Source organism: Gymnoscopelus braueri (assembly GCF_963280865.1).
Source record: "Gymnoscopelus braueri genome assembly, chromosome: 21".
NCBI classification, from domain to species: Eukaryota; Metazoa; Chordata; class Actinopteri; order Myctophiformes; family Myctophidae; genus Gymnoscopelus; species Gymnoscopelus braueri.
The window spans coordinates 5,067,229-5,139,317 of NC_137623.1; the positions used below are offsets into that span (position 1 = coordinate 5,067,229).

Below are 72,089 nucleotides of genomic sequence, written 5' to 3' on the forward strand. Positions count from 1 at the left end.
TTTGGGGGGTGTGTTGTGCTGGTTGGGGGGAATGGGGGTTGTGGGAGTGGGGGGGTATTTCAGGTGGTGGAGTTGAGGGTATAGGGGGGATTATGTCGAGGGGTGCCTGGGCCAGTTGTTTTGTAGTCCACATAATTGTTGTTGTTTTTGGAAAAAAGCGTATACAGTCTACTAACCATTTCATACCATTGAAAATGACCTAGCGTATACCCACGACCACACGCATCTCGTGCAGGGAATGATTATTGTATACCTCAGAAAACAAACCTAGACCACACCACTGATGCAACTGTTTTCAGCTGTAAATGTATGTATTTACAGCCTGTACTATTTATCATTATTTAGTTATGCAATCACTTAACATCACAGTGCAAAAGCTCCTATCTGCAGAATTATCCAGGAAAAGTGGGGAAAAACCTCCTATCTGCATTTGCAATATGAGATCAGTGTAATTCACATATAATATTGTAATATAATCCAGAAATCCAGAAACGGTGAATTATGTGATGGGTATCATAAAAAAATAGCATTGTGCAAAAAAGATACAACATTTTGTAGTTTTCTTTTTCATTTTCCCAACAATGTTAATTTTTCAGATAGGAGGTTTTGCGTTTTGGCCATCGATATGAAGCCTATTTTAACATGCTGTTGCTATAGGCCACCTAGTTCTGGTATTGACTATTTGAATAATATATAAGTGCTTCACAAATAAACTTGAATTTGAAGAAAACATTTTATTAGAAGTGAACAAAACAGATGGTATGCTTATCATTTCAAAAGCAAGCGGTCACATTTATTTTTTTAATGCACATTTAATACACAAATGCAATTCAAAAACTGCTTTACATAATAAGGCATGAAAAGGAATTTAATGATAAAGTAAAAAAAAGGAAATGAGGATTTTAATGAAAATGTGCATATTTAAAAAGTAGCCATGACAACAATGAGCCAAAGTCGACATGAAACAAAATATATTATAAAAGCAAAGGCTAAAGAGTAGAGATGCACGATTATGAAATGATGACCGATCTCCGATTATTTGCAGGGTCATATCGGCCGATACCGATATATTATATTTATATTGAGCTCATTGATGATTTCTTTTATTTAACAATTTTTGTTTTGCTGGGGAAAGTTGATGGTAAACCCCCCTCCCCACTAACTCTACTGTGATGAAAAATATTTATGGAATAAATACATTAATTATATATTCTAAGTAACGAAATTAACTATGACATCATTTGTTTATGCTATAATAAGCCATTGCTTAATACAGAATTATTTGAATCGTTGTATAACGCAAAACCATGTTATGTGGCCTATGAAACTAAGATCATTGAATCTCGTTTGTTATTAACATTGTCTGTTGCCTAAATTCATTAGCCTCTGCTCTAAACAATAAAGCCCCCAGCTCTCCCAATCACAACTCACTGGGTGTGTGTGTGTGTGTGTGTGTGTGTGTGTGTGTGTGTGTGTGTGTGTGTGTGTGTGTGTGTGTGTGTGTGTGTGTGTGTGTGTGTGTGTGTGTGTGTGTGTGTGTCAAACTAATCTTACCATAAATACAATCATTGTTTAGTTTATCACTATCTAACATTCTATAACATCAGCAGTGAGTTTAGGAGTGGGGGGGGGGCAACAGCTTGCTTCCTACACTACAGAACACATTCCAGGACAACAGGTCGTCAAAGACAGAAACATTACCAGCTGAGAGTTAATTTGTGCTCATTCTCTGTGGTCAAATATACAAGCTTGCTTGTTCAAAAGCGGCGGTTGGTTGCACTGGAGTAACGAGTGCTTGTTACTTTGATGTTAAATAACGAGGCAATGTACACATATCCTCCGCAGTATCACTACTCTAATCTAATTTAAGATGTACAAGAAACCCTCTCTTACTGTTCTTCTTGGTATGAACTATGGACGTTAAGAGTTTGTTTGCTGTTAGTTTGACTACTTCTCTCTCTGTATGCACTGGCTTGCTTGTCTTTTTGTGAGAGAAGGCAGGCAGAGCTTGTGTGAAGGAGGGTGGAGGAGCCACAGCTGACTCTCTTAAAGAGACAGAGTCAGGCAGACAGACTGCTCTCGGTCACATTATTATTGCGTCTTCAATATCGGTGAAAATAATCAGGTTTATTTTTAGATCGGTTCGATACCGATATGGCATTTTACGGCCGATATCGGCCGATTTCGATTCGTTACGGATATAATCGTGAATCCCTACTAAAGAGGTAGCCAATGCCGAGGTTGGCAAAAATCCAAACCCAGTGGCTCATTTCAGCAAATCAATCAATAGTATTTCAAATGTAATCACAAGGCAAAAAGTTGCAAAGATCAAGTTGATCCACAATTTCAATAATAGAAATTAACACTGGAAGGAGGCTCCCAGTGTTGTCCTGATTCTGGACAATATATACATGTATGTTCATCAGTGGTGGAAAGTAACTAAGTACATTTACTCAAGTACTGTACTTAAGTACAAATCTGAGGAATTTTTACTTTACTGGAGTATTTCCAATTTTCAATACTTTTACTTCTACTCCATCACGTCTCAGAGGTAAATATTGTACTTTTACTCCACTACAATTATTTGAAAACTTTACTAGTTACTTTATAGATTTGGATTATTATTACAAAACATGCATTAACCACTTCATCCCTATATATACTTTCGTTGTGAGCTTGTAGATGCTATTTTCAAAATATATATATTTTTTATACATTTTGAAATGGGACAGTCTGCAGTCTACTTTTACTTTTTGTACTTTAAGTTTATTTTGATGCCAATACGTGTGTACTTTTACTCAAGTTGGTGCCGGAGAGGACCCTGGGGCTGGAGGCACCGGTGGAGGAGATGCAGGGGACGCCTGCGGAGGGGCTGGTGCCGGAGAGGAGCTGACCGGAGGCACCACTGGGGGGAGGAGGCGCAGGAGTCGCCTGGAGGTGAGCTGGCAGCTGCTGGGCTGCGTACTGTACGGGAAGGTGCTGGTCTTCGTACTGCTGGGCCGGTGTCTGGACCGGGTACGGCTGGGCAGCGTATGGCTGGGCAACGTACGACTGGGCCGATGTACTGCTGGGCCAGGTACGGCTGGACTGGAGGCTGGGCCAGGTGCGGCTGGGCTGCGTATGGCTGGGCCGAAGGTTGGAGCTGGTACTGTTGGGCGAAGGTTGGCGATGGTACTGTTGGGCGAAGGTTGGCGATGGTACTGTTGGGCGAAGGTTGGCGCTGGTACTGTTGGGCGAAGGTTGGAGCTGGTACTGTTGGGCGAAGGTTGGAGCTGGTACTGTTGGGCGAAGGTTGGAGCTGGTACTGTTGGGCGAAGGTTGGCGCTGGTACTGTTGGGCGAAGGTTGGAGCTGGTACTGTTGGGCGAAGGTTGGAGCTGGTACTGTTGGGCGAAGTTTGGAGCTGATAGGTGTACTGCTGGGAGGTGTACTGCTGGGGGGGCCGACTGGGCTGAGTACTGCTGGGAGGCCCCATGACTCTGTGGCTGGGAGCAGCCATTAGCCGTGGTCACCCCATTGGGATGCTATCAATGCATTGAATGGGACATTGTCACCTTTCATCAGACCATTGAATGGACGAAGTAGGCAACATACTGACCTACCTGCGATTTATCAGACCATTCATTGGGTGTTATCAAGACATACTGACCTACCGACGGAGATGACTTAAAAAGTCCAGTTTCGGTTTTGGTTCGGACCATGACGGAGGCGCGCAGTCTCAGGCGAACTGGAACCACGTGAGGGACCACCGAGTGAGCTAAAGCGAGCGAGTTGCCATCCCAAACGTTGTGACGTTCGCCTGAGCCTACTCAGTGCCGTTGGAGTTATGTACCGATAGGCACAGAATCATAAATCATGTTGTGGGGACTGCTCCGCCTCCGAGTAGGTCAGTAGCTCCTGATTACGGCCAATGAATGGTCTGACAAATCGCGGGTAGGTCAGTATATCGCCTACTCGTCGCCTACTCGCCCATTCAATGGTCTGATAAAACGTGATAATCTCCCATTCAATGCATTGATAGCATTCGAAGCCGGTGCCGTGGTAGCCTGGGCTATAGGATAGCCAGGTGCTGGCTGTGCATACAAGGTCTGGTAATGAGAGCTCCAGTACTGTTGCCATAAACTTTGCCGTACTGTTTCCATCTGGTCAGTTTTAATATTTCTGGTCTATGCCTGATGGCCAAATATTCCGGCCTCAAAGGACCATGTCAAATTGACTAACTAAGTTTGTGGTGTAATAATACTCAGGCATCAGGATACCTGTAACAGTATGACCAGTGGACCAGATGGATATATAGAAGTACTTATATATTTATTTCAGCAAACAGTACAAGCAATACAAGCAGAGATAGAGCAAGGAGGTGGTGATGAATTGATGGAGATGATGAACTATAAAAGAAACAAAAGGAAACCAATCAGACAAAGTACACATAACCAAAATATTCAAGGAGAAGTTTCTTCCAGAGGAGTCAGGAGATGGCAATGAACAGTGACTGTATAAGACAACAAGTGCCTATAATGGGCTGGTAAACCTGGCTTACTGGATAACTTGACTACTTTGTGGTTATTTAAGTAATTTTATAAGTAATAGATACATGCTTCCAAAACTGTTTGTGACATTACATTCGACAGTGAGTGTTCATTTGTTGTTTATACGTATGGGACATCACCTTGGGACGGATGCCATGTTGGATTTTGCAATAAATGATTAACTGATGGTAATTTCACTGACTCAGTCACATTCCTTGAGCCCCAGAACCTAGGGTTAGACACCACAACCACCTTTCTAAGTTGAATAGTATTTGAGATAATATCTCAAATACTATTCCAAGATCGCTGCTGGGAGCTTAAAATGGCTATATTATAGCCATTTTAAGCTCCCAGCAGCCATCTTGGACGCCATCTTGAAAATGATGCCTTTCTGGGATGTGTATTTTCCTGGATTTTTTGGATGTTCTCAAGCATGCGTAGAGGTACCAGAATCAATTGAAAAACCTTTTGTATCAATGCTTTGGGAGGTTTGTGCCTGTGATGTTTCTTGTTGTCACAGGACTAAAAGAAAAAATATGGTTTAGGCGAAAATGGTGGAAAAATGTGTGCTATTAAAGGTTTGAAGAGCTCCATGTGAATACTGTACTTGTCATACATTTCACAAAAGGGCTTGAATGAAAGCTCAAAGTGTCCCCTTAAAAATGATACCAAACACTATAGTAAAGAATATTGAAATATGTCCTGAACATGAGCCTATACCAAGATATGCACCTGCGTCTAAAAGGCACATTTTCAATGGGGGAGGGTAACTTTAGCAGCTGATAACACTAATTTAGCTGTGACTCAGGAAGGGTTATCATACCAAAATATTATCTACAGACATAGAGCTTCTCAAAAATGATGAGTAACCTTTGCCACCATGAGTGATACCAACATCTCATCTGGCCCATGGACTATAAGTAAAGACTTGAGTGTTGGGAAAAGTACTCAAGTAGGAGTATCAATACTGCAATATAGACATACTCTGTTACAAGTAAAAGTCCGGAATTCAAAATGTACTTGAGTAAAATTACAAAAGAATAGGCATCAAAATGCAGCAGCTCTCTACTCCTCCATACGAGAGACGCAACTAGGATTTGTGGTGCTGTTTGTGTAGGTCTTCTAAACATCTTTGTTTGAACGGCTTTTAGCGCGTCTAGGAACCGATATGCAGAACCGAAATTACATATTTTTGATGGGTACCCGGCCGGTACCCGCCATTTCTTATTAGGTTCCTACTTGGAACCGAATATCGGTACCCAACCTATTGGAAATATGTCAAAATTGTACTTAAGTACAGTACTTGAGTACATGTACTTAGTTACTTTACACAACTGACCTCCTCTCACAACACATTGTATACTTACACCTCGCATGTAGCCTTAAGTCCTTTTGCAGTCAGGCTCTTGCACAAGACTTGTACAGATGGATTGTCACAATTTGCCCTAAATAAAAATGTTTATGAACATGATTATTGTTATTTTACACAGATCTTTTAGACTTTATTTGTATTCTTTTAATGAACATGATTCGTCTCTGTCGGGTGGAAACCTCATATGTCCAAAACTGTTACTTTTCAGGATTCAAATTCAAAAATAGCTAAAATGAATAGCAGATCTACAAGCTCAAAACGTACCATTTCGAGCTTGTAGATCTGCTACTTTTGAAACTTTCGTGTGGCGCTGTAGTGAGATCAAATAGGGCGTTAATGTACAAAAAACCCTAAAAGTTAAAATATGGAATGCAATTTTTTATTTTTTTAGGGTAGCCAATAAATTTTTGCCCCTTTTTCTCTCCAATTTAGTAGTTATGCCATTTAATACCCCCCCCACACACATGTCTGTGTTGTCACTGCTGTTGTATCCTACTGACTCACTACCAGTGAGGAGCCCCCACCGGAAGGACTACTCCTCCCGCCCAACACTCCCTGCTGACGGGTGTCGTCCCAACCTATAGGAGTACATGCAATGACCGATATGACCCTCCTCCTCCTCCCCGCCCGGCTTCCATCCCCCGAACACGGGCCAATTGTGTTCGTGTAGACGCCCGACAAAGCCGGATGCACCACAGTGGATTTGAACCCACAACCTCCGTGGAGGTGGGCAGGGACTTTACCACTGCACCACCCGAGCGCCCTGACAGCAATGATATAACACTATATAACACAACAGCACACATGAAGAAATTACATTTTGAGAAGCGACATAATTATAAAGAAATAACCATCAATAATAATTACATCATACTGCATGGGAAACATGGATCATACTTTCCCACAGTGGTGGAAAAAGCACTAAAATATTTGACTTAAAGGTAGGGTAAGTGATTTACTTTGGTTAAAATAAGTGTTAAATAGCTCTATATTCTGATAGTAGTCATTGCTATAGAGTGTTTGTTCAGTAAAAGGAGTCTCCATGTCTCTCCAGCTCTTTCAGTGCTCTCTCCTGATTGGCTTAAATGTTGTCACCTACCTGAAAATGTACTATATTGGAGAGACCCCTGTGACCGAACAAACGCTCTGTAGCAATGATTACTATCACAATATAGTACTTTAACCTTTTAACAAAAAAAATATATATATATATATATATATATATCACTTACCCTGTCTTTAAGTAAAAGTATCAATACTGCAATGTAGAAATACAAATACTCATTATGCAGAATGTCCCATTTCACATTTTTTTTAATATATACAAATATTTTGAAAATAGCAGATTTACAAGCTCACAATGCATCGCGTCGCGACGCATTGTGAGCTTGTAGATCTGCTATTTTCAAATGGCCGACACAAAATCTTCATAGTAACTAGTAATTAAAGTTAAAGTAAAATTTTACTCTGCGATGTAGTGGAGTAGAAGTAAAAGTACTGACAATTAGAAATACTCAAGTGAAGTAAAAAATACCTCAAAATTGTACTTAAGTACAGTACTTGATTACATGTACTTAGTTACTTTACACCACTGCTTTCCCATGCAGTATGATGAGAGGATAATTGCACATCTTACGTAGGATTGCCCTTGCTGAGCAGAATGATAGTGAGGCTGGTGATCTTGCTGGTGAACTCTGGGACTTCTCTCATGGCCAGTGTGCTGTGAAGAAGATCACAACTTTGAGGGTCGTTCATAACCAGTGGTGGAAGAAGTACTCACATATTTTACTCAAAAGCAGCAATACCACAATACAAAAATACTCCGTTACAAGTAAAAGGCCTGTGTTCAAAAAGTTACTTGAGTAAAAGTACAAAAGTATTGGCATCAAAACATACTTAAAGTATCAAAAGTACAAGACTAAAATGTTTGAAAATGGCAGATCTACAAGCTCACAACGCGTTGCAAAGCGACAAGTTGTGAGCTTGTAGATCGGCTATTTACAATTAGCCTATGTATAAAATAGGGCTAAAGTGGTTAATGTATGTTTTATAATATAATAATTTATATCTGCAAAGTAACTGGTAACCAAAGTTTTCAACTGCTGAACAACATGGGAAGAGCAACATGACAAGAAGGAAATACATGCACATCTAAAGCAGGTGCTGAGTGAAAAAAAATATATATATATATTTTTTCCCCCGCATGATTCGATTGAGATTGGCAGTTGAATCATACAAAAAAGATGCAATAGAGGAACATTCCATTTCGGCTGTAGGGGTGCTTAATGTCTGATTTAACATACAACATACTTGCTTGGTTTCTCCCAATAAATCATGATGTATATCCTATTTTTGGCAAACTATTAGTTAATCAATATAACAAATTAGGCCAATCTCTCAGTCGAAAAATAATGAATACAAAAATTAATATTTCGGCCAATTATTGGCAGTCGACTCGGGACTCCCTCGATCGATTAGTCGATGATTTGAATAATCGAGGTAAGGCCTACAAAATACTTTATTGCACCTCAGTTTTGCTGTGACGTTGCAGGCTTTCACCCTTCCTCAGACGGAAGTGAAACCAAAGAGAAACCCATGATATACATTGAACATGATCACAGAAAGCAGTGCATATAATACACACTGACACATGACCAATGGCCAATTGGGTATGATTAATTACACAAATGCATTAAAATGTGGAAGCATTACAAGTGTCATACATTAAAATGTGTCTTGTCTGTACTACGCAACATCTATATTTGCTATACTCTGTCTCAAGAGTTCATGTTTCTTTTTAAATATTATTTTATTGCAGAATCCATTGGAACTACATGTGCTACAAAGCAGAAAGTCAACAGCACATTGACAGACTCTTCAGGAAGTGGTGGTGTCTAAAGAAACAAACTGCAATCAACAACGGAAGGAAGTGGTTTTCTTGTCTTTGTGGGCTCTTCAGTTTTATCACATCGTCAGCATCAAACAGAAACCTTGCATGTCAAAAACTGTTTTGTTTTCAGGAAATGGAAAAATAACCTGTGTTCCACTGTAGTTATTTAGTCACAAGCTCTTTTAATTGTTTAAATATTTTTAAAACCCACAAACACACTTGACCACTTTCACTGAAAAAAAAATTAAATAGCAGATCTAGAAGCTGAATATTCTGTCGCTATGCGATGCATTGTGTGCTTGTCACTATTTCCGCTACTTAAACTCATGGTTCAAGTTTCAAGGTCGTTTTATATTGTTACATCTTGTGCACATGGTAAATGGTAAATGGACTGCATTTATATAACGCCTTTCTAGTCTTTCCGGCCCTTCAAAGCGCTCTACGATGTACTTCACATTCACACATTCACACACCGATGGCGGAGGAAACCATGCAAGGCACCAACCTGCTCATCAGAAGCCGTAGGGGTTCAGTGTCGTGCTCAAGGACACTTAGATTTGTATGTCAAAGTAGGGCATTCATTTACTAAATATTCTAAAATAATAGTCTGCACACTATGACTTGCAGGGCACCCAGTCAAAAGCTTAATTGTGTATAATATATACACAATTAAGCTTTTGATCTGCTACTTTCAAAAGCAGCAGATCTACCAGCTCAAAACGCTTTGCGCCGCGTTTCGAGCTTGCAGATCTACTTTTTATGCTCTTGTGTGTGACGCTGTACTAGTATGATCAAGCAGGAAAAAAACAAAGTTAAAATATGGAGATAAGAGGTTTCTGCTCGACAAAGATATGACGATCATAATTAGAGTTTGTTTACAGAGACATTTGTGCTCCAGTCTGAGGTTCAGGATGGACCATAATACGTGTTGCGTTCCCGGATTGAATGGGTTAACAGAAGACGTTTAGCACAACTCACCTTGTAGGATCGAATGGTGTGGCTATATCGCCATCGAGCAAAACAGTGACAGCACCACAGGCAGCTTTTGCAAACTAAGGAGATCATAGAGTGTCAAAAGGAAGAGGCAGGGGAAAACATCAGAATGTAATCTATGCATTGTATAGACTTTTGGAAATGTCTTAACATGGCAGTCTATATTGTAAGAACATTTATCAGATATGGATTCTAGCCTTTGGGAGGCAGTACATATGTTTAACCCATTAAAACCGGGAACGCATCTGTGTAACCACTTTAACCATTATTTTATTATTCTTTGGCTATTCAAAAATAGCAGATCTACAAGCTTGTGTGCCACGCTACAAGCTTATAGATCTGCTATAAAAAAATATATATCGTGAAAATTTGTGCAAATCTTTGAACATATATATTTCTTAAAGTGATAATTTTTAATTCAAATCTTTGCTTCTGGGGGATTCTACAAATGTGTTCTAAAGTTTTTTATTTTTTGGGCGGTGCAACCGCCCCTATATGTGAGGTTTGGACATCGACATTCGCTGCACTGTGATTGGCCACCATTGTACCCCCCTAGCCCTACACATTCAATGCAAATCACTGGCCACCATTGTACCCCCCTAACCCTGCACCGTGATTGGCCACCATTGTACACCCCTAACCCCTACACATTCAATGCAAATCTATTGGCTGACTCTATTCAGGACTGTGATTGGCTAGTGAAACACATGACACATGTGCATAGCCCTATAAATAGGACTATGCACTTAAAAAAAACACATTTATGTTTTCTTTTACGAGCTTGTAGAAAAAAAACACATTTATGGTTTTTGGGCGGTGAAACTGCCCCTATAAGTGAGGTTTGGACCCCCCCACCCATTGCACCAACCCTGCGCTGTGATTGGCCACCAGTGTACCCCCCCTAACCCTGCACCGTGATTGGCCAATCACAGTCTATTCAGGACTGTGATTGGCTAGTGAAACATGTGCATAGCCCTATAAATAGGACTATGCACTTTAAAAAAACACATTTATGTTTTTTTTTAAGTTAGGGGTGTACAATGGTTGGTCCACAATATTACTTTTCTTTAAGTGAACTTCCATCACTGATGACCACTGTGACCACACCGCCCACTTCACACTGGGTATGATTATTTTTTTACTTTTTTAAATGTTGCTATAATCAGTGGTTCTCACACTTTTTCATGTCAAGGACCACCCAAAATGATATGTATTTAGCCGCGGACCCCCATCTCAAAATATGTTGTTCCAGGGGGGGAACAAAAATGATGAAAAAGTGTCGAGAAAGTGTTGAGAAAGTAACAAGTATACAGTCTCTTCCTAGACCAGGCTGCACCTGGTAAAAATAGCAGATCTACAAGCTCTTACCACGCTATTAGCTTGTAGATCTGCTATTTTTGAATAGGAAAAACAATCAAAAAATGACACACAGGTGGTTTCCCGGTCTTAATGGGTTAAGTCTTGTTAGGTACTTACTCCAGCAGAGGCTTTGTTCCAGAATGAATGCTTAGCGTTGTTAGGGCAATCTTGGTCGCCCCAGGCTGGACACCCAGTGGTCAATGTTTCTATAGGAAAACAGAGAATAGAGGGTTGGCGAAAGGGCCTTTCTGTGTGGAGTTTGCATGTTCTCCCTGTGTCTCTCAGGGTAGTTAATACCCTCACTAAAACATGCAGTAATCCTGGTCGCTATACCGCCTCCCCCATGACAGCCGGGGCGTCTGATGGAGGGGAAAGGAACTGGTTGGAATAACGTGTTCCTTCCACGCGCTACGTCCTACCGGACAAACTCTCCCCTGTCAGGTGACAAGAAGGTCAGTTGGCTGTCATGCATTGAAGGAGGCATGAGCTCGGCCCTGGCCTCCCTAGGCTGGTGAGGGGAGTATAGCGCCCAGGATCACTTAGAAAATTGGCACCGGGTGAAAAATAAGGGTTACAAAATCGTGGGATAAAAATATAGGAAAAAAAAGGGGGGAAAAAAGGAAAACAGAGATAGAAATAAAGAAAACAATGTATAATTCAGTTGATAATCAGTAACCATTGGTCAGTAACCATCAGTAACCATTGGTCAAGAAATTAGGAATATTCTCAACAAATAATAACCTTTGACAAATGTGTCAATGATGTTAAATCACAAATTTACAAATATAAATATTAGTACATTTCTTTACTTTCCTTTCCTTTACTCTTGCCTAGAGTTGTTCTTGGCAACTGACTTTCACATATGATCATATTGTATGCCAATTTATGGTATTATTAAACCACACAGTATCAGACCAGTAGGGAATAGGCCTTTGACCACCGACCATTATTTAGAAGACTTGCGATGTTTATCACATCATTTGTTATAACAGTAAAACTCCAGAGTCTTACCAGTGCTGCCTTTCTTTCCACACCAGGTCAGATCAGACACCTCATCCAGCACAGAGCCCAGGAGAGTGTCTTCCAGAGTTAAACAGTTTGTCTTCTTGGCGATTTCACGGACAGAAGCCTTTGTTTTACTCCAGAACATCATCTAAGCCAGAAACAGAGAATGAACACACTTGAACACAGGAGGCATTTCTTAAATGCAATTAAAACACTTATATACTTTCCCCAAGGGCTCTATACTAGGACCCCTTCTGTTTCCGCTGTACACTAATGTCTTCACCTAAAATAGCAGATCTGCAAGTTCACAGCGTGTCAAGTTGCGTCATGTTGCGTCATGTTGTGAGCTTGTAGATCTGCTATTTTTTTGCAGAATGTTAGCCCCACAATAGGGATGCTGTGGTTAAAGTTTAAAGGAACAAAAATAGGGCTCACAACTCACTTTGATGCTCCAAGGTTTATTCAAACAAACAGCAGATACGACGTTTCGACCCTTTCGGTCTTTTTCAAGTATATGACATATGGCATTGTGAGCTTGTAGATCGGCTATTTTCAAATGGCCGAAATGTATATAGGGCTGAAGTGGTTAATGTACGTTTTGTAATAATAATCAAAATCTACAAAGTAACTAGTAACTGAAGTTTTCAAATAATTGTAGTGGAGTAAAAGTACAATATTTGCCTCTGAGATGTAGTGGAGTAGAAGTAAAAGTACTGCAAATTGGAAATACTCAACAAAAAAAATGACCTCAAAATTGTACAGTACTTGAGTACATGTACTTAGTTACGTTAAACCACTGTGTGTCTATGGTACATGCAGACAGGTTGGTAGATCCAAATGGAGGGCCATAAAGATCCAGGTGGAAGGTTAAAAGGACACCTTGCTGGTTTTTAGACTAAATCTTTTTGTTCTAGTTGTAGTTGTATAAATATATACATTTTGTAGATCTTATGGTTTGACTGACCGGACATTCGTGTCATCGAAAAATGACTTTGTGGACATTCAAGATTTGTATTTAAGTAGGCAAACCCCTGGTGTAGACAATCACTATGGTAATTTAATACTTTAACCATCTATCCGGTCACAAAGAGACAACACAGTCTCAAAGAGACCTCTCCCATTCTACAGTATACTTACCAGTGGTGGGAAAAGTACTCACATTTTGCACTTAAGTAAAAGTATCAATACTGCCATGTAGAAGTAGGCCTACTCTGTTACAAGTGAAAGTCGAGTATTCAAAATGTACTTGAGTAAAAATACAAAAGTATTCGCATTAAAATATAGTACTGAAAGTAAAAGTATTCAGTTTGCAGAATGTCCCATTTTACAAGTTTCCAAATGTATGATTGAAAATGTTTGAAAATAGCAGATCTACAAGCTCACAACATGTAGCTAATCGACGCGTTGTGAGCTTGTAGATCTGCTATTTTCAAATTGCCTAAGTATGCATGGGGCTGAATTGGTTAATGTATGTTTTGTAATGATAATAAAAAAATAAGTTACTAGTAACTAATAACTAGTAACTAAAGTGGAGTAAAAGCTTTCCTCAGATGTAGTGGAGTAGAAGTAAAAGTATTGAAAATTGGAAATACTCCAGTAAAGTAAAATGATAGCCTCAAAATTGTACATAAGTACAGTACTTAAGTAAAAGTACTTAGTTACTTTACACCACTGATACTTACTCTGTTGCATGCAGCATCGAAGGGCTCTGCAGTGAAGAGATCCTCATAGTGTTTCATCTCAACGTTACATGGATCCTTGCCCACATAGGCGCTCTCAAATTTCTTCCATATCTCTTCACAGTCATTACTGAGGAGGGGGATCAATGGGAAAGTTTAGCTGACTAACTCATGGTTGCAAAGACAGCAAGTTGGTTTCAGGCTCTGCACCAGAGTTTGAGTTCGCTTGAAATGTTCATAGCGCGGCACTCGGTGCCGCCTGGAACCCCCCTCCAAGGACCCCTGGGAAACATGAAAACGAACGCTCTACACCACTTCCTTTGCAGGAAGTGTGCTTCACTCCTGTCACTGTGTTAACAGACATAAATACATAGACGACACACTGGCCACTGTTACCCATATTAAGACGGGCAGCTTGTCATTAACTCGTTGTATAGATAAATACAGTATCTGTGACTAAACCTTTTTTTCTGTTTTATAATCATTAATTTGTTTAACCCATTAATACCGGGAAAGCATAGACGTGTCATTTTAGATTTTAGAAAATAGCAGATTTACCACCTCACATGCAAGCTTGTACATGTGCTATTTTGGAACACTTAAGCAAAATCTTGAAAGTGTTTGAAAATGTAAGAATATCACCCATATTACCTGATGTGACAATAAATATTGATTTGATTTGATTTCACCTGCAGCGCACGGCCTCTACTGAAATCTCTTTAGAAGCACTCTTAATCATACAATTGCTATACATACACTCAGATTCAGTCAGCAGGTTGAACTCACTGTTTCGATCACTTTTCCTTTTATGATGCAGAAGAGACTTAAGTAGCTAATTGTGATGCCGCAGTGATGGGGTGTTAATGTAGTGCTATTGATCCCTGCATAAAACCTGCTAAATAACTAATAAATAACTACACAAAATAACAACAGTACTGTCAGATCAAAAAGAATACTCCACTATAGCCTGAAAATGAGAACAGAAGTGATAGAACAGTTTACCTTCGTCTTCCTGTGAACTCCTTGCATTTGGCAAGAAATCGACGCTTGATTTGATGCTTGAAGAGATGATGCAGTCCAACACCGAGGGCGATGCTGATGCTCGCAACAATAACTAGCACTGAGAGACCAACCCATAGCTTCTTGTTCATCTTTAAATGTTACGTGAAATGTTTTCTCAAAACAAACGCTTGTTCCTTGCTGTGAGTGTGAGAACTCTGGAGTCAAGTGGATGTGGGTTTTATTTGCTACCAAGTGAGGCGGGCCAATCACCTTCTGTGTGAACACTCCCCAGTATAGGAAGTAGGCCTGTACAGTATCTCTCTGCTGTCGGATAGAACCTATATTTATTCATATTTTCTAAAGAGTGGATGTCTACATTTTAGTTATTGAAAAGAAAATGCCCTTGTACGTTTCAATAATACTTTTAAAAGCATGTACTTTTCAGTACTTAAGCATTTTTAAAAGCAAGTGCTCCAGTTTTTTGACACAAGCACATATTTGACAGAGCAATGTTCACTAGTAGCTGAGTAGTATTTGACCAGGAGTATTTTTTACTTTTATTCAAGTACTATGGCTGAGTACTTTGTCCACCACTGGTCATAGGTTAACTTTCAGTCCCATGTGTTGTACAACCAGCTTCGTGGAACTTCACTCCCTCTGCTGGTGAGAAGTTGAGGTCCATTTCTTAAATTTCTCCTTAATGCTTTTTTATTGATTGATTGATTGATTGAATACTTTATTTGGAAATACATGGAAACAGTACACGGAAGTACAATTCACAATACAAGGTCCTCTAAAATGAATCGCTCATAAAAGCTCAGTGGCTTATTTAAAATGAGATCCCCACGCACTCAAATCATGATGACATTTAAGAAGACACAGACAGATATACACTACTATGCAGAACGTCATACAGTCAGCTTACAGGTTACTGGTTTGGGGGAAAAAAATAAATATGTACAATAAACAGTTCAAGGAGGGAGGGGGGGTAGGTTAAGACTGCCCCACAAACAAATGAGTAATTAACACAGGATTGACCCTAGCAGCATATCAATGGTACACGTGTGTTGTTACCTGTTTATTAAGCTACTCCTATTTTTCAACCACATCTAATGAGACAAGACATCAGTTGAATGAGTTTGGGAACAGACCTCATGAGTCAAAAGACATAGTAAACAACACATTATTTTTGATGGGAAAATAAATTGCAACATCTGAAGAAAGGGAACTTGGAAGGACACTTTCTGACAAACCATAAATCATTTGACCTTTCCAGCAGACCCTGGGAAAGCTGAGAAAAGGGAACTGAAATCTCAACCACATGTATTTGTGTACCATACATGGAACTGAATAGAGCTCTCTCATCATTATTCTACTGTAAGTATTTGTCTGATCAGCAAGAACTGAAGTGATGGTGAAGAAAGAAAACTAGGAAAGACACGTGTGGACAAACCACACGTCATTTGACTAGACATTTCCAGCAGACAGAGAACTGAGAAAAATTAATAAACTAAGAACAAAACACATTTGTGACCTGAGTGCTAATTCAAGAAGGTTTGAACAGAAGTTCCCCCTCTGGGCCCCAACAGTTTCATTGTGGGCATGAGATCTATTTAGCCACTGCCTTTTCATCTTATTATAAACCCGTAATTCAAATAATGCAAAGAGAATAAGTCAATAGTTGAATATGTATAATTATGAAACTCTCATCTGTGTGAACACTCCAGTGTAGGAAGTACACAGGAAGTACAGTATATCTCTGCTGTCGGATAGAACCTATATTTATTCATATTTTCCAAAGAGGGGACGTCTATATTTTAGTTATTGAAAAGAAAATGCCCTTGTACGTTTCAATATTACTTTTAAAAGCATTTTCAGTACTTAAGCATTTTTAAAAGTAAGTGGTCCAGTTTTTTGACACAAGCACATATTTGACAGAGCAATGTTCACTCGTAGCTGAGTAGTATTTGACCAGGAGTATTTTTACTTTTATTCAAGTACTATGGCTGAGTACTTTGTCCACCACTAGTCATAGGTTAACTTTCAGTCCCATGTGTTGTACAACCAGCTTCGTGGAACTTGACTCCCTCTGCTGGTGAGAAGTTGAGGTCCATTTCTTAAATTTCTCCTTAATGCTTTTTTATTGATTGATTGATTGATTGAATACTTTATTCAGTATGTACAAAATTCCGCCGCCCGCCTGCTCACCAGGACCCGATCCAGAGACCACATCACTCCTGTCCTCCGTGACCTTCATTGGCTCCCAGTCAAACATCGAATTGACTTCAAGATACTCATCACCACCTACAAAGCCGTCAACAACCAGGCCCCCCACTACATCTCTGTACTCATCAAACGCCATGCCCCCTCCCGCTCCCTCAGGTCGGGTGATGACAACATCCTGGACACCCTCTGGACAAATAAACGAACCTGGGGTGACAGGGCCTTCTCTGCGGCTGCCCCCAAACTGTGGAACTCACTCCCAGCTCACATCAGAGCTGCTCCCACCCTCACCATGTTTAAAACCACACTCAAAACCCACCTTTTCAGAATCGCATTCCCTACATAAAACCCCAACCCCTGCCCCTCCTTTTTATTGTACTTTTCTTTTATAGATTTTAATCCTTTTTAACTAGTCAATTCTAATAAAGTTGTTATTTTCCTGCTATGTAAAGCGACTTTGAGTATTTAGAAAAGCGCTATATAAATCGTATGTATTATTATTATTATTATTTATTTGGAAATACATGGAAACAGTACACGGAAGTACAATTCACAATACAAGGTCCTCTAAAATGAATCGCTCATAAAAGCACTAAAATCATGATGACATTTTAAAAAACACATACAGATATACACTACTATGTAGAACGTCATACAGTCAGCTTACAGGTTACTAGTTTAAATAAAAATATATATATGTACAATAAACAGTTCAAGGAGGGAGGTTGAGGTTTGAGGGGTCATTTTGGAATTGCAGCCTCCTGAAGGTGTTTCTTTAGGGCAGTTTTGAAAGTGAGTAGGGTTTTACACTCCTTTACTCCTTTTGGTAGGGCATTCCACATTTTTGCTGCATAGCATGAGACCGAGTTCATTCCATTTGTTGTGCCAAATCTGGGTTGAACATGATCCGTGGAGCTGTCTCTGGTGTTGTGATCGTGGACTTCATTTACTCATTTGAAATATTTAGACCAGGCCCATTGTAAGTTGCTGTACTCTGTCCTCAACTCTGAGCCATGATCCAACCCTAGCAAAATGAGCAGGGGTTAGATGGGTTGTGTGTTTGAGGCCAAGAAGTAGCCTTACTAGTTTGTTTTGGGATGTTTGGGAGCCTTATTTTTAAGGCCTTGGTGGTGTTGTGATACCATGAGGAGCATGCATGATCGAAATGACCTTATATGAGGGCCTTTGAGAACTGAATAAATTAAAAAAAAAATAATAATAATAATAAGGTCACCAATCAGCCAAAAAGGCTATACAATAAAGCAGCAATCTCTCTTGACCTTTTAAACAAAACATTTTCAACAGGAAGTCAACACAACCTGAGTAATATGTAATATGTACTATTTTTTTTGTAATATGGTATAATATTACTGTTTTGGCAGAGTAATACCTTACACTACTCGTTACTGGGTATAATAATAATATCACAGTAATATATATCAAAAGTATCTTGTTACTGCCCAACACTGATAATGAATTAGTTCTCTCCAGGTTCTCTTCTTGCTAAGACACACACACACACACGCACACACACACACACACACACACACACACACACACACACACACACACACACACACACACACACACACACACACACACACACAGAGAGAGACAGAGTGTAGAGGGGTTTCCTCTGACTGGCTGATGACGTGCGCACTGAACCGGATGACGTACGCGGATGTGATTGGTCCACACACGGCAGAGCGCAGTGAGTGAACGGGGCCTACAGTGGAGCAGCATCACGGGGCCCGGGCAGCGCGAGCTGTGTGACAGTAGAACGTCAGAGCTCACTTTAAGAGAACAAAGTTCAAACACATTTTCTCGGACATAAAAAAATGTAGGCATCTTCTAAAACGGCACGAATTGACTGGGATAACCGTGCGTGTTTTTTTGAGCGGCGTTTGTTGTGTGTTTTTTGTTCCTCGGGAACGGGACGTTGTTCCCGGAGTTGACTTGGAACTCCCCGACGGCTAAGGAGAAAGAAAAGCCGCCTGGCCGGGGAGGGGATGCTAACCAGGCTAACGGGGCTAGCCGCCGCCGCTCGCGCCGCCGCGACCTACTAGAAGGCTCTGGACTAGCCTAGACGCGGGCGCTCGCGCCGCTAGGTACCGTAGTCTAGGTACCGTAGTAGGTACCGTAGTCCTACTCCTGTCGGTACTGTAGTTTGTTGTTGTTTCTACTGGGTCCAGAGACTATAATAATCCCACTTCCTTGTCACTGAGGCTCTGCTATGATGATGGAGCGCGTGAGGAACAAGTTGATGTTGTTCTGGAGCTGCTGTTCTTCTTCTTCACCTCAGCCCGTCATCGTCGTGTGGATCTATGGATCTATTAACTGACTGATACTTGAGGATCTATTGATTACTGACTTGAGGCGTTTCTTTAGCTGTTTAGTAAAAAGTGAAGGGTGTTGGTTCAGGCCTTATTATTGTGTTTGGACCCTGGTGTTCGGCATGGAATGGAATGCGACTGTCTGAGGAGAAGGTGGTCTACACACATGCTAGCTATAGCTAGCTAGCCACATTCACCTAGCATTCCTGCTATAAATCTGGGAGGGATGTTGTCCTCCAGACCTGGAACAACAGATTGATTATCGACTGACTGTAACAGCGACGACCTGAGTGGGATCATTGATTCATTGAGACTTTGTTCGGCGGCCGTCGTCGCCGCTGCTACCACCATGTTCTGACGGATCGTCACCCGGGATAACACACAGCATAGCTGCCCTGCTGATGGTTGGTGGGTGGTGGTGGTGATGCTAATGCTAGGCTAGTCGGTGGGCTAGCTGGCTGCCTGTGGAATATATACCGTTAGCCTAGCCTGCTGCTACGGCTAGCCTAATGTTTTGTTTTAGCCACCGTGCAACGAGGAGCGCGGAGCTTTCACTAAAAATAACCACAGCGTGGTAAAACGAGGATATTTACGAAAGAAAACGTGTGTAAATATATCAAATCTTGTTGATATTTCATTTAGATTAAGATGCCTAATTCGGAGGTGCTTCGTGAGGGTCGGGGCAGAAGCCCCTCTGCCCAGCAGAGAGCCTCCGCCAGGACAGCCGGGACCGGGCAGGACCGGCGCAGCAAGCCGGCCAGCAGCGCTGCTGCTGCTGCTGCTGCTGCCCAGCGTGAGGAGAGGCACCGGGACAAGAGGCGCGTCTCCGCGTCCCGGAGGAAGAAACACAGACCGGGGACGAGAGGAGGAGGAGGAGGGAGAGAGTCGTGGCAGCACGCCGATGGCCATGAAGGCAAAGGCGCCTTCCACAGAGAGGGTGAACTTCGGACCCTGGTGGAGTACGACGACGTGAGCTCCCAGTCGGAGGGCTTCTCGGGGAGCCCCTCTCCCAAAGTGGACCCGCACCACCATCACCACCACCACCACGCGCACGACAGGTTGTCGGCGGAGCGCCTCAGCGAGGCGGACCCGGCCGAGTACAACGGACCAGCGACCCCCCCGGACAGGAGAAAGCGCCACAGAGCCCGGGACGTCGTTCACCCACCACCTCCCGCCGCCGCCACCACCAAGGATGAGCAGAAACCAACCAGGGGACCATCGGAGAGGAGCAGCAGCAGGCAGGAGAAGGAGCCGGGCAGCAGGCGAAAGGACCGCCCGAGCCGGGAGAGAGACCCGAAAGCATCAGCAGCAGCAGCCCGTGGTGGAGGTGGCGTAAACGTGGCTAAAAACAACCGGGAGACCACGACGAGGAGCAGTGACCGAAACGGGAAGAGGACGTCTGCGTCGTCTCAGCAGGCCCCCCCGGTGGTGTCTGCGGATAAGACGGACAAGAAGGACTCCGCCAGACGGCACAAAAGCAAAACGAGATCCGAGAGACCCGACAAGGAGCCCCCGTCCGCGTACAGGGACGCTCCACAGTCCTACCGAGAAGACCGCGAAGACCCGGTCCCCAGGGCGCACCGGAGGAGTCCCGGGCTCAAAGGAGAAAGTCCCTACGGGACTGGGACGTCGTCACACCCGTTTGGCTACCAGTCTCCCGGCGGTAGCAGTTACAACCAGCTGATCTCCAGGAGAACGAGCCCTCCTACCTTCGGGAACAAAGACAGACAGAGACAGTCGTCGCCGCCGCCTAGTTCCACGTACTACGGCCGGGACACCGAGCTGTACGGCGGAGGAGGAGGAGGAGGAGCCTACGGCGCTTCGAAGTCGCCCAGCTCGTATTCGGGCAACAAGCGGAAACGTTCCCCCGCGGGGAGCCCGGCCACCTGGCGCAGGTCCCCCAGCTACGGCAAACACAGCCCGTTCGAACAGGGGGAGCTCGGTGGAAGTCCCTACGGGAACCGCAGGCGATCGCGAAGCCCGTACAGGAAGTCGCTGAGCCCGAGTCCAGATGTCAGGTGAGATATTTATGACTTATAGGAGGACCTGTGTTCTTCTAGAACGGTGGTTTTCAACCAGTGGTCCAGGCTTGAGGGGGTTCCAGGTGGTCCCCTGCTTAAATGATGGAGAGTTGGTAACCAAATGGACCATTATATAGATCTTTAACTCTTGGGAGTGTAAAATGAAACCAAATGGACCCTCACGGGTCCATTTGGTTTCATTTGACACTCTCAAGAGTTACATTATTGTTAACCCATTAAGACCTGAGAAGATTCTAGAAATGTCTTCTAAATCCTAACAATTTTTTGAAAGAAAAATCCACATTTTTTTTCCTCGATTTTTCAAAAATAGCAGATCTACAAGCTCATAGCGCGGCACTCGGTGCCGCGCTATGAGCTTGTATATCTGCTATTTTTGAATAGCCAAAGAAATCTAAAGTGACACAGATGCGTTCCAGGTATTAATGGGTTAAACATCTGCATTACTTACTTAAGAACTGTTATTTTGATCAACGTTTGCCTGTTGTCTCTCCTAATGGTACCAACATCAATACAGCATGGATGGAATTGTGGGACAAAACCTTATCCAATAATAGAGGTTAAACGGTGGTTCCGTGGCTCAAATGCCGAATAAATAATGGACCTTTTGATATGAAAAGGGTTGAAAACCACTGTTCTCGAATCAATCACTCACTCACTTCACTATGTGTTTGTTTGGTTGAATCTGCACAGCTTCCAACATGGCTGTTAAAAGGTGATGAAATCCAGAAAGCCAGTTTCGTTTTCTTTTTCCACCCTCCCCACTGATGGAAAAAAAGAGAAAAAGGAATGAATTGGGTGTTACTGTTGACAGAGCAGCAGTAGAGAGACTACTATCACCCCACTACACAACTGATAACATAGTTATACTAGTACAACACTGTGAAACACCTACTTTATTAACTACACTACTCCATTTTCAATCCTGACCAAATAAAGGGAATTGCGATTCAGGCTAGTGCCTGAAACATCAGCAGTTTGCTCAATATTTGGTGATGCAATGCCTGCTATTATTGCCTAGTGTCTGCTATCCCAAACAACGCCTCGATATCCACACCTAAAGAAACGTTTCTGGTCACTTTTTAATGGTTTGTTTGATACGTGTCAATTTCACTTTCATGTTCAGAGTAGTACTATGGCCTTCACTGACTATGGTAGTATTCATTTGTCAAATATTGACACTAGATATCTAACAGATGTATTACACTAGCTCAATAAAGAACCTCTCACTCCGCTATACAGCTCCGAGATGAGGTTCTAGGTGGTTACCTTCCAGAATCGGGTGAACGTCCGCCAAGGCTCCGCTGTTTACCCTTTTGTATATGTTGTATCCCAAAACTAATGGTAGATTCCAAGCCGCACGGATGTTTAAAGTTTGGAACGGAGCATAATATTTTAGGTCCGAAGCGAAACTACCCGTTTAAATCGCTTATTTAGTCAGCCTGTGGCCATGTTTCCCATTGTAGCCAAACCGGGAGCAGTACTGGCAGCGGACGTAGGGGGTTTTTCCGGGTTGAATGGGAAACATGGCCACAGACTGACTAAATAAGCGATTTAAACGGGTAGTTTCGCTTCGGACCTAAAATATTATGCTCCGTTCCAAACTTTAAACATCCGTGCGGCTTGGAATCTACCATTAGTTTTGGGATACTACAACATATACAAAAGGGTAAACAGCGGAGCCTTGGTGGACGTTCACCCGATTCTGGAAGGTAACGACATAGAACCTCATCTCGGAGCTGTATAGCGGAGTGAGAGGTTCTTTATTGAGCTAGTATTACACATGCAAGTGTAATATAAATCATACTGAATGCTCAAAACTATCATGATACATGTACCAAACATGAAAACTAAACTTATGTATTTTATTCCAATTCCAGGCGTTCTGCCAGGTCGCGCAGCAGAAGTCCATACTCGTCCGTCGCGAGGCACTCGCGCTCGCACAGCCGCCACCGGCACTCGTCGCGCTCGCGGAGCCGCCCCTCCAGCCTGTCGCCCAGCACCATCACGTTCAAGAACAGCCTCGCCGCCGAGCTCAGCAAGCAGAGCAAGCAGAAGAAGGCCAAGGCGCTCGCCGAGGCGCTCGCCCGGGCCAAGAGCTCCGGCACCAGCAACGCCTCCACGCCCACCAAGGCGGGCTCTCTGTCCTCCTCGGCCCACCCCCACCAGCACCAGCCCAGTCCCAAGTCCAACCACCACCACCACGCGGCCAGGAAGGGGGGCCGTCCGCCGTCTCCTCCGCCGCATCCTCCTCCTCCTCCTCCGCAGCCCACGGAGAAGGGTCCCAGGACCCCTCCCACGTCCAGCCAGCCTCAGTCCCCCGCTGACAGCAAGGTGTCCAAGAGGACGGCCGCCGCGGAGCACCACCACCAGCCCAGCAGCCGGGACAGGGATGGAGGAAAGGGGAAGGAGGACTCCGTCGTCAGTCGGGACAAGAGGAAAGCGCCGCCGGCACCGGGACCGGTCAAAGTCAAGGAGCGATCGACTGGCCCCACCGTCACCTCCATCATGTCCACTCTCCCGCTGCCGCAGAATGTCTTCGAGCACATGGACAGAGGGGAAAGGTATTCTGCCCTGCCAAGCTAAAGTGCAGTAACTACGTTTTTGGACACACCGACTTATTTGTGTATCCCAAAGGTCAAAGTAGCCTTCGTGATTTTCGTTGGATAAACAATTACCTCAAGAACAGATGTACAATTAGTGTAATATCACTTATATGCCGATATCTCATTTGGCCGACCAGTTGAATCACTTTTAAACCCATTTTTCAATGATTTTCTTTTTCGTAGTCACTGCACTTTACCTTGGCAGGGCAGTTTAATTGGCGTCCATGATAGGCCGGTCAGAATTATTACATAATCGTGTATATTCGCAAATTATTTGAGATGATCGCAGTTAAAGGGATACTTCACTTTCGGGCCGGGGACACATTTAAAAAAAATATTAAAAATAAATGAAAAAAGTTATGGAAAATTCATGGCCCCCTCACACATTAGTAGGACACTGCGTGTCGTGAGGGGGCCATGAATTTTCCATAACTTTTTTCATTTATTTTTAATATTTTTTTTAAATGTGTCCCCGGCCCGAAAGTGAAGTATCCCTTTAATTTTGCATAATCGTCACAATCGTTTCCATGTTGAAAAATGTTCACACATTTTCAAATATATAAAAAAAAAAAGCAGAAATAGCTGATCTACAAGCTTACAACGCGTGATCAGCTATTTCTGCTTTTTTTTTTAAAATAATAATAATAGTCATAATTGTTTCTATGTTGAAACATTTTCACACATTTTCAAATATTAAAAAATAGCAGAAATAGCTATTTCTGCAATTTTTTTACATTATTAAATGTCAATTTATTTGCCATATCTGCTCTTTGCAATTTTTGATTACGAAGCCTAAAATGCAAACAGAAATAAACATTGTATTCATATGTTCAATGCCAAACACACAATTAATTTGCTAATCGCAATTATTCGAGTGACAATTAATCGTCAACTTAAATTTGTAATTGCGACAGCCCTACGTCCGATTGTGTCGGTGTCTTTTGATGTCGTCATAATGAATCGGGACTCATTTCTTTTTTTCCCCTCCATTGTTTTCATAATATCAGCCTCAGGGACACCCTGTCCTTGCTCTCAGGGAAGAAGAGGCCAGAGCGGAAGGTCCGCCAGCTCCTGTCCGACCTGCCTCTGCCCCCCGAGCTTCCTGGCGGGCTGACGGCGTCCCCTTGCAGTCCGCCCGACGACAAAAAGGCACAGGCACTCCGCCGCAGGCCCAAGTATGTTTTTGGACTCTGCTTGTGTTGTGTCGTTTTACTTATGTTGTATTGATCTGAGCTGTCTATGATTGTCAAGCCTGATTTAACCCATTCAATCCGGGAACGCATCTGTGCCACTTTAGATGTCTTTGGGCTATTCAAAAAATAGCAGATCTACAAGCTCATAGAGCTCTGCTATTTTTGAAAAATCGTAAAAATGTGTGCACATCTTTGAATATATATTCTACAAATGTCTTCTAAATAAATTGTCTAAACTTATGTTGCTATATATCAGTGATGCTCCAACTTTTCCATGTCAAGGACCCCCAAAATGATATGTATTTGGCCGCTGACCCCCATCTCAAAATATGTTGTTCCAGGGACCCCCAGAAACAAAGATTTGAGTTAAAAATGTTCGCTTTAAAAGAATATATATTCAAAGATTTGCAAAAATGTTCACGATAAAAAAATAAAATAAACAGATCTACAAGATTGTAGCGCGGCACTCATGCAACACTATGAGCTTGTAGATCTGCTATTTTTTAATAGCCAAAGTATACCCCCTCGGAAGCACAGATCAGAGTTAAAAATGTTCGCTTACAAACATATTCAAAGATTTGCAAAAATGTGCAGATCTACAAGCTCATAGTGTAGCACTTGGTGCCACGCTATGAGCTTGTAGATCTGCTATTTTTGAATAGCAACAGAAATCTAAAATGATACACATGAGTTCGGTCTTAAACTTTGGGTTTGTCACCGATGCCGGAAATAACAGATTTTCAAGCTAACGACGCGTTGTGTTGCATTGTTGGTGACAAGGTATATATCAGGCTCAAGTGTTTCTGTGCTATGTTGAGTTTTAATCTCTAATCCCCAGAATCTGTGGTCCGCGGTTCGGCGAGATCAAGGAGACGGAGATCGACTGGGGCAAGCGCTGCGTGGACAAGTTCGAGATCATCGGCATCACGGGAGAGGGAACCTACGGCCAGGTGTACAAGGCTAAAGACAAGGACACCGGTTAGTGGTTCACTGGACAGTGGGGGGAGTAGACATTTTGTTGTTTGTTGCCCTTGAGCCAAAGTGGGGAAACCGTACGTGATAAGTAGATTACATGGATTAAAGATCTCAAGTCGCCACGACTGGTTTCAGTCTTATGGAGATCTATAGAAGCCAGCGTGTCTTCTATGGCTGTGGTTCTCAACCTATTCAGGCCGTGACCCCCAAAATAATCATATTTGAACTGGGGACCCGCCTCAAAATAATCATATTTGAACTGGGGACCCCCCCAAAATAATCATACTTGAACTGGGGACCCCCCCAAAATAATCATATTTGAACTGGGGACCCCCCCAAAATAATCATATTTGAACTGGGGACCCGCCTCAAAATAATCATATTTGAACTGGGGACCCCCCCAAAATAATCATACTTGAACTGGGGACCCCCCCAAAATAATCATATTTGAACTGGGGACCCCCCCAAAATAATCATATTTGAACTGGGGACCCCCCCAAAATAATCATATTTGAACTGGGGACCCGCCTCAAAATAATCATATTTGAACTGGGGACCCCCCCAAAATAATCATACTTGAACTGGGGACCCCCCCAAAATAATCATATTTGAACTGGGGACCCCCCCAAAATAATCATATTTGAACTGGGGACCCCCCCAAAATAATCATACTTGAACTGGGGACCCCCCCAAAATAATCATATTTGAACTGGGGACCCGCCTCAAAATAATCATATTTGAACTGGGGACCCCCCCAAAATAATCATATTTGAACTGGGGACCCCCCCAAAATAATCATATTTGAACTGGGGACCCCCACCCTTACAAGAATTGTAAGAGTTGAGTCATTACATTTAGTTACAACTAAACGCCAACTAAACTTACAACGCCTTGCGCTGCGAGGCGTTGTAAACTTGTAGATCTGCTATTTTCACAATATTTGCCTCTTTCTTATATTGTTTGACCATTTGGCCAATGTTTCACCAATTTTTATACTTTTGATGCAGCAAAAGTAATGCTCTTTTTTTTAGGTATTAGGAGGAAGGTCTTAAAAGTCCTTAAATTGTCACTTTACTGTACTATCTGGGGACCCCCCCCCCCCCCCCAAATCATGTCCCGACCCACAGGTTGAGACCCACAGGCTATTTCCGCTGAGCAACATGCTCCCATAGAACAGTGGTTTTCTAAGGGAGCATGTCGCTCAGCGGAAATAGCCGATCTACAATGTGACAAGGAGCTTTTAGATGGGCTATCTTCGGTTATTATTTTAAGATTAGACCATTTGAAGTGGTCAAACTAGTCTCGGATGTTTAAGAAAAGCAAAATGACTTTTTTTCTATGGATTAGTCACCCCATTGGAGACTTGAATTCATGGATATTTTTCCGTTATTGTCGCAGTCCTAAGCCAATAATTTAACTGATCAATAGAAAAAAAAGTCATTTTGGGGATGAACTATCCCATTAAGGTCTACCTAATCTAATTCAATTCAAACTATAATCAGTTACCCAGTCAGTCAGTCATCCGATCCTACAACTCAACCACACAGCAGGGCAGAGAGGGGTTAGGATGACCTGACTCAGATTGGAGACACATCATCATCCGTGGGATTTTATACAATGGGCCTAGAACAGGGATTTTCAACAGGGGGTCCGGGACCCCTAGGAGGTCCTCAGGGTTACTTTTCTTTTCTTTCTTTAACCACTTGAACCCTAGCACCCTATTCTGAGAAGAACTTTAGCCTAAAATAGCCGATCTACAAGCTCACAACGCCTCATGCTGCGAGGCGTTGTAAGCTTGTAGATTGGCTATTTTCGGCAAAGAGGCAAAAGGACCCCTTAGCTGAGGGAGTGATGAAGGAGGGACCCCCACTACAGATTGTATAAAATTGTGTTGCAGATTTACCTACGCCAATAATTTGATGACAAGCAGCGGTTCCGGTAGGAGACACATAGAGTCTCCTTTGTGTCTCCTATACCGGAACCGCTGCCTACCGGTTCCGCTGGTCATCAAATTATTGTCTTAGGAATGAGACAAAGACTAAACAATATCCATGAATTCAAGTCTCCATGGGGTGACTAATTGATAGGGAAAAAAAATGTAAAGCCTCAATCTGTGATCTCTTCACCTGGTTGGCAGTATGTAGAACAGCAGGAACAATATTACTAAAACATCATCATTGTGCATATTGTGTTAATTGTGTGTGTGTGTGTGTGTGTGTGTGTGCGCTCCTTTACTGTTTCACAAATCACACAGTAGGACGTGGTCATAAAAACATATGAGACCATTTAGACCGGGAAATAAGCTGTCATTTTTTTATTTGGCTATTCAAAAATAGCAGATCTACAAGCTCATAGCGAGCTTGTAGATCTGCTATTTTTGAAAAATTGTGAAAATGTTTGCAAATATTTTAATATATATATATATATTTTTTTAAAAGCAAACATTTGTAATTCAAATCTTTGCTTCTGGGGGATTCTACAAATATCTTCTAAATCCTAAGATTTTTCTGAAAAACTTATGTTGCTATAATATCAGTGGTTCTCAAACGTTTTCATGTCAAGGACCCCCAGAATTACATTTATTTGGCCGCGGACCCCCATATCAAAACCTTTTGTTCCAGTGACCCCCCCAGAAGCAAAGATAGCAGATCTACAAGCTCATTGCGTGGCACTTGGTGCCGTGCTATGAGATAAAATAATGGTTTAAGTGGGGTACACAGATGCGATCCAGGTTTTAATGGGTTAAATTGCTTTAATCCATGGGATTATACGACTTGACCCAAGTTCTTTCCCTTCCGTAGCTGAGATGGTGGCTTTGAAGAAGGTCCGCCTGGACAACGAGAAGGAGGGCTTCCCCATCACCGCCATCAGGGAGATCAAGATCTTGCGGCAGCTCAACCACAAGAGCATCATAAACATGAAGGAGATCGTTACCGACAAGGCGGACGCCCTGGACTTCAAGAATGACAAAGGTATGTTTTTATATTATTATGGGTAATAACAACAGCAGCACACTTTGGGCTCACATGACTTTGAGACCATGCTGTGGAAAGTTAACCCCATTAAGACCAGGAACCCATCTGTGTCATTTTAAGATTTCTTAGGCTATTCAAAAATAGCAGATCTACAAGCTCACCAAGTGCCGCTATGAGCTTGTAGATCTGCTATTTTTTGATAAATTGTGAGAATTTTTGCAAATATTTAGTTTGAATATATATATATTTTTTAAAGCAAACATTTGTTATTCAAATGTTTGCTTCTGGGCATTCTACAAATGTATTCTAAATCCTAGCAGTTTAACGGAAAGAAAAACGTATGTTGCCAGTGGTTCTCAAACATTTTTCATGTCAAGGACCACCTAAAATGATATGTATTTGGCCACCGAACCCATCTCAAAATATTTAGTTCTAGGGACCCCAGATATTTAGTTCTAGGGACCCCACAAAGATTTGAGTTACAAATGTTCGCCCTAATGGGTCTGTCTGGGTCTAATAACAGCATGGCTTGTCCTACTGAAGAGCCAGTATAACATGAACCACAAACCTTATCTGAAGGTAATACATCCAATACATAGAAATAGTCATCTAGGATCATAGCTAAACCAAGAACCTATCATCAGTCTAAACGGTATAATATCAACAAAATAAATAATCTGAACATTGAAACAAACTATACATAACATGCTATTCTAAATTACATGTAACCTTTGCATAAGCCTGCAAGGTGGTAAAGGCTAGGCGGGCAAGTGCTACGGGCTGAAGAGGTGAGTCTTCATATTACGGCCGAAGATGGGGAGTGAATCTGCAGTTCTAGAGTCTGGGACGTGTGGAGCGTTGTCCCCCCAGATGTATTAGGGAAGGTTCTGACTAGTGTTGATTTCGTTGACTAAAACCATGACGAAAAATGTTCGTCGACTACCTTTTTTTCATTGACGAAAACTAAATAAAAATGAAATAAAGACTAAGCTAGACTAAATATATTGACAATTTCGTCAACAAATAAAAACTAGACTAAAATGTCAGTGAGGGATCTAGTGGAGAAGAGATCCAGTAGAACTAAAAGACAAGTCATTTGATGTTTAGTTGCGCTCGGGTGTTGCACTCTGAAAATAGCAGATCTACAAGCTCACAACACGTCGCGCTGCGACGCGTTGTGGGCTTGTAGATCTGCTATTTTCAGCATGCACCAAGCACCAAGTGTAAAATCACCCATTATGACACCATCAAGGCACCGCCAAGATACATTTTAGCCGACTAAATCAACTGTAGATTTAGTCGACCATAATCTTATAAACCAGACAAAAACTAAAACATTTCAGATGACTAAAATATGACTAAAACTAAATGGAATTTTATTCAAAAGATTATGACTAAAACCAAATCAAAATTTGATGTCAAAATCAACACTGGTTCTGACGGCGTCCCTGTGTTGTTCCTTTCCCCACCCCCAGGTGCGTTCTACCTCGTGTTCGAGTACATGGACCATGACCTGATGGGGCTGCTGGAGTCCGGTCTGGTCCACTTCAACGAGAGCCACATCAAGTCCTTCATGAGACAGCTGCTGGAGGGCCTGGACTACTGCCACAAGAAGAACTTCCTGCACAGGGACATCAAGTGCTCCAACATCCTGCTCAACAACAAGTGAGTTCTTTGGGGATAGCTGTCGCCACAACTCATTTCAGCTGGCTGACTTCTATGGAAGCGTGTCACTCACCGAAAATAGGCAAATCTACAAGTTTACAATGCGTCTGCGACGCATTGTAAACTTGTAGATGGCCTATTTTTGCTTATTAGTTATGTTAACACATTTTGACTGCCAGAGGTTAATCTCATAATGTACTCACCAGTGCCAACGTGTTATTGTTGTTTTTTTTGTTTTTTTCATGTCGCCATAGATCTTGTTAAAATCCTTAAGATTGAGCCGTACACGGTCTGTTTACATCGGCGACATCTCACTGTATCTCCCAGTGAAAACCGCATGTCAAACGGATCTCCATGATTGTAGTTAGAGCGGATTACGTTAAACAGTGATATGCGAGGAGAAAAAACTACAGGAAGAGAATTGAGTTTCAGTTTCGTCTGTAGAACGAGGGCGGACGTGATCGTCAAAACCGGATCCCAAATAATTCTGTTTCCGGTCATCAAACCGGAAACGGAAGTGAATCAAAAAAATTCCGAAAGTGCACCTGGAAAATTTTCAACGCGAATCGGCGGTTCGCGTAGATCTACGCGACTGGCACGCTGCGGCTTTAAATAGGTTCGCGTGTCAACACATTGGCTGCCAAAAACGCAGATCTGCGTTCTATTTTTAATAAATACGTGGGCTGCCAAGAACGCAGATCTGCGTTCTATTAAAAAAAAAAAAAAAGACCAAGGAGATATGATTGTTCGAAGATTTAGACTCCTATCCACTTCCTTGTTAACTTAAAACTTAAAAATTCTGTATCTCGGCTCCTGAGTACTTTTTTTTTTCAATGAAAAATCTCTGGCAGGCTACAGCTAAAAATCTGAAATAATTCTGGCAGTCAATGTGTTAACAACACATTGACTGCCAGAGTTTATTCATAATGTAATCACCCCAGTGCCAGCGATTTGTGTTTTATAACCCTTTTCAACCGGTCACAGAATTGTTATATCCATTAAAATCGTTTGTCTGACTGTGTTTATAAACAAACATGACAGATAGAGAAGCACTCAAACAGTTAAGTTTTCTCTCTACGTCACCACTCTCTCTCTCTCCGCCTCCCAAATAGGCTGCAAACGTCATATCCGGTGGCTGTAGACGTATTTCCGCCCCGCTTCCGCATCTTAGCTTAGCTTATGATCGGGTTTCAGATCGTTGGTATACACAACGACGCTAACTGTTCGTCGTCCAGAGTAAAGAAATGTACAACCAGAGCTCTCCTTTCGTTTATTATACCGTGTGAAAAACCGTGTTTTGCCCTTTTTTGCCTAAAAATCCAATTTTTCAAGCTAAAACCGAAAACCGGAAACGGAACCCACTGATTTTGCATCCGGGTGAGTCGGAAGTAAGTGGAAAGGGAACCTGATCTCGGAATGTACAGAAAACAGCGCGATCGTCTATTAAACCACAATTAAACAATATAACGCAGTTCTGGCAGCCCACGGATTAATTTAATGGAACGCAGATCTGCGTCTATGGCAGTCAATGTGTTAAGATTAAAGAGTATTTGAAGTGGTCAAACTAGTGATAGAATAAATATCCAATCTTCCAGATAACCCTAATGATCTCGGATATTTCATAAAAGCAAAGGTCAAAGCCTCAATCTGCAAATTCTTCAACTTGGCTGGCTGTATGGTTACTAAAACATAATTATTTTTTACATATTTTGCTTGTTTATGAAACACGGCGCTAGTTTCACAAATTGCAGATTAGGACGTGGCCTAACAAAATGTTTTTCATCAGCTTTTATTTTGCTTTAATCCATGTGTCTGTGACCAAATTCTCAACACGTTTCCTTATTGTCATGACATGTATTTTTTTTTGGTGTGGAAAAGGCAGTTACTTTTGGTGATTTTTCTTTTTTTCCTCTTTTCTTCCCTAACAGGGGTCAAATAAAGCTTGCAGACTTTGGCCTGGCTCGTCTATACAGCTCAGAAGAGAGGTGTGTATTATTTGTGTCTGTTAGGTTTGACAACTGCAACTTTGCCTTTTTTCCTTAGCTTGTGTTGCTTCAACAAAAGATTTGCATCTTATTACTGATTGCATCTTATTATGCGCTATATATACAGTCGTGTTGATTTTGACAGCAAATTTAGATTTTGTTTTAGTCATATTTTAGTCATCTGAAAGTCTAGTTTTAGTCGACTAAATATCATAAGATTATAGTCGACTAAATGTACAGTTGATTTAGTCGACTAAAATGTATTTAGGCGGTGCCTTGATGGCGTCGTAATGGCTTATTTTACACTTGGCTGCATGCTGAAAATAGCCGATCTACAAGCTCACTGCGACGCGTTGTGAGCTTGTAGATCTGGTATTTTCAGAGCGCAACGCCCGAGCGCAACCTCGTAAATGACCTTGTCTTTTAGTTCTACTGGATCTCTTCTCCACTAGATCCCTCACTAACATTTTAGTCTAGTTTTTATTTGTTGAAGAAATTGTCAATATATTTAGTCATAGTTTTAGTCATCATAGCTTAGTTTTTATTTAGTTTTTGTCTGTGAAAAAAGGTAGCCGACAAAAAAAAATCATCATAGTTTGAGTCGACGAAATCAACACTGATATACAGTCTGATAACACATGTTTCCCGTTTGACCTCCTTGTTGCTCCCTTCCAGTCGACCGTACACCAACAAGGTGATTACACTGTGGTACCGACCGCCAGAGCTGCTCCTGGGAGAGGAGAGATACACGCCTGCTATCGATGTGTGGAGCTGTGGGTACGTAACACCACCGGGCTTACTGGCTGTTCAATGAGATCTATCTGTGTTGATCCTGGCTTACTGGGCTGTTCAATGAGATCTATCTGTGTTGATCCTGGCTTACTGGGCTGTTCAATGAGATCTATCTGTGTTGATCCTGGCTTACTGGCTGTTCAATGAGATCTATCTGTGTTGATCCTGGCTTACTGGCTGTTCAATGAGATCTGTCTGTGTTGATCCTGGCTTACTGGCTGTTCAATGAGATCTATCTGTGTTGATCCTGGCTTACTGGGCTGTTCAATGAGATCTATCTGTGTTGATCCTGGTTTACTGGCTGTTCAATGAGATCTATCTGTGTTGATCCTGGCTTACTGGGCTGTTCAATGAGATCTATCTGTGTTGATCTGGGGTGTTCAATAGATCAAGGGTTCCCAAACTTTTCAGGCCGCGACCCCCCCAGAAAATTCATATTTGAACTGGGGACCCCCCACCCTGACAAGCACTTGGAATTGTAGGCATTATAATTTAGTTTGACTCGGTTCCACAGATAAATAGCCGATCTACAAGATCACAACGCCTCGCAGTGCGAGGTGTTGCGAGCTTGTAGATCGGCTATTTTCACAATGTTTGCCTCTTTCTTATTTAATATTTGGCCAATTTGGTATTAAAAAGGTCTTAACACATTGGGTGCCAGCATTTTTTCATAACAACTTACGTTGGGTGCCAGCATTCTCCCCATTGACTGCGCTTTGCTGTTTAAAGCTCTAGACTCCACGAGGAGCAAATCCATGTAAAAAAAAACATCCATTCATGTTGCGCGATGACCCTGGCTACAGCCTGGAACGATAACATTTCACTCGCGAGTTACAATGGGGGGGGATCGCGCATCGCGCATGACCGGTTTTCCCCACCGGAAACAGATTCGGAGATATAGGTGTTTTAAAGAAGGAAATAGACAGGAAGTGGATGGGAGCCATGTTTTTGTTTTTCCGGTGATCTATCTGGCCTATCCTTCTCAAGATCACAATGGGTACTCCCAGAGCTGCTCTAGCCCCGCCCGTGTGGAGAAAAACGAAAAAAACAAAAAGACATATTTCACGGTCTGGACCGTGTTCGGCACCGGACCGCTACTCTGCGCAAACACGGTTCAGACCGTGTTTGGCACCCGATGTGTTAAAAGGCATTAAATTGTAACTATAAATGTGCAGATACCTTGTATGCACTTATACTGTATGTTGGTTTGCTAACTGTTGAGTGAGAAAACAATGTTGCACATCAATATTTCAATTAAAAATATCCACGTTTTGAAGAATCTACTCATGAGTGTCATATATCATATCTTGTCCACCCTACAGATGCATTCTTGGGGAACTGTTCACAAAGAAGCCGATCTTTCAAGCTAATCAGGAGCTGGCTCAGTTAGAGCTTATCAGGTAAGTTAAGGCTGAGAAAATGTTGTCTTAAAAAAAATTACACAATTTGTATCTTGACCTCAAAGTCCATAAAACTTGTTGGGGGGGAAAAGAGTTGTTAAAGTGTGTCGTCCTATTGAGGACTCAGAGGAGCACATTGCTATACCTTTTGTTTAATGTGTGTCTACTGTCATGGAATTCTGGATCAATCAGTAATTGATGAGGCAATAGGCGTCGGAGACAATTATTCTAGGTGGTGATGGATATGCTTTAAAGTACATGATATCATGGGGAGAAGTACGTTAGACATACAGTCTGACACAGATCGTGGTACGGTAGTTATGTTAACCCTTTCAGACCGAGAACGCATCTGTGGCATTTTAAGATGTCTTTGGCTATTCAAAAATAGCAGATATACAAGCTCATAGCGCGGCACTCGGTGCCGCGCTATGAGCTTGTAGATCTGCTATTTTTGAAAAATCTTGAAAATTTGAGCAAATCTTTGAATATATATATATATATATATATATATATATATATATATATATATATATATATATATATATATATATTTTAACTCAAATCTTTGCTTCTGGGGGGGATTCTACAAATGTCTTCTAAATCCTATTTTTTGAAGAAAAAAAATATGTTGCTATAATCAGTGGTTCTCAAACTTTTTCATGTCAAGGACCCCCAAAATTATATGAATTTTGGCCGCGGACCCCCCATTTCAAAATATTTGGTTCCAGGCACCCCCCAGAAGTTGTAACAGAGTTAAAAATTTTCGCTACGGAAAAACAGATATTCAAAGATTTGCACACATTTTCACGATCTTTCAAAAAATAGCAGATCTACAAGCTCATAGCGCACGCAGCACTCGGTGCCGCGCTATGAGCTTGTAGATCTGCTATTTTTGAATAGCAGATGGATTGTGTTCTCGCTCTTAAAGGGTTAACGAGCACCGGATTCGGACCGTAGTTATACTCTAGCTGCTACAAGGACAAGCTGAACCATAGACAGGCTGTAACAAAAACAATAGCTATCAGGCCTATAGCGGAGACATCTTGGCTCCAAATATCATGTCATGTCATAATGTATAATAAAAGTACTATAAGTGATGGTAAAATATAACGGTTAGATATAAACAACCAGTTTTAACTAAAGCTAAGATGAGAGAACATATTACTCCAGTTCTAGCTTCACTACACTGGCTCCCGGTTTGTTTTTAGGATTGATTTAAACATTATTTTACTTGTTTATAAAGCTCTAAATGGTCTGGCACCTTCCTACCTCTATGACTGCCTGCCTGGATATGTTCCAATCCAAACCGCCCCCTCAGGTCTTCAAGTGCTGACCTGCTCGTGGTGCTTACAATGACATATAAGAAATAATAATGTTATTATGCAATGTTTTGCTATTATTTTAATGTTTTATGATTTTGCTTTTTTTTTTTTGCTTTTTTTTTTTAATTAGTTGTACCTTTTCTGTAATTTTCTTGCTCTGTAAAGCATTGGTTCTCAAAGTGGGGTCCGGGGACCCCCAGGGGTCCTTGAGGGAGTTTCCCCGGGGTTCCCATATGATAGATAGTTAGGAACTTAATTGACCCTTATGGGTCTGTAACTCTGAGAGTGTACAAATGGAACCAAATGGACCCGTTAGGGTCCATTTGGTTCCATTTGTACACTCTCAGAGTTAAATTAACATTGATTTTACAATATAAATTGGGGTCCCATAGATAGAAATGCCATTAAATGGGCATCCGTAGCCTATAATGCATGTCAAAATGGGGGTCCTTGAAATTAAAATGGTTGAAAATCACTGGTAGAGCCGTAAAGATCTTCTCTCATGGGGGTCCCTGAGGCATATCTTTTCAAATGGGGTTCCGCGGGCTAATAAGTGTCAATTTGGGGGTCCTTGACATGAAAAGGTTTGAGAACCACTGGTGTAAAACACTTTGAGCTGCATTTCATGTCATGAAATGTTCTATACAAATAAAGTTTATTATTAATATTATTATTATTATTATTATAATAGCATAACATAATTTCTTCCTCACTACCTTCCAGCCGGATCTGTGGTAGCCCGTGCCCCGGTGTCTGGCCAGATGTCATCAAGCTCCCGTACTTCAACACCATGAAACCAAAGAAGCAGTACAGGAGACGGCTACGAGAGGAGTTTGCTTTGTGAGTATATAAAATGCAAAATCTTCCACATTTACCCCGATGGATGGATGGATGCCCTTGTCCACATGCAGTGAGCCAGCAAATAGTTATTCAGTGTCTTGGGCCAGGATATTAGACATTAAAAAACGTGGCTAATTGACAGCTGTTTGTGTGGATTTAACGTTTAGGCCACTGAAGACATTTGAACCAATAATAATAAAAATAAATGTAATTGGCACATTGATTACAGTTCTCAGTCGCCACGTCTGATTTCAGTCTATGGAAGCATGTTGTCCAGCAAAAATAGCCCATCTACCAGCTTTAACCCTTTAAGACCTGGAACGCATCTGTGTCACTTTAGATTTCTTTGGCTATTCAAAAATAGCAGATATACAAGCTCATAGTGCGGCACCGAGTGCCGCGCTATGAGCTTGTAGCTCTGCTATTTTTGAAAAATCTTGGGAAAATATTTATTAGATTTTTTTTAAAGAATCGCATCAGGTCTTAACTGATTCACTGCCAGTCGCGTAGATCTACGTGAATTTTTTCTTCAATTTGACCCAAAGACCAAGGAGATATGATTTTTCGAAGATCTAGACTCCTATCCACTTCCTTGTTAACTTAAAACTTAAAAATTCTGTATCTCGGCTCCTGAGTACTTTTTTTTTTTTCAATGAAAAATCTCTGGCAGTGGGCAAACGCGGCCAGAAATAATTTTGGCAGTCAATGGGTTAATAGTCTGGGATATTTCATATTAAAGCAAAGGTTAAAGCCTCAATCTGTGATTTCTTCACCTGGTTGACAGTGTGTAGAACAGTATTACTAAAACATCATAATTGTACCTGTTGTGTTAATTGTTTAGGCAACAGCGCTAGTGTGTGTGTGTGTGTGTGTGTGGGGGGGGGGGGGGGGGGCTCCTTTCATAGTGTTTCACAAATCGCACATTAGGACTTGGTCATACAAATATTTTCAGTCATGAGAATTTATTTTTCTTTAATCCATGTCAATTGAACGGAAACAACAGAGCACATTGTTGTCAAGTCTTGGGTCTTTCAGCAGTGTGTGATTTAAGATGTTTCTTTTGCCTCAGCATCCCGCCGTCAGCCCTGGACCTGTTTGACCACATGCTGAACCTGGACCCCAGCAAACGCTGCACGGCCGAGCAGGCGCTGGTCAGCGAGTTCCTCAAGGACGTCGACCCAGACAAGATGCCTCCTCCAGAGTAGGTTTTCACCTCGTGTTGATGTTGTCGCCTAAAACCATGACGACAAAAATGTTTGTCGACTACCTTTTTTTCACTGATGAAAACAAAATAAAATCTTAATAAAAACCAAGCTATGATGACTAAAACTATGACTAAATATTCTGACAATTTCGTCAACAAATAAAAACTAGAAAAAATGTTACGGAGGGATTAGTGGAGAAGAGATGCAGTAGAACTAAGACAAGTCATCATGGGTGCGTGCGGGTGTCACAGACCGAAAATAGCTGATCTACAAGCTCACAACGCGTCGCAGCGCGACGCGTTGTGAGCTTGTAGATCAGCTATTTTCAGCATGCAACCAAGTGTAAAATCTGCCATTTCTATGTCATCAAGGCACCGCCAAAAATACATTTTAGTCGTCAAAATCAACTGTAGTTTTAGTCGACTAAAATCTTAAGGTATTTAGTCGACTAAAACTAGACTAAAAGTAAAACATGTCGGGTGACTAAAATATGACCACAACTAAACAGAACTTTATTCAAAAGACTACGACTAAAACTAAACACAAATTTGCTGTCAAAATCAACACTGGTTTTGGGCCCTTTTTTTTGTTTTTGTCACGTGTCCAAACTCTTCATCTGTAGACGCTGTCTCACCATTCTTTATCCCAACTCTCCTCTCCTCTCTCTCTCCAGCCTCCCGTTGTGGCAGGACTGCCACGAGTTGTGGAGCAAGAAGCGTCGGCGACAGAAGCAGATGCCGGGGGAGGAGCTGGCGCCCCCCAAGGCCCCCCGCAAGGAGCTGGGCCTGGACGACAGCCGCAGCAACACCCCGCAGGGCTTCCCCGTTACCGGGGTCCTCAAGGCCCCCAATGTGTCTGCCTCTGCACTGCTGGGTGAGGAGGACATTCGTTTTTTTATTGCGTTGTATTTGTGGTGAATTTGAATTGTGGTTGTTTTTTTCTGCAAATCACCAATTTTGATTGAAGCCGTGATAAAATGTTGAGATGTAAGCATTACTGTTGCAAGATATGGGGTTTAATTCAGTGGGTTATGCCCTCACCAATGATACAGGGTCCCCACGGTCATGAAATTCCTGGAAATATTTTGAAATTAGAAAAAACTTTCCAGTCCTGGAAAAGGTTTGAAATTTATCAAGGGTCCTGGAAAAATATTTGGCTATGCATTGTTTTTGGCTATTGATTTTGTTGATAAAACACTTTCCAAAACATGTATAACATTACACGAAATATGTAACGAAATACGTTTTTCGCCGAACGGGCTACGTGATTGCAGCCTAATGCATACCGGACGTGAGGGAAAAAAATGGATCTACAAGCTCACAACGTGCTGCAGTGCGATGCGTAGTTAGTTAGTAAATTTGGCACACAATTTGGAATTGTATTATACAGTTCTATATTTATATTACGGTATATGCTTTATTTTTGCTACACTGCCTGTCTTTGGGCATTGCATATAGGAGTAAGAGACTCATTATTGCACTGAATGATTGTTATATAGGCCTGGAAATTGGGTTAAATACTCTGGAAAAGTTTTGGAAATTCATTGGTAAAAATGTGTGGGAACCCTGATGATAACATTTTTGTTCATCAGTCGTTTTGTCTAATTGCGGAATCATTTGTTATATGCGGTAGTTTTATGTTTGTCTGTCTTTTTTTTTTTATTGATTGAATACTTAATTAGTCAGTAATGTAAATGGCATGACGCACAGTAAAGGCCTTTGCAGACGGGGGTGCGATTTTTCGCACGGAAAAAACGGACAATATCATTTAAAAAAATTAACACATGGTTCTCAATGACCTCATGCACACCGGCTCTGAATTTACCGTGCGGCGACGCGATGCAGTTTTTTTTTTCCAATCGAACCCAGTTCGATTCATGCGTCTTTTCGCATGTGGTAAAAACTGATCGACTAAATCGCACCCTGTGTCTGCAAAGGCCTTTAGACATTAAAGCTAAAAGGATAACAAGAAAGTCCTGGGAACTTGTTTCATCTAGAGCGGTGGTTCTCAACCAGTGGTCCGGGGACCACCAGTGGTCCTTGAGGGGGTTCCAGGTGGTCCCCAGCTAAATGATGGAGAGTTGGTAACCAAATGGACCCTTATAGATCTTTAACTCTTGAGAGCGTAAAATGAAACCAAATGGACCCTTATAGATCTTTAACTCTTGAGAGCGTAAAATGAAACCAAATGGACCCTTATAGATCTTTAACTCTTGAGAGCGTAAAATGAAACCAAATGGACCCTTATAGATCTTTAACTCTTGAGAGCGTAAAATGAAACCAAATGGACCCGTACGGGTCCATTTGGTTTCATTTTACTCCCTCAAGAGTTAAATTATTGTTAAACATCTGCATTACTTAATTTACAAGAAGTTTAACACAATTATAGAATGTAGAAGAATTGTTCTTTTGACAAAATCTTATCCAACAACAACAAAATATTATAAGTTTTGGATCTGAGAGTCTAAATCTCATCTAAACGGTGGTTCCGTGGCCTCAAATGCCCAATAAATAACGGCCCCTTGATATGAAAAAGGTTGAAAAACCACTGATGTGGTTTGCAGGTCCCAGTAAAATCAATCTTTGACAATGAACAAAGATTTTTAATCCCTCAAATGTTTCCTCCTGCAGATCCAAAGGGTCCCGTCACCTCCCAGCTGACCAAGGAGCAGCTGGCCGTCCTCATCAACTTCCTGGGCCAGCCCAACAACGCCGTCAACGCCCAGGCCCAGGCCCAGTTCCAGTTTGACCCCAAGGTAGGAGATTCAGTACCACTTAAACCCTCTATGCTTGATAAAAACAGAAAGTATTGGCATCAAAATCTACCTAAAGTACCAAAAGTAAAAGTACTAAAATGTTTGAAAATAGCCGATCTACAAGCTCGCGACGCGTTGTGAGCTTGTAGATCTGCTATTTTCAAATAGCCTAGGTATAAAATAGGGCTAAAGTGGTTAATGTATGTTTTATAATGTAATAATTTATATCTGCAAAGTAACTAGTAACTAAAATGTTCAAATAATTGTAGTGGAGTAAAAAGTACAATATTTTGCCTCTGAGATGTGTATTGGAGTAGAAGTAAAAGTACTGAAAATTGGAAATACTCCAGTAAAGTAAAAATATCTCACAACTGTACTTAACTCTCTGCCTGTCAAAAACGTTTATAAATGTTTTTGAGAATTAAGCTATTGCCTAAAAAAATCTAAAACAAAATTTAAAAAAATCTAAAAGTATTCTTAATGTTTTTTTTTTTTTTTTCAGTTTTTCCGTTCTTCACAAAGAACCAGGAGAGAACATTTTCCAAAAAGTTGCTGTTCCATTCACTTCAATGTTAAAACATAAACGGATAAATAAATAACATTTTTCCTATGTTTTACCATGTAAACTGCTGGCAGTTTTTCAGTACTATTTTTGAAAAACCCTGGCAGTTTAAGAGTTAAGTACAGTACTTGAGTAAATGTACTTAGTTACTTTACACCACTGGCCACAATAATAACCGTGACATGTACTTTTCATATCATCCCCATCCCTAACCCCAAAGGTCACCCAGGAGACCCTGCAGCAGCTCTCCAAGGTCCTGGACCACGCCCCGGAGAGGACCGGCGCCTCGCCTCACCCCCTCCTCCTCCCACCCCAGCAGCAGCAGCAGCAGCAGCAGCAGCAGCAGCAGCAGCACACCCCCAGCAGGCACACGCCCAGCAGACACACCCCCGGCAGGCCTCCTCATCCTCCTCCCTCCTCCGCTCCTCCAGGAGGAGTGCCCCGCACCCCTCCCATGCCCAAGCCTCCGTCTCCTCCTTCTCTGTCCTCCTCCTCCTCCGCAGCAGCGCCACCACCACCACTAGGGGGCGTCCCAGAGGGAGGGGAGGCGGCCCAGACGTCCTTGACCATGCTGCTGGCCCAGCTGCTCCAGGCCCAGCAGGCCCAGCAGCAGAGGCAAGAGCCTGGAGGAGGAGGCGGCGGCGAGTGTGGAGACGTAGGGGACGGCGGCGCTAACCTCACCGCCGCAGGGAGAGGAGCTACACCGCTAAGGGGGGGTGGTCCTCTGCCGCCAGCCGCGGAGGTCAAGCAGCCCCCCGAGCCCTGCCCGGTCTCTCCAGGTAAGAAGACGCTAGTTTTCAAACCTTTTTCGTTGCCACGGGGTCCTCCTCCCCAAATCCATACGTCATTGGCCGCAGACCCATCTGAAAAATGGGTCTGCTTCTGGGGGGGGTCCCTGGAACAAAATATTTTAAGATGGGGAAAACCACTGATATTATAGCAACATAAGTAAAAAAATAACTAAACTGTTCATGATTTAGAAGACATTTGTCGAATCCCCAGAAGTAAAGATTTAAGTTAAAAATGTAAAACATATTTTCAAAGATTTGTACACATTTTCAAAGATTTTCTTAACACATTAACCGCCAAGAACGTAGTCCTACGGTCCGTTAAATCCAACTGTTAAGCGCCGAGACCGTAGCCCTACGGTCCACGGTCTTTTCGTGCTAAAAATGTCCGGGTTCACTTTCGGAATTTTTTTGATCGACTTCCGTTTCCGGTTTGATGACCGGAAACGGAATTATTTGGGATCCGGTTTTGACGATCACGTCCGCTCCCATTCTACAGACGAAACTGAAACTCAATTCTCTTCCTGTAGTTTTTTCTCCTCGCATTTCACTGTTTAACGTAATCCGCTCTAACTACAACATGGATGCCCCGTTTGACACGTGATTTTCACTGGGAGATACGTTGAGATCTCGCGGATGTAAACAGACCGTGTACGGCTCAATCTTAAGGATTTTAACAAGATCTATGGCGACATGAAAAAAACAAAAAAACAACAAACACCTTGGCACTGGTGAGTACATTATGAGATTAACCTCTGGCGGTCGATGTGTTAAACATAATAGCTGATTTACAAGTCCATAGCATAGCACATATTCTTTTTGAATAGCCAAAGAAATCAAATATGACACAGATGCGTTCCCGGTTTGAATGGGTTAAGCAAAAGTAACATAGCCTCACAACATTTTTTTTACCACTTTCTCCTTATATGTTGTGCTGCAAGCTTGCACAGCTGCTATTTTTGAAAATGGCACAAATATTTTCAGATGGGGGGGTCCGTGGCCAAATATCAATTTGGGGGTCCTTGACATGAAAAAAGTGCACTAGAGTTCATGTGGGGTTAAGGGCGCACCACTCATTCAATCTTCTTTTTTTTCCCCAGTTTCCGACGCAGGAGGCGTATCCATCCTGCCTCCAGACCAGCGGCCCCCCGAGCCCCCGGAACCTCCGCCCCACGCAGACCTGGACTACAGGCAGCAGCTGCCCCCCTCCTCTGAGCCCCAACAAACCAGCCTGGTTCTATTACCCCCCAACGCATCGTCATCATCAGGTAGGCCTGTCCCAATTATTACATCCGTGTCTAAACGCAATTATTTTTGTCATAATCGGCATCGTTTCCATTTTTTTTTATAAAAAAAAAGGCAGAATTAGCAGATCACAACGCGTCAGTGCGTTGTGTAAGCAGTGTTGATTTTGTTATTCGTCGGCTACCTTTTTTCACTGACAAAAACTAAATAAAAATTAAGCTACGATGACTAAAACTAAGACTAAATAATGTTGACAATTTTGTCAACGAATAAAAACTAGACTATAATGTCAGTGAGGGATCTAGTGGAGAGGAGATCCAGTAGAACTAAAAGACAAGTCATTTTATGTTTGGTTGCCCTCGGGTGTTACCGAAATAGCAGAAATAGCAGATCTACAAGCTCACAACGCGTCGCGAGCTTGTAGATCGGCTATTTTCAGCATGCAACCAAGTGTAAAATCAGCCATTACGACGCCATCAAGGCACCGCCAACATACATTTTAGTCGACTAAATCAACTGTAGATTTAGTCGACTAAAACTAGACAAAAACTAAAACATCTCAGATGACTAAAATATGACTTAAACTTAATCGACTGTCAAATTCAACACTGGTTGTAAGCTTGTAGATCAGCTATTTCCTCTATTTTAACCTTTTTTTTAAGCATAAGATTGATACATTTGTCAGTAATGTCTTTGTATAATTCCATTATTTGTCATATCTGCCCTGTGCATTTTTTGGTATTGTGAGGCAAACAGAAATGTATTTTTTATTCATAAAGTTCCGATGTTCAATGTCCAAAAACAGTTTTTGAACTGTTGGTGCCACTATATATGACTATGAATTGAATACCAAGGTCCTCAATGGAAACAAGACCGCAAGGACCTTTTTTGAACTGACCTTTTAGACAAAGTGTTTTAAATGTAACTGTGCTGTTTACATTTGTTTGCCTAATAAAATATTCAATCAATCAATCAACACAATTAACTCTTTGACTGCCAGATCGATAGTGTAACAGTGTGCCACTGCTGCTTGCAAAAACTGCGATTTCACTGTACCTTTAAAAAATCATGGAATATTATCCGTGACCGCTGTCCTCACAAAGATGGGCTCATTACACACACAGGGTTGTCATAGTAGAGGAAAATAAATTCTGTCCGGTCGCGATCCTCCATTCAAGAGCTATGGCCGTTTCAGTGGGGCTTGTTTTGCCGTAAAGTATGAGGAATGGAGATCTAGCACAGTGGTTCTCAAACTTTTTCATGTCAAGGGCCCCCAAATTGACACTTGTTAGCCCGCGGACCCCATTTGAAAATATAAGCCAAGGACCCCCATAAGGGAAGATTTTTACTGCTCTAGCAGTGATTTGACGTTTGACGTGCATTAGGCTACGGACCCCCATTGAATTTGGGACCCCAATTTATATTGTAAAATCCATGTTAATGTAACTCTGAGAGTGTACAAATGGAACCAAATGGACCCGTTGGGGTCCATTTGGTTCCATTTGTACACTCTCTGAGTTACAGACCCACAAGGGTCCATTTGGTTAACTATCTATCATTTAGCTGGGGACCCCCTGGAACTCCCTCAAGGACCCCTGGGGGTCCCCGGACCCCACGTTGAGAACCAATGATCTAGCAGAGATATGGCCATCTCACAGCAGGAAGTAAACAAGCTTTTATATTTTAATATGACGTCATGTCCCGGTCTGTCGTCATCAGGAAGTGAAAGAATCATCCATAGGATAGGTAACAGCGCCATCTAGTGCAGTGGTGTTCAACCTTTTTCATGCCAAGGACCCCTAAATTGATATATATTTGGCCGCGGACCCCCATTTGAAAATGTTTTGTGCCAGGGACCCCCAGAAGCAAAGATATGAGTTAATTTTCTACTTAAAAAAAAAGTAGCAGATCTAAAATCTCATAGCGCGGTGAGAGCCGTGCTATGAGCTTGTAGATCTGCTATTTTTGAATAGCCAAAGCTAAGTGGTTAAAATTATTGTGACGCTTATGTTAAAGGTAGGGTAAGTGATATTTTTTGGTTAAAACTAAAAGTATTTTGTTAAAAGGTTAAAACACTATATTCTGATAGTAATCATTGCTATAGAGTGTTTTTTCAGTAACAGGAGTCTCCCCGTCTCTCCAGCTCTTTAATAAACAGAAAATACATTTTCCGGTAGGTGTCAAAATCTCAGCCAATCAGGAGAAAGTACCCATTTTAAGCTTAATTTGTATAGTGTTCCAGTTCCAATTTTGTCTGCTCATTCCTTAGTGTCATCACTTCCAATTTCACTTGTTTAATCTGTATCCTGATTGAGTTCTCTATCCTGATTGGATAAAATTGGAAATGAAACTGAAACTGAAACGAAAATGCATTTTCTGTTTTATAAAGAGCTGGAGAGACAAGGAGACTCCTTTTACTGAACTCTATAGCAATGAGTACTATCACAATATAGAGCTATTTAACACTTATTTTAACCAAAGCAAATCACTTACCCTACCTTTAACTAATTTGGCTGGTGACCCCCTGGTACCCCCTCAAGGACCACTGGTGGTCCCCGTACCACTGGTTGAAAACCACTGATCTAGTGAAAAACCACTAGAAAACAAAAAGTCGTTCCAACCTCGTCGTCGGCAGGCTGGGACTTAGCGGAATTCGACGCGTTGACGCGTCTATGGCAGGCAAAGAGTTAAATCGTTAATCGCAATTAATTATTAGTGTGTCCAATTATTAAACGTCAACGTACATGTGTTATCGTGACAGCCCTGTCGTCGGGTGGAAGCGACGGAGCAGGGAGGCCCCCGGAACCCCCAGACTACCCCCCACCACCTCACCCCGCCGGTACAGAGGGACCACCGCCCGGCTACGGAGCCGCACCGCCAGACTACAGCCATCACCCCCCGCCTCCCCCGTTCCCCCCCGCTGGCTTTGGGGACACTTACATGGGCCAGATGTTAGGAGGAGGAGGAGGAGGAGGAGGAGGAGGAGGAGGACTCCCCTTGCCCCACGCCGCCCTGAGAGAGGTGTTCAGCGGACAGCCTCCTCTGGCGGGGGGGACCGGGGGGTCCCCGGCTGCCCACCACCAGCAGCAGGACCCCTCCTCCTACCCTCCTCCTCCTCCTCCCCGAGGAGCAGCAGGAGTGGCCACGATGTTCTCCGGGGACATAGACCACCGCTTCGAGTACAATCACAGCCCCTTGGGGCCCGAGGCGGCGGGACACCATCCTCCATCCAACCCCAACACCATCCACCTGTACAACCACGCCATGGGGACGCCTCCCCCTCAGACCATCCCGGGGGGGGTGGGGCTGCCGCCACCACTGGGCCAATCGTGGGGCTCCCCGTCGCAGCAGGCTCCGCCTCCTCCTCCTCTCCCCTTGGGCTTCGGCCCTCACGCGAACTCGACGGCGGCAATCGGAGGGCGGGGCCTTCCGTTTCGATAAGGACTGCACCGTCTTGTCTTGTCTGTCTGTCCGCACGAACAGCAGCCATCTGAAACGTGGAGGTCCAGGAGGTCACACTACCAATGGGCATAGAGAATAGACTAGAGGACTCGATAAAATAAAAAAGGCCTCCTCTGGAACCAGAGGGATCTAGTGGAGATATGATGATGAGGATGATGCACACCTCAACCCCCCGGTTTGTTATAACTTAATACAATGTGTCTGTGTGTGTGTGTGTGTGTGTGAGGCGTTGTACTCTTTCTTCCTCTGGAATGTGAAGTACGTTTTTGCAGAAAGAAGAAACCACAGGAAACGTTACAGTACATAGGAGGAGCTTTTCTTACGCTCATACCATTTTTCATATTTTTTTGTAATCTATTCTGCTGTCTTTTAAATTAAACTTTTACCCCCCCCCCCCCCCCTCTTTTTTGAGTGTACATTTATCCCCCAGGGCCCGGGTGTATTTTAAAATCTCCGAACCTTTAGCCTATTTCTTTAATTGCCTCCAGCAGGGGCTAAAAGACGTTAGTATTAATAATTGTTTTTGCACTACTGACTTCAAAAGTAGGCGGATACTATTTTAGCTATGGAATTGAAAATGAATGACGTGCATTATCTGCAGAAATGTAGAAAAATGACCAGTAATGTAGTTTCTTTTTTTGTTTTTGTTTTTTTGCCAAGAATATGGTGAAATGATGATGGGGGTCAGTCGATTGGTTTTGATGGGCTTAGAACAGTGGCTCTCAACCTGTGGGTCGGTGGGGGGGGTCCCCACGTGTTTTTTTTTGGGGGGGGGGGGGGGGGGTCGGCCTGATGACAACAGTAAAGAGACAATTTAAAGACTTTTAAGACCCTTTTCAGCACATAAAATAACAACTGGTGAAATTGTCAAATAATATAAGTAAGAGGCAAAGATTTTGAAAACGCCTCGCGTGTGAGCTTGTAGATCAGCTATTTTCACTATTTATCTGTGAAGCCGAGTCGAACTAAATGTAATGCCTCAACTCCCTATTGCTTGTCAGGGTGGGGGGTGCCCAGTTCAAATATGATTATTTTGGGTGGTCCCCAGTTCAATTATGATTATTTTGGGTGGTCCCCAGTTCAATTATGATTATTTTGGGTGGTCCCCAGTTCAATTATGATTATTTTTGGGGGGGGGGGGGTCATAGCCCTGAAAAGGTTGAGAACCACTGTGTTTAGAAAGCGGAGGAGAGAAGACCGTTGGTTCCAGAGAGACTGGTATGGTAGCACTTGGATGACTGCAGTAAAACTGATAGCTACTGAATGACTTGATGGACTAAAGGCTGTGTTTATAGTTTAAATTGCACACAGGCCCCACTTTTTTTGCCAATAGCCATTGTAAAATCAAAAAGTAAAACGAGAACACTTGTAACCCCGCGTTCAAAAGACAAAGCACCAATGTCTTTTTTTTTTCTTTTTTTTTTTGTACTAAAATGTTTTTGTTCCCCCCACCCCCCCCCTCTCCCCCCTTTGGCAAATGTTTATTAAAGAAATGCCAACAATGCATTATGAACGTTGTTTTTCTTTCTTTTCAGGCTACAGGTTTATTGTTCTACCTGTTATATATCGTGATGGGATAATTACGGTTTGGTCATTATCATTTTTTTTTTAAATCCGGAAACACATCTGTCTGTCATTTTAAGATTTCTTAGGCTATTCAAAAATAGCAGATATACAAGCTCATAGCGCGGCACTCGGTGTCGCGCTATGAGCTTGTAGATCTGCTATTTTTGAAAAAATCGTGAACATTGGTGCAAATCTTTAAATACATAATATTTTTAAAGCGAACATTTGTAAAATATTTTGTTCCAGGGACACCTAGAAGCAAAGATTAAAAATAGCAGATATACAAAGCTCCTAGCATGGCTCTCGGTGCCGCGCTATGAGCTTGTGTATCTGCTATTTTCAGACCCTTCCTCGCCAGACCCTGCCTCACACAGGAGTCAGCCCAGCTCCGTATCCAGGCATCAGTCATATAAAAACTTGAATACTGTAACTCCCTCCTTACTGGCCTCCCGGCATGTGCACTTAAAGGGTTAGTTCAGATTTTGAGTATTTTCTGTAGAAAATACTTACCATTAATGTAGTGGTTGCAAAGGTATTAATTGATTGCCCGAGTCTCGTGGTCAGAGTTATGGTCCGGTTCTGATGAATATGAAGTAGTTCCGGTAGATTAGTAGATTTGGTGGGGGCCGCTCATTAACAATAAATTAATTAAAAAAACTAGCGTCATTTGTATTGTTGAACTATTTCTACCATATAGTGCAGGTTTCGTTCAACTTCGACCCCTCTGTCACATGCACTAATGTTTGTGTCCAGAATCACTACGCCGCGGCAGCCTACTCACGCACAAAATATATGACACAAAAAATAGTACCATGTGACAGAGGGGTCGAAATTGAACGAAACCTGCTCTATATGGTAGAAATAGGTCAACAATACAAATGATGCTAGTTTTTTTAATTAATGTATTTTTAATGAGCGGCCCCCACCAAATCTACTAATCTACCGGAACTACTTCATATTTATCAGAACCGCACCATAACTCTGACCACGGGACTCGGGCAATCAATTAATACCTTTGCAACCACTACATTAATGGTAAGTATTTCCTACAGAAAATACTCAAAAAATCTGAACTAACCCTTTAAGCCTCTCCAAATGATCCAGAATGCAGCACCACGCTTGGTCTTCAACCAGACAAAATGTTCACATGTCTCTCCCCTTCTCTGCTCCCTGCATTGGCTCCCAGTTACTGCCCACACAGAGTACAAAACACTGACGTTGGCCTACAAATCAACCAAAGGTATGGCAGTACCCCCATATATCCTCAAAGCCTGATCCAACCCTACAACCCCTCACGCTCACTCAGATCAGCTAACACCAGTAGTGGGAAAAAGTACTCCCAGTTAAGTAAAAGTATCATTACTGCAATGTAGAAATACTCTGCTACAAGTTTGAAGTCCGGAATTCAACATTTACTTGAGTAAAAGTACTAAAGTATTGGCATCAAAATGTACTTAAAGTACCAAAAGTAGAAGGTAGTCATTATGCAGGATGTCCCTGTTTCACAAGTTCCAAATGTATAGACATCTTTTGAAAATAGCAGATCTACAAGCTCACAATGTGTCGCATCGCGACGCATTGTGAGCTTGTAGATCGACTATTTTTCAAATGGCCGAAATGTATATAGGGCTGATGTGGTTAATGTATGTTTTGTAATCTAAATCTACAAAGTAACTAGTAACTAAACTAAACTAACTAAACTAAAGTTTTCAAATAATTGTAGTGGAGCAAAAGTACAATATTTGCCTCTGAGATGTAGTGGAGTAGAAGTAAAAGTATTGAATATTGGAAATACTCCAGTAAAGTAGAAATACCTCAATTGTACTTAAGTACAGTACTAGAGTAAATGTACTAACACAGGGAAGCTGTCAGAACCTTAACCCTAAAACATCCGGGGACAACGCTCCACACGTCCCAGACTCTTCTCCCTCCTGACTCCAAAACTGTGGAATGAATGAACTCCCCATTGCAGTTAGAGCTGACTCAGATTACTCTTCAGCCAGTAGCACTTGCCCGCTAGCCTTGACGACCTTGCAGGCTCATGCAAAGGTTAAAATGTAATTTAGATATAGGATGTTACGTAGACCCAGGGGTCTTCAACGTTTTCAGGCCAAGAACCCCCTAGCTGGGAGAAAGATGAAGCAGGGACCCCCACTGCATATTGTATAAAGTTGTGTTGGCAGATTAAACCGCTTTATAGATTTCATATAGCTTCAATCATAGACTATCAGTGTTGTGTGAATTATTGTGTTTTGTTGATTTCAGACATTTAACTTCTGAAACCCTCAATACTTGGGAAAAAGAGCAGATCAAGTAGAGAGCCAACGGTGATGTTTACTCTCTACACAAAACCTCTTTGCCGAAAATAGCAGATCTACCAGCACACCACGCCTCGCAGCGCGAGGCGTGGTGTGCTTGTAGATCTGCCATTTTCGGCTAATGTTCCCCTCAGAATAATAGGAATTCTAGGGTTGAAGTGGTTAAAAGAAAAATCCCACAATCTCGCATCTCACACAAATCTCACACAAAGATTTGGTGGCCCCCCTGTAGTAACTCTGAGGACCCCCTGTTGAAGACCCCGATGTAGACAGATGCCAGGTTCATTGTTGACCTGGCATCCTATAGCTTGTATAGTTTCAATGTACAGATTATTACATTTTTGATATTATGCTGTTTTAGACTGATGATAGGTTCTTGGTTCACCTATGATCCTAGATTACAATTTCTATGCATTTGATGTATTACCTGGTGTTTTCCTTTCTTACTGTAAATCGCTCTGGATTAAGAGAGTCTGCTAAAATGCTTAAAGGGATATTTCACTTTCAAAAAAACTTTTGGTAATTTTATCATCTACTCAGGCCTTTGTGAGCCCCCCAGACAGTTTATAAGTTGCTCGTTCAGTATTTAGATATTTGATATTCATTTTATCAGACACGCCCCCTTCCTATACAAACCCATTGTAACTTCAAACTCTATTTTAACCATGTTAGATTCATCAAAAACACCCGTCCTTGGTCCTGGTGACTCATACTGCCCTCCTAATACGTGAGGGGGCCGTGTTTTTCCGATCATTTTTTTTCATTTTTTTTTTATTGTATTAAATTTGTGTTCATTTTCCAAAAAATATATATGAAAAAAGTAATTGAAAAAACACGGCCCCCTCGCGTATTAGGGGGGCGCTATGAGTCACCAGAACCAAGGACGGGTGTTTTTTATGAATCTAACATGGTTAAAGTGGAGTTTGAAGTTACAATGGGTTTGTATAGGAAGGGGGCATGTCTGATAAAATGAATATCAAATATCTAAATACTGGATCGAGCAACTTAAAAACTGTCTGGGGGGCTCACAAAGGCCTGAGTAGACGATACAATAACCAAAAGTTTTTTTTGAAAGTGAAATATCCCTTTAAATTGTACATTGTGTGTATCCAACCACCGGATGGCAGCAGCATGTCATGTGCCAGCACACCTGCATTTATTTTCTTCTTGCATAAATACAGAGTCCGACAGTGCTGTCTGTATATATTATCATTGCTGTCGTCAGGCAGAAACCTTGTATCTCCATATTTCAACGTTTTCAGTCATGAGATTTTATTTTTGCTTTATTCCATGTTAATTCAAATGTTAGCATTTGCTATGCACACACATATACAGGCATTAAGGTCTGCCTAATCTAACCTATTATTTTACACTTTGGCTATTCAAAAATAGCAGATATACAAGCTCGTGGCGCGGCACCGACTGCCACGCTACGAGCTTGTATATCTGCTATTTTTGAAAAATCGTGAAAATGTGTGCAAATCTTTGAATATATTGTTTTAAAGCGAACATTTTTTAACTCAAATCTTTGCTTCTGCGGGGTCCCTGGAACAACATATTTTGAGATGGGGGGTCCGTGGTCAAATACATATAATTCTGGGGGTCCTTGACATGAAAAAGTTTGAGCGCCACTGATATAGAAACATACGTTTTTCAGAAAACAGTTAGGATTTAGAAGATATTTGTAGAATCGGCTTCAGGTCTTAATGGGTTCTAATTCAATTCAAACTCTATATCAGTTTCACTCCGAGCAGATCCTACAACCCAAACCAACCACACAGCAGGGCAGTGAGGGGTTAGGATGACCTGACTGAGGTAATGGAATCTCAGATTGGAGACACGTCATCATCCGTGGGATTTTACACAATGGGCCTAAAACAGGGATCTTCAACGTTTTATTTTCAGGCCCTAGCTGAGAGAGAGAGAGAGAGAGAGAGATGAAGGAGGGACCCCCCCCTACTATACATTGTCTAAAACTGCGTTGCAGATTAAACTTTTTCATAGATTTCATAGATAGATTCATAGATGTCACAGCACTGTCATTCATGTTTTTTGTTTGTTTGTTTGTTTACACTTTATCTTTATTATTATGTTGGATTTATGTATTTAGACCTTTCACTCTTGTACTATTTTTCCACCTCTACACCAAACCTCTTTGCCGAAAACAGCAGATCTACAAGCTCACAACGCCTCGCAGTGCGAGGCGTTGTGAGCTTGTAGATCTGCTGTTTTCGGTTAATGTTCTCCTCAGCATAGTAGGGTCCAAGTAATGTACAAAAAAAAACAAAAACATTCCCAGCACACAAATATTTTGGCCCCTCTGTAGTAACTCTGAGGACCCCCTAGGGGTCACGGACCCCCTGTCCAAGACCCCTGGCATAAAAGATGACACGTTTCAGCTCAGAGACACCCTCATCACCATCCAAACATTTGTCACATCATAGCTGGTGATGAAAAAGCCATTAACTCGATCACAGTTGATTCCGTTCTAGAGAGCTAATTTGGGAGCGTTGATGGAAGCTACTCTGTGATTAATACAGTGTGGATGATGGATTACGGACGATTGACAGCGGCTTTCGCTCAGATTGGCAGCATCATATTTTCTCTCAGGAAGGGGAACTGAGAACACAGTGAGCTGGATGAGGATAGAAAAAGATGCCATTGTATTATTTGGGAAGCCTTTTCTGCTGTGAGCTTGTAGATCTGCTATTTTCGGCTAATGTTAATAACCCTCAGAATAGGGATGCTAGGTTCAAGTGGTTAAAGAGATAGTTCACCCAAAATAAATCTCTTTTTTTTTCTTCTATGGATTAGTCACCCCATGGAGACTTGAATTTATGGATATTGTTTTGTTTTGGTCGCATTCCTAAGACAATAATTTGATGTCCAGCGGGGACCGGTAGGCAGCGGTTCCGGTGAGGAGACACAAAGGAGACTCTTTGTGTCTCCTACCGGAGCCGCTGCTGAATTATTGTCTTAGGAATGAGACAAAAACTAAAAAACATCCATGAATTCTAGTCTCAGTGACTAGAAAAAAAATATTTTTGTGTGTGAACTATCCCTTTAATGTAAACTAAATAAATACATCACGTATGACAGTATTTTCTGAGCCACCTCTCTAATCTTTATCTCTGTGTACCTAACATCCCCCAACACACACACGCACAAACACACACACACACACAGACACACACACACACACACACACACACACACACACACACACACACACACACGCACAAACACACAGACACACACACACACACACACACACACACACACACACACACACACACACACACACACTGCTGTTACAGCTTGTAATGTTCAAATACACCACAGGGTGGTGCTGAAACACCAGAGAGGAGACGTTGGAGGCGGTGTTGAAATTGAAAATCTCTAGTATCAATCTATCACTATATATATATATATATATATATATATATATATATATATATATATATATATATATATTCATATATATATATATATATATATATATATGAAAATCACAAATATGATAGCGTTTCTTCCCATAGCCACGGTTCATTAATATGTTCTTTAATAATGCTCTCTGACAGGTAAGACGTTTTATTTTCCCTGATTCCTGGAAGCTACAGGAACCTAATATTAAGCATCTCTCTCATCACATAATGTGATAGGTTGGACATCTGCCTTGTTTAAAAAAAAATCTAACTATAACTGGTTCATTGTTCAAATATTGTGCGCACCTGACTGACTGACTGACTGACTGACTGACTGACTGACTGAGTGTGTGAGACTGTCTGTCTGTCTGTCTGTCTGTCTCACAGTAAACACTTGTGTCTTGCGTGCCAAAGATACAGGAGTATAGTGTTAACTGAAATGTATTTCTAGACAGTAAAAACTCATTGTTTCGAGTTGTTATTTTTGTTTCGGCCTGGCGAGAGAGTATGTTTTGCACCCTGTCCGATCATCCATCTGTGTGTGTTTGTGTGTCATTCTGTCTGTGAACAGCTAATCTCCGGCACCGATGGCTTGATCGCAGCGAAACTAGCGCCACCAGGAGACCGATTTGTGCAAAACATTTTAAAAAAGAAATCCTCAAATCATGAACACAGCATGCAATTTCGGTGAAATTTTGCACGTACATTTCCACTAGGCCAAGGAAAAACCTCTGCCCTGTATTTTTCACATCTATATTTTATAGCACCACCAGGAGGCCGATTTATGTAAAAAATAAATGTATGTAATATTAAGCCTTCAGATTTTATCCAAATTTCACCCAAATCGGTACACATAATCTTTATAGTCATATGATGAAGATGGATCTGTTTGATTGTTCATGTTCCATCCTGATTGGCTAAGATTGACATCTAAAGTTTGCAGGAGTGGCCCAGTTGTACGAACTCTTGTTTTATTGTTTTATTGGATCTTGTTTATTCGATACACTTATTTGTTTTAGCTCTTGCTCATTTGATTTTCCTACTTTGTCTCATCTGTTTATGAAAGTAGGTAGCTGATATATTGCACTTTTACTTTAGCGCTATATACTCTTGGTTGCTTGTTTTAGAAGAGAATGCACTTAATGCTTCTGGTGATTAGTAGTTTCGTTCCCTACCTATGTTGAATGCACTTATTGTAAGTCGCTTTGGATAAAAGTGTCTGCTAAATGACTGTAATGTAATGTAATGTAATGTAATGGTTTGAACAAAATGCCGCAGATCATGAACGCAGCGTCCGATTGCGGTGAAACTTTGCAGGCACATTCGCGCTACGTTGAGGAACAAATGCCAGCCTTTTAACATTGCCCTATTATAGCGCCACCAGGAGGCGCTATATATTACTCCTACAAATGTTGTCCAAACATCATGCAAATCGGTACATATTACCTCTATAGTCAAGTGATCAAGACGGTTCCGTCCGATTTTTCGTATTCCATCCTGATTGGCAAATTCCAAACATGGCTGGCCCACAATAACCTACCTGACCTGACGGAGACCTGTGCTCCGAGGAGCACTTTTTCTAGTTTGTAATGTGTATTATCCTGACTTTTTTTGTTACAGCAATAACCAAATTTCCTCTGGGAATCAGCCAAGTTAATATTATCCTTAATCTAATGTCTAAATATGAAATGTCAATCTTAATCTCATAAGAGCCCTTTGATTTCAGAGAGGGGGCAATTTGAGTTAATTATGCAATGAATGAGATGAGGAGGCAAAGCCTCTCAAAACAGATCGATGATGATGATGGACTTTTAAAGGGCAGCGTCTCCATTCCAGGGCTCTATATAGCCGGTCTATAATGTGTCACATCGGGCTGTTAGCTGAAGCTCTGCTTAAAGGTCACGCTGATCCTGCCCCCGTACGGTGTCACACACTCACTGTCGGGGTGACCCCCGGGATCAGACAGATGTCCCTAAAAGATCCACATACTGGACCCCCCCCCCCCCCGCCCCCCCTATACAGCCAACATTGTCCATCAAAGTGACCTTGAGCAACACACACACACACACACACACACACACACACACACACACACACACACACACACACACACACACACCAGCAGTGGTGTAAAGTAACTAAGTACATTTACTTAAGTACTGTACTTAAGTACAATTTTGAGGTATTTGTACTTTACTTGAGTATTTCCAATTTCCTATACTTTTACTTCTACTCCACTACATCTCAGAGGCAAATATTGTACTTTTACTCCACTACATTTACTTGAAAACTTTAGTTACTAGTTACTTTCCAGATATAAACTATGATATAATAAAACATACATTAACCACTTTAGCCCTATTTTATACGTAGGCTATTTGAAAATAGCCGATCTACAAGCTCACAACGCGTCGCATCGCGACGCGTTGTGAGCTTGTAGATCTGCTATTTTCAAATATTTAGTACTTTTACATTTGGTACTTTAAGTACATTTTGATGCCAATACTTTTGTACTTTTACTCAAGTAATTTTTTTATTCTGGACTTTTACTTGTAACAGAGTATGTTTATATTGCAGTATTGGTACTTTTACTTAAGTAAAGAATTTGAGTACTTTTTCCACCACTGCGCACACACACACACACACACACACACACACACACACACACACACACACACACACACACACACACACACACACACACCAGTCCCACCTGCGTGTACGCGTTGTTGTGCTGGATAAGAGCATCACCAAAATGTCTACAATTTAAACGGACACAAATGCATTCAACTTAAATGTATCACAATCCGTGCCCAATTGCTCCGTCTCCCTGTTGTGTTTTCTTGTGTTCATTGTTTCTTAGTTAGTGTTTTACTTCACAGTTGTGTTCCTTTAATATTGAAGTAATGTATCCTTGTTCCTTAATTTTAGTTAGGTTTTTCTTTACGCTTGTGTTGTGTGCCTTTATTTTGTAGTAATGTTCTAGTGTCTCCGGGTTTTCCTCTGTTGTTGCTGTTACCTGTCTTTTCTCACCCAGCTTACTTTATACTGTTGAGCAGTGACAATGGCAGATCTTCAAGCACTCAAGTGAGCTTAGATCTGCTTTTTTTTTCCCCCCATTAAGCAACACCGTTATACAACAAAGTATTAATCAGGCTTGTGTCTCCTGTTGGGCCACGTTCTCCCAGACAGACACCTCTAATAACGCGAACCTTGAAAACACACACACACACACACAACCTTCCAGCCCATTACAGCGGCCCCATAAACACCACGCTATTATACACCTGACCGTTGACACTGAAGGCCACGTTCTAAGTCATTATGAAGCAGAATTATGTTAAAAGCGATTGGTCCCTGTCGTAATGGACCAACAGTGAAGACCCCCCCCCCCCCTCCAGACCTTATTTGGAAGGACATGGCAATGATAAAGATGCAGCTCAGCATCCATAATGCAGATCTGACTCAGTGTTGCCATGTCCGCTTATTATAAGCCACTTTGGGCTTGTTTTGTCTGTAAAGTCGATCGTAAATATTGGTAGTTGCGTTTTTTTTGGGGGGGCTTGTTTCTAGTGTAGTGTAGTTGCTTGTTTGGGATGGCTGTCTGAAGCTGTTTAAATCAGTCTAACTCAAACATTTTCATGTCAAGGACCCCCATCTGAAAAAAAAAAAAAAAAAAGATCCCACAATTTTGTGACCCGTTTTTCACCCAGTGCCAATGCCTAAGCTTGGCACTGGGAACTAGCTACTCTCCCTCTGCCAGCCTGGGGAGAGCCCCAAACTGAGCTCATGCCTCCTTCAACGCATAAGGAGTGAGCAGGCCGCTTCTTATCACCCGACAGGGTAGGACGTAGCGCGTGTAAGGAACACGTTCCAACCAGTTCCTTTACCCTCCATCAGGCGCCCCGGCTGACCAGGGGGAGGCAGTATAGTGACCAGGATTACTGCATGTTTTTGTGAGGGTACCTACCCTAGGGGACACGGGGAGAACATGCAAACTCCACACAGAAAGGCCCTTTCGCCAGATATTCCAAATAGTTCGCCTTTATTCCTAAGTCTTTTTTTTTTTTTTTAATAGCCGATCTACAAGCTCACAACGCGTCGCGTTGTGAGCTTGTAGATCTGCTATTTTCAAATAGCCGCGCGCGTGTGTGTGAGGCGAGCTCATGTGGCCTGCTAGTCTTTTGGGCTAGTTTTTTGTAGACCTGGTTGCTTATTTCTCTCACTAAATTTGGCAACACTGATGTGACTGCGTAAAGCCCCCACTCAGCACTTTGGCCCCAACATCTCCACCATGCACCACCCGGCTCATAGTTAAGTGAGTCCATTGTGACCCATGCTGGTGTTGTAGAGCCAGGCTGTTTGTGCTTTACAAGAGGAGATAGAATATTGATGAGAGCATCTGAAAGTGGGAACGACGGGTCTTGTTGGGACTATAAGAGATGAGGTTGTTTCTTTTATCCTCCATTGTCACTGTCTCCCTCTCTTTGTTTGGCCTCCCTCCCTCTCTCTCTCTCTCTCTCTCGCGCGCGCGCACACTCACTCGCACACACACACACACACACACACACAGACACAGACACAGACACACACACACACACACACACACACACAATTTCAACGTCTTGGCCAGTTCTGACTGGTTAATGAGGTCTCGAACCTAAATGTGAATTTCCTGGTTAAATAAAGGTTACATTCATACACACACACACACGCACACGCACACGCACACGCACACGCACACGCACACATACATACATTTATTTCATGGTGGTGTCCAAAAAACGTTTGCTGAGTGATGCACAGACGGCAATGCAAATATGGCGTTTTTAAGCATCTTCACTGTGGCCGGAGTTCTCAAAAATATTAGTTTTTGTGCACGAGCCCCCCCTCCCCCCCCAAACTAATATAAAAAGATGCGTTTAAAAAACATGACCACATGTTGGTGTGGACATGGCCTAAGGCTCAGGCACTGTAGTCAAGTTGCATGGGATCATCAGGCTTGATGTTTGTTTTTATGAAATGGTAGATAGTTTTGTATGGTGTCATTGATTGATTGAAGACTTTATTTACAGTTTACAAAAAAAGCACAGGAAAGTACAGTTAAAAACTCTCTGCCTGCCAACATTTATAAAGGTTTAAAAAATTTATAATAATAAATAAATAAATAAAAAATCTAAAATTATTCTTTATTTTTTTGTTTTTTTCGTTTTCCATTCTTCACAAAGAACCAGGAGATAACATTTCCCAAAAAGTTGCTGCTCCATTCACTTCAATATTAAAAAATAAACGGAGAAATAAATAAAAAAAATTCCTATGTTTTACCATGTAAACTGGCAGAGGCTGCTAACTGTCTTAGAAAACCCCTGGCAGTTTAAGAGTTAAATACAAAGGTCTGCTAAGAGGATTTGAAACCCAAGAAAGCCTATGGCGGCTTGTTTCCATTGGGGTCCTTTTGTACTCAATTCATCTAAACATGTAATAACAGACAAATATACACTACTATGCAAAACATAATAATAATAATAATATGTACAGTAAACAGTTGGAGGGGGGCTAGGCCTTGACTTGTACAGCGGCCAGTTTTTCGAATTGCAGCCTTACAGCCTTGTAAGTGCTCCTTTCAGAGCGGGTTTGAAGGAGAGTAGGGATTTACTCTCCTTTATGACTGTTGGTCGGGCGTTCCACATTTTTGTGGCGTAGCAGGAGAACGATTTTTAACCCCTTTTTTTTTAGCCAAATCTGGGTTGAACGTGATCAGTGGAGCTCCCGCTGGTGTTGTGATTGTGGACTTGATTGACGTTTGTGAAGTAGTTTTGACAGGTACACGGGGGTCTTTGTGGTGTAGTGCAGGGGTCTTCAACGTTTTCAAACCAAGGACCCCTTGGCTGAGAGAGAGAAGAAGCATGGACCCCCCCCCCCCACTACATATTGTATAACATTGTGTTGTACATTAAACATTTTCATAGATTTCTTAGACGGCTTCATAGACTTTGACAGCACTATCATCAGTGTATGTTCGATTAATGTGTATTTTCAGACATTTAACCACTTTTTTCCCCCCCTCTAAACCAAACCTCTTTGCCAAAAACAGCAGATCTACAAGCTCACAACGCCTCGCACTGCGAGGCGTTGTGAGCTTGTAGATCGTCTATTTTTGGCTAATGTTCCACTCAGAATAGGGATGCTGCAGGGTTCAAGTGGTTCATGTAAAAAACATGATCCTATATCACACAAAGATTTGACGGCCCCCCCTGTAGTAACTCTGGGGACCCCCTGTTGAAGACCCCTGGTGCAGCGTATCTTGTAGACCAGGGCCATGGTTATGAGTGGCTGGAAACGTACTTTAACCCATTGAGACCTGAAGCCGATTCTACATGTCTCAACATACTCAACAGTATTCTGAAAAACCTATGTTTCTATATCAGTGGTGCTCAATCATTTTCATGTCAAGGACCCCCAAAATGATATGTATTTGGCCGCGGACCCCCATCAAAATATTTTGTTCCAGGGACCCCCAGAAGCAAAGAATAGAGTTAAAAATGTTCGCTTTAAAAATATTTATATTCAAATATTTTCACACATTTTCACGATTTTTCAAAAATAGCAGATCTACAAGTTCATAGCGCGGCACTCGGTGCCGCGCTATGAGCTTGTATATCTGCTATTTTTGAATAGCCAAAGTGTACAATTATGCTTTTTAGCTCAAATAAAAAAATGACAGTTCCAGGTATTAATGGGTTAAAAAAACAGGGCCATGTTGTGACGGGTCTGAAGGAGTGTATAGTCAGCGAAACAACTTGACCTCCATGCATCATGCAACATATTCTGTATTATGGGCATGTTGAGACGAGGCTAGATGGCCCGTAACACGCTACATGTGTTATTTTCAAGCGTCTGTCTGATACTAAACACATTACGGTTCGTCTTAACTGTGACAAAACAATCTCCAGAGGCCATTAAAGTCAATTGTGCAAAGAAAACACAAATGCATTTCTGTAAGGAGTGGAAAGAAATATTAAACCAACCGTGAAATGTACGAACTGAACCCTGCAGAATTACTATGGTTGAAATCGATATGACTTGTTGGGATGGATACATTTACCTACGTGTGTGTGTGTGTGTGTGTGTGTGTGTGTGTGTGTGTTCAGAGAGAGAGAGATGGCGAGAGAGAGACACAGACAGACAGACAGAATCTCTGTCTTATTTCAAAGACAATTTCCCCAAGGAATGTTGTTAATTAATTAATTGTCTTTATCTATATCGGCATGCTTTCATCGTATCAATGTGCGCTCCTATAGAAGCAAAAGAAAGAAAGAAATATAAATACACTGGCCGACCCATTCAAAGTAATGACCCTCACATGAAGATATAGGTGTGGTACATATATGGGCAACGGGCGGCCCGGGAGCCACATGCGGCCCACACCTTCACTTAATGCGGCCCGCAGGTTAATATCAGAATACTGATTATATTATTGATTTCAGCTGTTATGATTCCAAACATGCAAACATGACCCACTTTAATTACTTCAGTCTGTTTTAGTAGCTTAATGACTAGTGTTAAAAATGTATTGTCTTTTTTATGTCCAATGTATTTGTATTTAAGTTCATAAAGTTAACATAAGTATAACTAAATACATTTGACATTAAATAAAAATGTTATTTTTCAGGATTCCAATTCAAAAAGAGCAAAAACTAGTCTGAATTCTAATTAAAAAATAGTAAAAATAGCCGACGTGTTTTGAGCTTGTAGATCGGCTATTTTTGCTATACTTTTGTGTGATATAGAATGGCCCGACAGTATGTGCAATGTGGCCCTCTTAGTCCAGTAGCTTAACCCCATTTTTTTAAATTATCGAAACGAAGCAGATAAAAGCGCAATTTTTTTAATGAGGCTTCTTTAAGACCTACTGATGGATTCTAGCCTTGGGTACCAAACTTTATTTTGAAAATTATCCATACAATTATCCATATCAATATCCATAAAAAAACAGGGCGATTCACTTTTTGGCCTATAACTCTTGAACCGTAGGTCATGGCATCAAAAATCTTTTTTTCCCTGGACTCCTTGGATCAGGACGCAACTTTCCATATAGGTCCCGCCCCTTTTCCGATATCAAGATTCTTCGCCATTTTACGTTATCTTCAAAACACATATTTTGCTATTACTCCTACAAATTTGGTCCAAAACTCACACAAATCGGCACACACTCTTTGTCTTTGGTCATGTGATCAAGATTTATCAGTCAGATTTTTCATATTCCCTTCGGATTGGCTACGACTGGCTTCTGCAATTTGTGGGAGGGTCCGTTTGGCAAAAATGGCACAAATCATGAACTCAGCATCCTATCTGTCCCAAATGTTTATCATTGAGGGGCCACTAATAAACACAGAGCCAATGCGATTTCACTTCCACCCATAGGGGGTGCAACACATTCTACAAATGTCACTGTTTCTGCACCAAATTAAGTATAAATGGTCTTGTGAGTCATGTGACAATGACCGTCCAACAGGCTTTTGATATTCCATACTGTTTGCCTGTAATTGGCTTCAAAGAAAAATAATTTGATGAGTATGACGTTGTCATCCCTTTTATCTGCTTTAGCAGCGGTTGGATGTTGTATGGGACACATATATCCCAGATAGTTTGAAGGAGTCCACCCGCAAAAAGAGAGGACAAGGTGTTCGCAGGAAAGTGTCAGGTCAGACAAAGCTACCAGGCAATTGGATGGATTTTCCTTTGTGACCCAACAAATAATCCATCCAAAGCTGTGTATGTCACATCAGGGCTAGCCTGAGGCTACGAGCTCAATCCATGGTCTTGAAGGGCGGACCCAAACACAGCCGCCCGGATTTGTGCGTGGCTTCCTATTGCTTCACCAATCTATGTCCCCGCCTCCCCTCCCCTCCCCCCCTCGGCCTGTGCACGGAGCACGCTGACGTCACCAAATTTAGAGCGACGCCCCTCTGCACTCTGATTGGTTAGGAGATAACAAGGTCCAAGACCATCGTTCCTGCATGGCTCCCCCAGGCTTTTTTTCTTTTGTAACAAAAAAAAAAGCCTGGGTTTCCGAGGCTACATCAGGGCAAGCTGTGTCATTTTTTTTGGTTCCAGTAGTACCATGAGATTGTTGATGCTATGACCTACGGTTCAAGAGTTATAGGCCAAAAAGTGAATCGGCCCGTTTGTTTTCATGGATATTGATATGGATAATTGTATGGATAATTTTCAAAATAAAAGTTTGGTACCCAAGGCTAGAATCCATCAGTAGGTCCTAAAGAAGCCTCGTCATAAAACATTTGGCACTTTTATCCGCTTCGTTTAGATAATCTTGTTAAGCTATCCCACTATCTGGAGTGAGTGTGGAAACATAGTGGCCCTCTCCATCATCAAAGTTGCATCGCCCCCTGCACTAGACGTCTTCAAAACATGACGGCTTTTATTATGTTTAGCAATTATTCGAAAACTTTACTTACTAGTTACTTTTCAGATATAAGTTATGATATTATGACACATGCATTAACCACTCCAGCCCTATTGTATACCTAGGCTATTTGAAAATAGACGATATGCAAGCTCACAACGCGTCGCATCGCGACGCGTTGTGAGCTTGTAGATCTGCTATTTTCAAATATTGTAGTTCTTTTACTTTTGGTACTCTCAGTACATTTTGATGACAATACTTTTGTACTTTTACTCAAGTAAATGTTTAATTATGGACTTTTACTTGTAACAGAGTATTTATATAAAGCAGTATTGGAACTTTTACTTAAGTAAATAATGAGAGTACTTTTTCCACCACTGCACTTTCCACCACTGCACATTTTTGCACAATAAGTGTGATTTATGTTATTTTGCTGCTCTAACGTTCCCCTATATCCTCATCCTCTTGCCATAAAAGCTACATTGAATTAAAGTGCTTTTCAAAACGAGGCTAACTGAACCACAGCTGAACCACATGGGGAATGTGTACTTTAAGTAAAAAAAATATAGATTTTCATAAACAATCTGACTGATGTAATAAAAATGTAAATGTATAGGTGCACGCCTTTTTTAAGTAAAAAAGGACAAATAAATAAATACAAATAAGTGGACTGGAAAGTTTGTGACCAGGGTTGCCATGTCTGCTTATTATAAGCGACTTTGGGTTGTTTTTCTGTAAAGTGGCTTGTAAATATTGGTGGTGGCGGGTTGCGTTTTATTTTTTTTGGGGGGGGGGCTTGTTTCTAAAGTGTAGCTGCTTATTTGGACTTGGTTCCTAATGTCAAGGAACCTACAAATTAATATGTATTTGTCCATGGACCCCCCCATCTGAAATTATTTTCATGTCAGGGACCCCCAGATGAATATGTATTGGTCTGCGGACCCCCAATTTTAGGGTTCCTTGGCACGAAAAAGTTGAGACCCACTGGGGTTGAGTCTGTGTGGCTGCAGGTGAAGTAGGGGTTGAGCTGAATTCAAATGACTCTGGGAGAAGCAGAGATGGAACACCCAAAAAGACAACGAGGGACAAGGGAAGCAGACAGGAAGGTTAACCCATTAAGACCGGGAACGCATCTGTGTCATTTTAAGATTTATTTGTGCTATTCAAAAATAGCAGATGTACAAGCTCATTAGCCTGGAAAACCACCCCCCCCCCCCCCCCCCCCCCCCCCCGTCCGGAAATCTCATTTCCGTTTGATTTCAGGATCCAAATACAAATGAGATTTTTCCGGAGGGGGGGGGAGGCTACAAGCTCATAGCTATGATGGTAGATATGCTATTTTTTTTTTTTAAACATCTTGGAAATGTTTTGCAAATCTTTCAATATATATGTTTTAAAGCGAACATTTGTAACTCTCTGGGGGGTTTCTACAAATCCCCCAAAGAAAATCTTATGTTGCTATAATATCAGTGGTTCTCAAACCTTTTTCAAGGCTGTTCGCTTAAAAAAATATATATATATATTCAAAGTTTTTGTACATAGTGGTATTTTTTCTCTGTATTTGTATGTTGATTTTTTGAACTGTTTGGTTGCTACTATATATGTCTATGAAATTAATTCAAGGACCCCAACGGAAACAAGTCCGCAAGGACTTTTTTGGTCGGACCTTTTAGACAAAAGTATTATAAATGTAACTGTGTTGTTTTACATTCTTTTGCCTAATACAAATTTCAATCAATCAATCAATCAAAGATTTGCACACATTTTCACGATTTTTCAAAAATAGCAGATCTACAAGCTCGTAGCGCGGCACTCGGTGCCGCGCTATGAGCTTGTAGATCTGCTATAGCCAAAGAAATCTTAAAATGACACACATGCGTTCCCGGGTTGAATGCATTAATTGACCCTCGCATGCCTTTGTCTCAGTAGGAACAGCAGAATGAAATGAGTGGATTGACAGTGATATGTTTCTGTACAAAGACCTGCAGCTCTCTCTCAGGAATACAAAGGAAACGGTACTTCCTCTCAGGAATACAAAGAAAACGGTACTTCCTCTCAGGAATACAAAAGGATGCTTGTAGTGAGCTTATACCAGCATGGTGGAAACTCATTTAGTGGACTGTAAGACCCTTGGATACCCAGTGTGAAGGCAATTAATTTTCTACCTTTAATTAATGAATTCTCAGACCAAATGATGTCTGAGTCATATAGTGTCGGAGGCTTTGTCAGAGTACCCATTGTGCCCGTCTGTGTCCCTTTTGTGCCCATATATGGAGATCCCATTAGTATAATAGTTTCTGTATTTTCTCCATTTTCTAACTTGTGACTCGTAACTTCTTGTTTCGTAAATTAGCGTCCTTCTTGGTCATATACTACAGCGTCACACAAAAGCACCGAAAGTAACGGATCTACAAGCTCAAAGCGAGCTCTTTGCCGATGCGCAAGCCGGGTTTGGAAGCCGGTCGGTCCCATATATCATCGGATCTGTGGCTTACCGCATCTCCATATATGTCTATATTTGGGCATATCAGATTTGTTTATGGCTATATCTCTGTCATAGTGACATGCCGGGTTTGTACGGCGCCGGCATAGTCCGGTTTCTTCTGTGTCTCTGCTCCCCCCCCCCATTCAAGTGTGAGTCTCGGTGGTGCTCTGAAATACAAGCAATCCTAGAAACATTTTCACCACCAAAACGTGTTGAGATGACGTCACTTATTTTGTTATACGCTGATGGGGTTGTCTGTCAACGCTACTACTCCCGCCCACGGCGAAACGGCCACACAGGACAAAGGGGCAGACTCCCACGTGAAATCAAATTGCAAAGCGATTTTTGTGCGTGCGGGGGGAGGGGTAATCTTTGTGAGTGAGAGGTATAACCTTTTGCCCTAATTATTAGTCAATCTATGACCCCAACGCGGGGTTTATTTATTGTGCTGCGAAAGCCCTTTGTGTGTGGAGCGCCGAGACGAGGACAAACTGTATATTCAGAGTCCATCTCAGTCTCTCTTGAGCTTGATTAATGAGATAGCAGACAGACAGGCTGCGTGCATTCTAATCACTCACACAAGGACAGAGTGATGGAGGCGAGGAGAGAGAGAAGGAGAGAAAGATGGAGAGAGTATAGAGAGAGTGTGGGGTTGCATGGGGAAGAGGAAACGTAGTGTGACTGTAATCACAAAATAGACTTTCCTACTGTCTGCATTCTATCAGATTTCACTCCATTTGAAAACTGGAGTCGCTCTATTAAGACTGACTGGGAGAGTGACTTTAATGGTGATAATATTGCCGGTAATATTTCTACAGGATGGGAACATTATGGCTGTTCCAGGACTGTCAGTATACTGTATATACGGCACTACAGCAGCAGCAGCATGAAACAATTAAACAGTATATGCGTGGAAAAAAACCCAGAAAGACATTCTTCTTTAATCTGTGTGTCCTCACACCACCTCTACAATTAAAGAGCTGGCTCACATTGTATGTCTTAATGACACAGCCTTAGTAGGGGTTAATTTTAACCCATTAAGACCTTCTAAATGGCTTTTTATGATAAATATTATAATAATACAATGTTATGTTCCAGGGACCCCCAGAAACAAAGATTTCAGTAAAAACATTTTGCATTTTGCTTTTAAATATATATCTAAATATAGATCTACAAGCTCATAGGTTCTCTTATAAGTCGGCACAGCACTATTCTGTCGTCTTTCCCAGGAAAGAAGTAGTATACTATGTATATGAATGTAGTTTCTGTTGTGCAAATCAATAACTCAATCATTCACATTGTAAATCATAAGAAAGTCTAGAGCCCCTTCATGAGGTAAAAGTGCATTTGTGATTGATTCAGTCACCAGCAGAAGTGGAAAAAGTACTCCCATTTTTTACTTAAGTAAAAGTATCAATACTGCAATATAGAAATCCTCTGTTCCAAGTAAAAGTCCGGAATGTACTTGAGTAAAAGTACAAAAGTATTGGCATCAAAAAAGTTAAAGAACTCATTATGCAAAATGTCCCAATTCAAAATTTCTAATTTATAAAATGTATAAACCTATTTTGAAAATAGCAGATCTACAAGCTCACAATGCGTCGCATCGCGTAGATCGGCTATTTTCAAACGGCCGAAAGGTATATAGGGCTGAAGTGGGTAATGTATGTTTTGTAATAATAATCAAAATCTACAAAGTAACTAGTAACTAAAGTTTAGGTATTTGGATCCGAGATGTAGTGTAGTAGAAGTAAATGTATTGGAAATTGGAAATACTCAAGTCAAGTACAAATACCTCTAAATTGTACTTGAGTACAGTACCTAAGTAAATGTACTTAGTTACTTTACACCGCTGGTGCATTTGTGATTCAGTCACCAGACCTCTCATCACTCCTGTTTTCTTTTTCTTTCTCCTCTCTCCAATGTGTGGGGGATGTATCGCCAAAAGTCGCCATAGATTTAGGTGATGTATCTGCTGTCACTTTGTGCATTAACGCTGTGACCTTTTCCTTCCCGTTGTCCAGTGGAACAGCGGTAAGACAGATGAATGCATAGAGGATGGAATGTGTCAGAATGGAAGTAATGGGAACACACAGTTTAATACTGTAGTTGCTGCGTGTAAACAGAGAGGTCCTCTGTTACTGATGTTTGGCACTTTATAGCATTTTGCACAGTTGTACTTTGCACAATTAAGTCATGATTATTATTTTTTTTATCATTTTTGAATGATAATCATGAGGGGCAAGTGCAATAGAGAGGGTCATGCTAAGTGATTATTGGAAGCTTAAAGGGATAGTTCACCCAAAAAAAATACTTTTTTCCTATCGATTAGTCACCCCATGGAGACTTGAATTCATGGATATTTTTTAGTTTCTATCGGGTTCCTAAGCCAATAATTTGGATGACCAGCGGACCGGTTGGCAGTGGTTCCGGTAGGAGACACAAAGGAGACTTTTTGTGTCTCCTACCGGAACCGCTGCCGGTCATCAAATTATTGTCTTATGAATGAGACACAAAAAAATATATCCATGAATTCAAGTCTCCATGGGGTGACTAATCCATAGAAAATAAGTATTTTTGGGGGGTGAACTATCCCTTTAACATGTACCAAGTTGTACAAAATAAATACACCTTTTTGGTTGCACCCTATCAAGGCCTCTGTACTAACTCCAACCTCTAAAGGGCTCATCCTCACAGTGCCACATTATAAACAAGACTGGGTGCAAACCTAGCACATGGCTGTACTGTGTGTATCATTACACTGGAGGGCTTTTAGTTTGATGGTACAGGGGCTGCATGAGGTAATCCAAACTTATTGAGGCATAGGGGCATAAAAACTCAGAAATTAGTGCATATACATAGACCATAAAATAAGTGTGTTCTTGAAGTGCCTGCGAGTAGTGTTTGCTGTCTCTCTCTCTCTTCTCTTCTCTGTCTGTCTCTCTCTATCTGTCTGTCTCTCTCAGAGAGAGAGAGACAGAGAAGAGAGAGAGACAGAGAGTCTCTGTCTCACTCACCCCTGATGTTCTGTCCTGATGTTCCTGCTTCACGTGCACATGTGCTGTACCGGCCTGTGTGTGTGTGTGTGCATGTCTTTAAGTGGCACATGTGTTGCACTGTGTCTCCTGTTTGTGTTTAATACATGTAACTGGTTGCATCTATGCGTTGCAATCAGCTGCAGCTGACGATGCCGTGCTCATACGGACGGACAAACACACTCTGTCACTTGTAGGAGAGGCTGGCACCGCTCAAAAACAAAACAAGTTTTTGCAGAGATATTGTTTTTTTACTCAATTTCCCCATCTCTCTCTCTCTCTCTCTCTCTCTCTGGCTGGCTTTCTTTGTGTCTGGCCTCTGTAACAGATAGTATGTTGTGCTATTATTTCAGTGTCCTCCCTGTTGCTTCTATCATGGCCTGACAATTATGTGTTGTTGTTGTTGCCTCCGGGCGTAGATAGCAGCAGCAGCAGCATGCAGCCACCAACCTAAACCAAGAAACACCATTAAGAAGGAACTGACGCCAAGGCGTTAAGCATTCCAACGCATTGGGAGGAACTGATTGATTGATATCAATATTGATCATGAATTAATACATAATGTCACATGTAACATAGGGGTGGGACGATATGGGTACCTCACGATACGATATATATCACGATATTAGGCCCACGATAACAATATATATCACGATATTCGACGATATTCGATATAACGATATTCAATATATATTTCAAGAAATTTCACCAACGATATATCACGATATCTGAAAATATCGATATATTGCGATATCACGATATATTGCATGAAATTTCACCAACGATATATCACGATAGTCCTTGTATTCAATTCATAAACACATAAAATAGCACCAAACAGTTCAAAATCATCATTACACAAATACAGAGTAGGAAAAACTTTTTTATATCGATATTCTTCGGCAGTATATCGATTATTTATCGCGGGAGAAAGTATCGCGATATATAGCTATCGATATATCGTCCCACCCCTAATGTAACATACATCTGACCCACCATAATCAAATGGTGAGACAGTAAGACATTAAGGCTAAAAGACTAAATAGTCGTTAAGGAATTTTATTGAGGCATCTAAACAGCGGCAGCTCTCCTTTCTGGCTCGGCAGTATCGCAAGATTTGGTTGTCAGGCCGTCAATGATGGACAGTCTGGCGATGACAGCCCATACTGTATACTGTGACACGTTCAGAAACATACTGTGTGTGTGTGTGTGTGTGTGTGTGTGTGTGTGTGTGTGTGTGTGTGTGTGTGTGTGTGTGTGTGTGTGTGTGTGTGTGTGTGTGTGCGCGCGAGTAACATTGTTAAGTGAGTTTTGGATTACAAAACTTCACCATGCTCTTCTTATTTGATAAAAAAAAAAAAAAAAACAGCTTCATTCCTCACTCTGTAAGGGACATGAAACTCACTTCTGAGTGATTCAGCGTCGTTGTTAGAGGCAATATGAATTCAGAGATATTTCAAGAAAGTAACCCGGGTCTTTGGCTTATACCTGCTCATGCAAACTTTTGAGATATATAAAAACGTCACGTTGTGATGAATAATGAATGTGGTTGGGGATCAGACCACACCAACGTGGGAGGGAGACGCCAAAGCCATTTGATGCAACAGATTGATGCTTCAGTTTGACTGACTGGTCATTTTCTAGGCTATGTGCTTTCAAGTGCTAACGCTACACGCTGTGTCAGTCTGAAGCCACCGCAACTCCTCTCCATGAGCCATGATCTCTCACCAACTGTCCACAAATCTTCAGGAAAGGAAAACAATACAAAATGAAATCACAGTTGGTGACTTTATACATTGTCAGATACGTGTCCTTTATGTTATCATCACTTTACCCAAATACAGCTCAAGTGGAGTTAGGAGGTTTTTGACCATTAATGTGGAGATGGTTGTTTTGTCCATCGTTGATTGATGACCGACAGTTTGAGGATCCAATGGAGTTAGGAGGTTTAGTCAGAAGCGCTTTTTTAATACTCTTCATTGGTTCAATGTTCGTAAATCCCACACACAGACGTAAAGGGTGTTTGATAGCACTGATTGTCTCCGCCAGGCCGAAAGGCACGGTGAGAGAGTATGTTTTGCACCCTGTCCATCCGTCCACGTGTCCGTCCCCGTCCCCGTGTGTCCATCTGTCTGTGAACAGCTAATCTCCGCCACCGTTGGCCCGGGCGCTGCGATACTGTGCATACACACTCCCTGGATACCAATTCAGAACCTCTGACCCAATATTTTTACATGGGCCTTTTATAGCGCCACCAGCAGGCCGATTTGTGCAAAACTATTTTTTTAGGGTTACTCCTACAGATTTTATCCAAACCAGAGGCGTACGGTCATTGGGGCCAACGAGGCCGTGGCCCGGTCTGTAAACTGGCAAGATCCGCCAGGGGAAAAAAAACAAAAAAATCAACATAACATTAGCAGCCCCTCACCCTGTTCTTTTGTAGCCAACCACAGCAAGTCGCCTTTGTTTTCAAATGAGGCTCATTTGCAATCGGCCGAATTGTAAATGAGGACCATTTGAAAACCGGTTTGGCCGCCGACAGGCGCCCAGAAAGCATGGATGCATATTTATAGCAGAAAGAGCTTCACATTTAACTATAGCCATACTCATTCAATTCTGAACCGATTCTTAATCAAAATT

The 72,089-nt window shown here is 41.8% G+C and overlaps 2 protein-coding genes across 3 annotated transcripts; one reads left to right on the top strand and one right to left on the bottom strand.

Moving 5' to 3' along the window:
• Nucleotides 1-4,256: 4,256 nt before the first annotated feature.
• On the bottom strand, nt 4,257-15,019 carry LOC308077430 (ADP-ribosyl cyclase/cyclic ADP-ribose hydrolase 1-like). Of its 2 annotated transcripts, XM_080418116.1 has the most exons (8): nt 14,829-15,019; nt 13,830-13,956; nt 12,154-12,295; nt 11,260-11,348; nt 9,769-9,842; nt 7,537-7,620; nt 5,896-5,973; nt 4,257-4,387 (listed from the first exon to the last, which is right to left on the bottom strand). In XM_080418116.1, the coding sequence occupies exons 1-8, from the start codon at nt 14,975-14,977 to the stop codon at nt 4,303-4,305; spliced, it is 828 nt and encodes a 275-aa protein (XP_080274242.1). In that variant the 5' UTR covers nt 14,978-15,019; the 3' UTR covers nt 4,257-4,302. The 2 variants fall into 2 exon arrangements, with proteins under 2 accessions (XP_080274242.1, XP_080274243.1); XM_080418117.1 differs by lacking the exons at nt 4,257-4,387; nt 5,896-5,973 and having other exon boundaries at nt 7,502-7,620.
• A 3,796-nt stretch (nt 15,020-18,815) lies between these two features.
• On the top strand, nt 18,816-47,939 carry cdk13 (cyclin dependent kinase 13). Its single transcript, XM_080418083.1, has 16 exons — nt 18,816-21,402; nt 23,304-23,987; nt 25,037-25,204; nt 26,061-26,200; nt 28,999-29,169; nt 30,648-30,837; nt 32,766-32,822; nt 33,498-33,599; nt 34,937-35,014; nt 37,060-37,176; nt 38,246-38,377; nt 39,055-39,254; nt 41,012-41,136; nt 41,919-42,477; nt 43,587-43,754; nt 46,493-47,939. Exons 1-16 carry the CDS (start codon nt 20,033-20,035, stop codon nt 47,170-47,172), a joined length of 4,941 nt encoding a protein of 1,646 aa, XP_080274209.1. The 5' UTR covers nt 18,816-20,032; the 3' UTR covers nt 47,173-47,939.
• Nucleotides 47,940-72,089: the final 24,150 nt, after the last annotated feature.

Bases quoted from the DNA above. Each gene is read 5' to 3' on its own strand.
- LOC308077430 (XM_080418116.1), bottom strand. From the start codon at position 14,977: ATGAACAAGAAGCTATGGGTTGGTCTCTCAGTGCTAGTTATTGTTGCG. The intron at 12,296-13,829 runs GTAAGTATCAGT...TTTCTGGCTTAG, and splicing joins TCGATGCTGCATGCAACAGA to ATGATGTTCTGGAGTAAAAC. The intron at 4,388-5,895 runs GTAAGTATACAA...TTTCTTTTATAG, and splicing joins CTTAAGGCTACATGCGAGGT to TTCATCATCTCCATCAATTC.
- cdk13 (XM_080418083.1), top strand. From the start codon at position 20,033: ATGCCTAATTCGGAGGTGCTTCGTGAGGGTCGGGGCAGAAGCCCCTCT. The intron at 23,988-25,036 runs GTATTCTGCCCT...TCATAATATCAG, and splicing joins CACATGGACAGAGGGGAAAG to CCTCAGGGACACCCTGTCCT. The intron at 32,823-33,497 runs GTGTGTATTATT...GCTCCCTTCCAG, and splicing joins CTATACAGCTCAGAAGAGAG to TCGACCGTACACCAACAAGG.